The sequence below is a fragment of the Neomonachus schauinslandi genome, chromosome 9 (genome assembly GCF_002201575.2).
Source record: "Neomonachus schauinslandi chromosome 9, ASM220157v2, whole genome shotgun sequence".
NCBI lineage: Eukaryota > Metazoa > Chordata > Mammalia > Carnivora > Phocidae > Neomonachus > Neomonachus schauinslandi.
This window is the reverse complement of record NC_058411.1, coordinates 81,163,196-81,233,531: the sequence shown is the minus strand read 5'-3', so window position 1 is coordinate 81,233,531 and position 70,336 is coordinate 81,163,196. Positions and strand designations below refer to the sequence as shown.

General features: G+C 49.7%; 1 protein-coding gene across 3 annotated transcripts; it reads left to right on the top strand.

Annotated features, from left to right (window-relative positions):
• Window positions 1-26,164: 26,164 nt before the first annotated feature.
• On the top strand, window positions 26,165-46,972 carry BMF (Bcl2 modifying factor). 3 transcript variants are annotated; one of them, XM_021695365.1, is made up of 4 exons: window positions 26,165-26,202; window positions 28,738-29,034; window positions 30,482-30,642; window positions 42,979-46,972. In XM_021695365.1, exons 2-4 carry the CDS (start codon window positions 28,743-28,745, stop codon window positions 43,078-43,080), a joined length of 555 nt encoding a protein of 184 aa, XP_021551040.1. In that variant the 5' UTR covers window positions 26,165-26,202; window positions 28,738-28,742; the 3' UTR covers window positions 43,081-46,972. The 3 variants fall into 3 exon arrangements, with proteins under 3 accessions (XP_021551040.1, XP_044773819.1, XP_021551041.1); XM_044917884.1 differs by lacking the exon at window positions 26,165-26,202 and having other exon boundaries at window positions 28,679-29,034; window positions 30,482-30,579; XM_021695366.1 differs by lacking the exons at window positions 26,165-26,202; window positions 30,482-30,642 and having other exon boundaries at window positions 28,679-29,034; window positions 42,979-43,101.
• The last annotated feature ends 23,364 nt before the right edge of the window (window positions 46,973-70,336 follow it).

Genomic DNA, 70,336 nt, shown 5'->3' with positions numbered 1-70,336 from the left:
GATTGTCCCAGGTGAGAAGGGGACAGGGCACAGAATGGGTACCTCCCCCGTCCCACCTGGATGCATTCCCTTCCACACCTCAGACACACCTCTCAGATGCCAAGCTGTTTTCACTCATTTGCTTTATCCCGATGAGGCCGTCCATCAAGGCTGCCAGGACCAGGGGGAACTGCCCCAGCTGGTCTAACTGGTTGGGCGGCAGGTCACAGCTCCTGTCTCTCCCAGAGGGCTCCCTACTCCCCTTGCTGTGCCCAGCTCTGACGCATTCCCGTTGGCCCCGGGGGACCAGTGCTCATCCCTTGGCACCATGGCCCTCCCACCTTGAGGATGTGATGAAGGGCACGGGGCTGTTTTCACTTCTGCATCTTTCCTTGCCTCCTGGACGTGTCTGCAGACTGAGGCAGCTCTACTGTCAGACAAAGTGCTCTCTCTTGGGGACTGGGGAGCGAGCGCTGTGGGCATTTAATAGGGATGGGACAGGGATGTCCTGCAAAGCGAAGGACAACCCCACACAACAGTGGGATTGTCCCACCCAAAATGGCAGTAACTTCCCCCACTGAGGAACGCTGTGTCTGGGCCCACTTTATTCAGAGAAGCAGAATTTGTGCAATCTCTGCAGCAGAGCTTCTCAAACTTTGTGAATCGCCTGGGGATCTTGTTGAAATGCAGATCCCGATTCAGCAGGACCGGGGTGGGGCCTGAGATTCTGCATTTCTGATGAGCTCCCAGGTGTGCAGGTTGCTGCTTCAGGACCACACTGTGTCTCGTGAGGCGGACGGCACAAATGTACATGCATGGGTGTTCCTTTAGGTCATTTGAACTGCAGAATTGGTTCGACTGGATATTGCCAAATATTTGCTCAGATTGGTGGCTTTCGAGCAGGAGTGGTTTTTGTCTCCTCCCCAGGAGACATTTTTGACTGTCACAACTGGGGGGGGGGCGGGCAGGGACAGGGCTGCTCCTGGCATCTGGTGGGTAGAGGTACACTGTTAGACATCGTACGGCAGACAGGACAGCCACTCACAACAAGGAAGGATCCAGCCCAAAGGGTCGGTAGTGCCAGGGTTGAGAAACACTGGCTTAGATAAAATTTTAAAACAATGTGAAATATATGTGTGTGCCGTGTGACTTCACTGCAAGTGGGTGACCCTGGCCACATTGCCATGAACACATGTCATTGCCTGAAGCTCAGGCCTCTCTGAGCGTGAACGTATCCAGCCAGTTAGAAATCAGAAGGACTGGGTGTGCTCCCAGAGAATAAACTCTGGTAGTGGTTGTGATACTTTATAAGCCTTGGAGATCAAATTTTAGAAAATCAAGGGTGGGTAGTGGGATGGCAGGGAGAGGGATAGGACATAGGAGGAACTCATAGGTAGATATGAGTCTGTCCATATTTTAGTTCTAGCCCTGGGTGTTCATGGGTGCTTTTTATATTGTTTTGAAATAAATAATTAACTAAATACAAATAACCACAAAGGTGGGCCATGCCTGGATCAAAGAAGAGAGAGGGCTATAGACCAAGGACTGAGATTAATCCAGTGTACCTGGGGTTAAAAAAAAGAAAGAAAAAGTGAATCACTTAGGGTGAGTGACTAATAATAAAGTAATGCCATTGTACTTAGAGCAAAAATATCTGTGAGGGGGAGAGAACATGACAGGTGATGCAAAAAGACAAAAGTAGGTGCCCTGGGAAGAATGCCACTTGCCTCGGCTCTGACTCTGTGCACAGTCCTAGTGGAGGGGGGGATCTGGAAAGCATGGAGGACAGGGTCTTTCCTCTTCTGTTCAGCTTCAGCCTTGCAAGGACCCTGAGGACCACCCCCTGGAGTGTCACAGCAGAAGGCCAATGGCTCTGGGCAGCATCTTGACAAGCTGCTGCCCAGAAGGACCTCCCATCAGGCCGCTAGCCAGGATGTTGGCCCCATCCCTGCCCCTCTGTCCCTTTGTGATCCACAGCCTGGCTCTTTGTGCTCAACTATTCTGCTAGACACACAGGAATAACTGATGATTTCTCTGGTGGCTTTCTGTGTCCCCACAATTCCCCACTGTCTCTCTGTCCCCTCTATTCCAGTTATCCAGGCTCCTTGCCCCCTCGCTATTTCTCACAGAATCTCAACTGTCCCAGAGGACCTGGACAGTATACTTGGTTTCAGACTTTCTTTCCTATCCATGTCAAAACTTACCTCTCCTGTGTGCCCCTTCCCCAGACACTTTTTTCTGAGGGTGGCTAATCGTAAACACCAGAGAATTTTCCTCAGTAATGCCAATGGGTTTTTTATTATGATAACCTCCACCTGTGGTGTCTTTGCATTTTGATGGGCGATATCTAGACAGCTAATGTGTCGATCCAAAGAAATAAGTCCAGAGGTGTTCCTTCATCTGTGGTGCGAGTTAAGAATCACCGAATGTCAGAATGAGAAGAGGTCTTGGAGATCTTCCAGTGCAGCTCCTCAGGTGACAAGCCAGGAACCAAGGTTCAGAGACCTTCTTTGCCCAAGGTCACACGGCGTCCTGGGGGAAAGACTGAGAGCACCACCCCACTCCCACTCCTCTATTTTAGTCCATCACTTAGTCACTCAGCCAACAAAGCTTTATGGAGCGTTTGCTATTGCATGCCAGGTACTAACTGGGCAGTGGGGTCACAAATAAGATGAGATTCTCATCCCAAGTCATCCCCCGTTGAGTGGGTGAAGACAGCCAAGTGGGAAAGAAAACTGCAGTATGTATGATGGGGTCATACTTCCACAGAAGTATCGTGTGCAGCTTGGCCACATGGAGGTGGGGAGAAGCTTTGAGGCAGCTGTGGAGAACTTTCCAAAGCAGTTTTCTGACTGTGTCTAGGGTTTCTCCCCATGACACCGAAGGGGGAAATGGGGCCCCAGGCCGTATTAGGGACAGTGGGTTTTTAACTCCTTTCCATCCCCATTCTCACCTTTAACTGCAGACACTACTGTGGGCCAGCTTGTCTCAGTTACCTGTTCACAGTCACCTTGGGCCCATGGGCATCCCAGGCCAAGTTAACTTCACGGCAGCCATCGTATTCATGGCTTACCCAACACCAATGCCTCCTGCTCTCCCTTGCTAACAAGATCATTTCCTGTGATGATGATGTGCCCTGCCCCAAGCAGTGGCTCACAATTTTCTCAACCCAGTCATGACAATTCCTTTCCCCAGTCTCTCACTTCCCTTGCATCTGAGAGTGGCCATTTGATCCAGTTGTGACCCAAACAGAAGTCTAGAGAGGATAGAGGTGGTAGAGGCACAGGTGGCCTGGCCCTTCTGCCCTGCTTCCTAACTTGGAGATAGATGTGATGTCTGGATCTGGGCAGCCTCTTTTGACCATGAAGTGAAAGCAGGAAGATAAGAGCCCATATGCTAAGGGAAAGCAGAATGGAAAGGCAGGAAGAGCCTGGCTATGTGACAGCATCATGCAGTTTTTCCTGGGAGGGAAAACAGTTCTAAGGAAAAGCAGTCATCAAGGGGAAGCTGATGAATATGCCATTCCAAAAAAAAAAAAAAAAAAATCCACCATATTACCACATCTCATGATCATCAGTCAGCTCCCCAAAATTCTAACCTTACCATGGTTGCCAGGAAGCTGAAGGTGAATGAAGAGCTGATCGTTGAGTTTCACCAGTTATTTGTTCTCAAGAATGTGAATCACAAATGGATTTGCGCTAGCGATATTTTTAGAGTGGCTTCATATAATTTTCATTGAATACTTTGTATATTGACTCTTCACCCTGTTAACAGCTTGGTTTGACTTAAGAAAAATGTAAAGAACACACTGTTTTGTTTTGTTTTTGCTTTGGAGAGGTTAAATAAAGGAAAATGGATGGTTTCATTAAAAAAGAAAAAAAATATGGTCTCACCAACCTGGAACGGCTACCCCCAGACTTCTCATTATGTGAAAAAAAAATTACCCTGTCTTGTTTAAGCCACTGTTTGTCAGGCTTTCTGTTACTTGAAGCAAAATTCATTCCTAACAGAGATATCATCTGTTAATCAGTTGGGGTCCTAGCAAGAACCAGTGACACACTGTAATTGAGACTTAACAGAGGGATAATTTACAATGGCAGGGACAGGATTAAAGGGGACCAATAAAGGATGGCGAAGTACTCAGGGACTAGCAATAGTGGGAAGCTGTTACCCCTCCTTCTGATGGGGTAAGGGCTGGAGTTGTTCCTGGAACCCATCGAGAATTACAACAATGAGAGAGCCTGACAGGAGATGTGGCTGAAGAGAGAAGGACACAGCCACTGACAAGTATGACACCATTGAAGAATAAATACTCCACCATCTCTCTCTTCCCATCTCATGACCCCCTAACTCGGGCCTCCCAATAGCCAAACCAACTGGCAGGCAGAGGGCAAGAGCACTGGTGGCTACAATCCCTCTAGGACACTAGCGGGAAAAGAGTAGAGAGAGAATGAGATGGGGCAAGTGGGCCATATGGAACATGTCATCCAATGCAGGTTTGTTTGGGGTTTTTTCCAATTTTTCCATTTTATTTTATTTTTTAAAGATTTATTTATTTATTTATTTGAGAAAGAGAGTGTGTGCGAGCAAAGGGAGGGGCAGAGGGAGAGGGAGAGAGACAGGCAGACTCCCTCCTGAGTGCAGAGCCCGCTGTGGCTTGATCCCACTACCCTGAGATCATGACATGAACTGAAAGCAAGTTGGCCGCCTAACTGACTGAGCCACCCAGGTGCCCCAAGATTTTATTTTTAAGCACCCAGCATGGGGCTCAAACTCACAACCTGGAAACAAAGAGTTGAATGCTCTACCGACTGAGCCAGCCAGGTGCCCCTCCAATGCGGGTTTGTGATTTACTCCCTCGTTGTGGGATAATGCTATTGAAAACAAAGAGTTTGCTTTGTAAGCTGCCAGTGGTAGCCCTGGTAGAGCCTTCTCCTGACCACCCACACTGATAATGAGAGGTACATTAAGTCACCAGGTAGCCCTTATTTGACTTGGAGGCCGGGAAGTTAGATGTGAAATGTTGCATGCAGCTACAATAATTTCCTTCAATGCACATTTTCTGGAAAAAACTGTCACCCCATTTTTATGATATGCCTCTGATTTCTTTATCCTTGCTTGCATGGTTCTATCATTTATTTGTCATTGACCGTAAGTTGTCTCAAATTATTATTATTATTATTATTTAAGATTTTATTTATTTATTTGACACAGAGAGACACAGCTAGAGAGAACACAAGCAGGGGGAGTGGGAGAGGGAGAAGCAGGCTTCCCGAGGAGCAGGGATCCCGATGCGGGGCTCGATCCCAGGACCCTGGGATCATGACCTGAGCCAAAGGCAGACGTTTAACAGCTGAGCCACCCAGGCACCCCTCAAATTATTTTTGGAAAGAAGTGGAGTGTGAACAAGAAGTCTTAACATACTTCTATCAGCTGGGATTAGGTTTGGTTGTGGGTGACAGATAGTCAAAATAAGCACGGTTTGAACAAGATAGAGGCTCTTGCTCTCTTAAATGCCTGCCTGCGGGTAGGCATGGTGGCTCTGTGCCACAGAGTTCTCAGGGGCACAGCCATCAGGGGGCTTGGCCGCTCGGCCCTCTGGTTAATCATTTGCCAGGAGTGGGGCCCGGGCAAGTGAAGGGCCCTTGGGCCGAGCAGAGATGCCAGCCCCAGGCCTCAGCCCCTTAGCTAATCCTAACCCTGTTATCTCCGGCTCCACCACACCTGCTGTAGAGAAGTCCCTCCCTGAGGCCCAGGAACCCTCTGGACACCTGGGCTCCAGCAATATTTGGGGCTTGGATGGATTTTGCCTCCTACCTTGGGGAAGAGCATGTGATAGTGGAGAAAGGGAAGAGAGAGTTGAATCAGGGTCCCCATCAGCCGCCATGGAAGGAGAAAAATATGGCTCCTTCAGAGGCAAAGGTCCAGCCCGGGCCCCACGGGAAGGCAAGTCTGGCCTGTCATTCCTTGGAAAGTGACATCCTCAGAGGACTATAGCTGAATTGTGCTGGAGCCAGTCCCCACATATAAGAAGTCAAGCTACAATGATACAAGTAGTCAATGAGTAGTGTGGTTGTAGTTTTAATTATCATTAATGAATTACCTTGCCTTGGTGTAGTGTCCTGGCTTCCTGGTTTCTCCACTATACAGTCCCTGCTGTCTCCCTGGCCCACGCAGGAGGGGAAAGTCTAATACCATGCTGCAACTATCCAGGAAGTGTGTGGCCTGCCCCAAGCCCGGCTCCTCCCCAGCAAGCGGCTTTGAGTCTGCTTTGGGACAGGCCTGGCTGGGGCTTGGTGTTGTCTTCCACCTTGGATCAGCCCCAGAGTGCTTCCTGGCCCTCTCTCTACCCTTTTGGAGCTGCCTGGAGGCCAGGCTGAGCCTCCCAGGCTTCCCACAGAGTCCCAAGCCCAGACCCCTACTCCTTCCGGCGCTGGGTACTAGTGGTGTGTCCAGAACAATCAGGGTGGTGCAGGGGCAGAGAAGGAAGGCCCCATGGGGTCAGGGCAGGGGCTCAGGAACCCCACCCTTCAGCCTTTGCCGTCAGAGACTAGGAGCTGTACCAGGTGACCACAGAAATTGGTGTCTAAAACAGTAGTCACGATGGGTAGTGAAAGGGGTTCTTTTTTTTTTTTTTTTTAAAAAGATTTTATTTATTTATTTGAGAGAGAATGAGATAGAGAGAGAGCATGAGAAGGGGGAGGGTCAGAGGGAGAAGCAGACTCCCTGCTGAGCAGGGAGCCCGATGCGGGACTTGATCCTGGGACTCCAGGATCATGACCTGAGCCGAAGGCAGTTGCTTAACCAACTGAGCCACCCAGGTGCCCCGAAAGGGGTTCTTTTAATAATTTTGCTCACATAGCAGTCATGTATTATGTGCTAGGACTGTCCTAGGCAAATCTGGACACAGCCTTCCTAACTTTGGGCGTGGTATCAATCAGACCCCCCCACCCCCAACACTGGCCCTCCATCCTGCTGTGTTAACAGTCAAGGTTAACTGCCACTGTTGTCAGCAGCCAAGTGGTGGGCCTTCCTTGCTTGTTCTGCCTCTTGGGGCTGAATCACCAAGCATGCAGTCCTGCCAACTGGCCCCTGATGATGGTTCCAAAGCTGACAAACCAGCCCTCCTCCCCCCTGACCCTCCACCCTGTGCAGAGGATGGGCCTCTTTTCTCTTCATTCCTCACGCTTTGCTGAGGGGCCCAGGGGGGATTCTATGAGAACTGTGGAGCCATCTTCATGGGGGGATTCTCAGCTCCAGGGAAAGGGAAGAACCATGGACTATTCCAGAAAGTACTTGGCCTAGTTGTGAGTTTGGTGTTAAAGGGAAGGTATTGGGCCTGAGGAAGGAACTTCCAGCTCTAAAATCCCACGATTCTATCTATGATGGTTCCTGCCCTGCACAGATGAGCCTGAGTGATGAGCCTGACAGTGGACTTAGCCCTGCATCACCACGGCGGGTATTAAACTTAAGGTTGTACCAAAATCTGCACCTCTTGAAACAGGCCCTATGTGAAAGACGCAAGCAGGGCTCCATGCTTAGAAATGACAAGAATTCAGGACCAACCCACAATGAGTTATACTCTCTCTGGCTGCCTGTCCTCTCTGCTTGCATCTCCCTTTACAAGAAGGGTCCACTCCTGGGTCCTCATAACCTCCTTCTGATGTACTTCTCACTCCTCTCCTGGAAGCTCCCCACAGCGAATCCTGGGCCCTCTTTACCTATGGGAAAACATCCACACTGGCCATGTCATGATGGTGGTCTCTTCCCGTCCAGCAATTTCCATCAGAGTGGACAGAAGTGAGGACCCCAACAGCATATTCACCTGGGTCATACAGAAGTTGGTTTCATCCATACTCCCCCAAGTTTTTGCATACCCCCAGCTCTCTCTCTTGCCAAATGCCCTTAGACATTAAATCTGTCTGGTGGCTTGAGGTTTGCCGTCTACCATAATCTTGCACTTTTGGATTGAAACCAAGGAAATCATCGCTCTGCTGTCCTTTTTGCTGTGCTTCTCTTATAGCACTTCTCTCCCTCTCTCTCATGCTATATTGTCTGGATTTTAAGTAAAGTGAGGGCAGGAGCGTTGTCTTTTTCATCTTTGAATCTTCTGCAGCCTTGCTAATCAGAGTGTGGTTTGCATTATAATAAGAAGTCCAGGGAATTCAGTAAGGTGTGAGCCGCACTGTCCTAGGCATCCAGCACAGCACTCTGGAAATGGTGGCTTGAGCCAGGAGGTGGGCGTGTATATGTATGGATGGCTAGAGGCAATGCACTTTTGAAATGACATGTTTTGTGGGTCTGTTTTACCGTCCCAGTTAAACCATAAGCTCTTCAGGGTGGGAACTATGTGGATTCCACACATTTCTCCCAGCTCATATTCAGTTGCCATTGCCCAGGGAGGACAGGGCCTTGCATGTGGCCTTGGGAACCTCTTTGGCTCCAGTTACCTTGTCTTCTGCCTCTAATAGATGGCCGGCAGAGGAGGAGAGAGATACAGGTGACACGGGGGGCCAACAGCCCCCAGAGGTAGGGGACCTCAGTACACGGAAGAGTGTTTATGATAATAATTTATAGAGATGGTAGCTCCTTCTCCTCTCTCTCCTAGTCTCTGTCCATCATCCACCTTCTCCTCTTTTACTCTCCAGCTCCCCTGGCTGCATGGTCAAGTCCTCAGTGACACCTGAACCCTTCATTACACATTCCACACTAGTTGTGGCTTTTTAGTAAATAAAAAGGCTGTGATAAGGCATCTGGCACTTGGTTTTGTTACTGCTCTTGACAAGCTGCAGTGTTTGGGCAAAGGCCTTCCAGGCTCAAGCCAGGGAAGAGTAAGCACAGCCCAGATCTGGCATGCAAGGATAGACAATGGCCTTGAGGCCACGAAAAAGGAAAGTAGGAGTTGCTCTGGAGAGAAGCATCTATCATCTACTTTACTATCATCTACTTTACTTCTGTGCATATTAAAAAAACTCCATAATACATGGTCATTACTTAGGTTTAAATACTCAGTTTCCGGGGCGCCTGGGTGGCTCAGTCATTAAGCGTCTGCCTTTGGCTCAGGCCATGAGCCCAGGGTCCTGGGATCGAGCCCTGCATCGGGCTCTCTGCTGGGCGGGAAGCCTGCTTCTTCCTCTCCCACTCCCCCTGCTTGTGTTCCCTCTCTCGCTGTGTCTCTCTCTGTCAAAATAAATAAATAAAATCTTTAAAAGAAATAGTCAATTGTCTTCTTAAATAAAGAAAATAATCTTTTCTATTTACCCACATATTTACCATTTCCAGTGCTTGTCATTCCTTCTGGTAGTTCTAAGTTTCCATCTGAGATCATTTCTCTTCAGCCTGAAGAATTTCCTTTAGTTTTTCTTGAAGTACAGGGTAGAAAACAGCAAGGAGGCTGATTTGGCTGGAGCAGAGTGAAAGAGGAGAGGAGGAGGAGATAGAATCTATGGGTAATCAAGAGTCAATTAGGCTCACTCTTGTAGGCCACTGCAGACTTTGGCTTTTAATTTGAGTGAGATGGGAAACAATTGGATGGTTCTGAGCAGGGGAATGACACTATCTGGTATGGGCGTTAACAGGATTGCTCTGGCTGCTGGGATGAGAAGAGACTATAAGGGACAAGAGAGGCAACAGGGAGGCCGGTTTTTGCAACAATCCAGGCAAGGGATAATGGTGGCTTGGGGGGTAGCAGTGACGTAGTGAGAAGTGCCAAAATCTGGATACATTTTGAAGGCACAGCCAATGGGGTTTATGGACAGATTGGATGTGAAATGTGAGAAAAAGAGGAGTTGAGGATGACCCAAAAGTTTTGGCCTGAGAGACCAGAAGGGTGGAGTGGCTGGTTGCAATGGGGAAGATTGAGGTGGAGCAGACTTGTGGGAAGTGTACCCTTTAGTCATCCAAACAGAGATGCTGAGTAGGCCCTTTGTCTGCAGTTCAGGGAAGAGAAATGGGCTGGGCTCATATATATATATATTTTTTGGGGGGGTATAAGTGAATGAGTAAATGTGACACATCTTTGTTTCAACATAATAATAGCTAATGTTTATTGAGTGCTTACTCTGCCAGGCATTGGACATTATTCTTACATTCTTACTCATTCAATCCTCACAACAACCCTAATAGTTAGGTTCTATTATTATCATCCACAAAAGGGGGTGTATTAGTCAGTCTGCTAGGGCTGCTTTACAAAAGGGCTTAGACAACAGAAACTTCTTTTCTCATGCTTTTGGAGGTTGGAAGTCCAAGACCGAGGTGTCAGTCAGGGAACTCACTGGCTGTCAGTTTGGTTCCTCCTGAGGCCTCTTGCCTTGGCTTGCAGATGGCTTTTTCTTTGTACACATACATCCCCAGTGTCTTACGTATGTCTTAATCCCCCTCTTTTTATAGGGACACCAGTCAGGTGGGATTAGAGACTACCCATATGACCTCACCTTAATTTAATTACCTCTTTCTACATACAGTCATATTCTGGGGTGCTGGGAGTTAGGGCCTCGACATAGGAATTTTGGGGTGGAAACAAGTCAGTTCATAACAGGAGGTATGGAGAGATTAGGCAATGTTTACAAGGTCATGCAGCTAATAAATGTTGGAACTAGGATTTGAATTCAGCAGGTCTGAGTCATAGCCTACTTTCTCAACACAGTCTAAATAGTCTCCTGAGCAAAGCTATTCATACCTTGTTATAGTTTATTCTTCGCTCGTAATAGCATACTCTACGCTTTCCCAATCCTTTATCTGAACCCTCGGAGCCAGATACTACGGGTCACATGCCATGTATTTAGCTACCACCTTCAGTAGGATCTGGGCCAGCACTCCATAAGTAAATACTGATTTGGCAGAAAAATGTAGTGATAACCACCAAAAATGAGAGAAATCATGAATAGCTTCACATCATTTTAATAGGCTTTGATGCCTAATACGTTACACATGTGGCGATTTTTGTTTTTGTTTTGTTTTTTGTTCTTAGGTTTTGTTTTGTTTTTGTTTTTTAGATTTTGGAGCTTTGGGATTTCAGATAAGAGATTATGGACATGCACCTAGAATTCTCTTCGTTGTGGCTCTAACTGTCCTCCTTAGGTTTTATATTCTATTCACCAGTTGTACTTAATCACTTAGGAGCCACACTCCACTGAAGCAGTCTTTCCCACAATGGCCAACTAAACATGTGCTGTGTGAAGCCCCTTGCAGGAGAGGGGGATGGAGGGCAGTAAAGAAGGAGGTTGGGGCCCATGGCTTTGATCACAGGAGGAAAAGCCCATTGGTCCTTGGGAAGAGGTTGTGGCTGAATGTTACCCCAGAGAAGCTGGAGCACCTCCTATAGGGGAGGCCACAGCCCCTTTCTCCAATCAATAGCTGATTGTAACAGGGCCTTCTGGTTACCCCAAAAGGATTCCAATTGTGGACCTGCAGGCCTCAGGGCAAACTGTGGGAACCCAGAGGGAGAAGGACACTTTCCATAGCATTCCGTATTGGCAGCTGCCCTCTTGGCCCAAGTGTGGACAATCCTGTGAAGAGAGAAGACCCCTACAGCAATGCCATGTGGGTGGCGCTGGCCTGAGGATCACATAGGATCTAGAGACCTTGCCCACAGGGCTCTGCCCTGGGGACGCCAGATAACTCAAAGGTTTAAAGGCACTGAGCTCCTTGAAAGTGAAATTTGGGCCCAGAGTTCAGGGCAGTCTAGACTTTCCTGTAACCCGGGGGAAGCACAGGCCCAGCTGTGGATACTGCCCTATGTGGTGTCCCCTCCCACTTCCTCCAGGCACTGCCTGGCTTCTGGGGCAGAGTTTTGAGTGACAGCCTATTAGATACAGAGAGCCAGTAGAAATGTAGACTTTAGAACAATCTGTCTGGCTTTTCCAGGAGCCAGACTGCTCAGCAATGGCCAGAGAAGAAAGGGCTCTGCAGGTCTGGGAGGACAGTGTGACACTTCAAAGGGTGTGCTGTAAAGGCTGGTGTCCTAGATCAGGGCCAGATTCTCCCACACTCCCAGGTCTGCGCCTCTGCCTGCCTCCCTGGAGATTTCCTTACAAGGCTCCATGCTGCTGGCATGCTCCTGCATGTCTGCCCCACTGTAGCTGCCCTGAAGATTCTCCTGAGGGGTGGCCACTGCCTACGGGGTGCCCCCTCTTCCCACACTGGCGAGCTCTCTGCGGCCTGAGGACCTTATGGGGCTCAGGCCTGCCTTAACTCTGGCTCTCAGGAGGGAGTCACTGAGCCACGGCTTCCCCTGGATCTGAAGGGAGAAGAAGGAAGGGCAGTTGGATCTGGATCTGGAAGGGAGAAGAGGGGAGAAAGTTGGGAGAGCAGAGATCAAGGACACTAGGTCTCTGTTGCACTGGGGTTCTGGTCTTCCCCGGAGCAGAGCCAGCAGCATGGTCTACCCTGTGGTCATGTCACCTGTTTCCCACAGGCCAGTTTTTAATATTGGGGTTGATTGCAATCACCACTGGGCACCGTAATTAATTCATTGAGTATGTTTGCTTCTATGTGTATGCAAATGTATGCAAATAGATTTGTGGGAATCCCAAGAGTCCTGGTGTTATTTTTGTTCAGATTCCCAGGCTGGGAATGTGGGGTTCATGTGGGTATTCATGTGGGCTGGGGACATTTAAAAGATGGGACCATTTCCTTTTTTAAAGAAAACAGCTCATTTTCCCTCTACTTCCTTTTCTTCTTTCTTTTAGAAATTCAGCCCTAGACTCCGTGAGAGAATGGAGAAATGTGAACCCAAACCCAAAAATGAAAGCCCAGAAGAAAGGCCCAACCCCTCATGGGAATGGGTCCAGCCTGCGAGGCACTGTCTCCCCCGTGAAAAAACAGGATCACAAGACTGTCATATTATTTTTTACATTAATAATTCTAGAATTCAAATAAACTTTATGTTCTGTTACTTGAAGTTCTAAGTGATGTACTGGGAATGTAGATTATAATTGAAAGCGGGTTAAACCACAAGTTTGCTGCAGCCCCAGCTGGGGAATTATCAGAGAAATATTTAACATGTAAATCTTACTCTGTTCTTAATTAGTAATAGCTCTGGAAGACACAGACACTGAGTCACAGGGACACTGGTGGTTCTCGGGGGGTCACAGAGGAGACTCGGACAGCTGACCGATTATGCCCCTGTCACCCCTTCCCTTTTCTGGGAAAAGGAAGGGAAACAAACATTTCCTGAGCATCTATGTGGTTGGCAACATGCTAAGGACTTGCATGTTTGTCATCTTGTTTAATCCCCATTTTTTATAAACAGATGAAGAAACTGGGACTCTAACAAGTTAAGTAATTTACAAGGGGCACAGCAGGATTTCTGTGTCTAAGGATTCCAAACCTCACCCTTCTTTCACTACTAGCTACTTCCCTAAAACAGCCTATAGCAAAGGAAGCTTCTGCTTTACCAGCAAGCCCAACTAAGGAGCCTGGTGGCTATTCTCCCTAATTGCAGGCAAGGTTAGAGGTGAAAATCTACTGCTTCCAGAGGCCTCATTTTGTACAACCACTTATATAGGATGGCGCATAAGCCCTAGGTTACCCTGGCTTCCATTTTACTTCCATATTTTGTTAAACTGCTGGATCAAGGACCACACTTTGAAAACCACTCTTCTAGAGAGACTCCTAAGGCAAAAGCAACCGTTAATAATAACTACTACCAGGACACCTGGGTGGCTCAGTTGTTAAACGTCTGCCTTCGGCTCAGGTCATGATCCCAGGGTCCCGGGATCGAGCCCCTGCATCGGGCTCCTTGCTCTGCGGAAGCCTGCTTCTCCCTTTCCCACTCCCTCTGCTTGTGTTCCCTCTCTCTCGCTGTGTCTCTCTGTCAAATAAATAAATAAAATCTTAAAAAATAATAATAACTACTACTATTTATCAAGTACTTACTATGTGTCGGGCACTTTGGTGTCAAGCATTTATATACTACAGTTTCATTTATTCCTATACTAATCTTATTCTGTATGATAAGATTTTTAGGTAAATTATATGCTATTTTTATAATGCTACAGTTATTTTGTATGTGCTAGGTTTGATTCCCCAACTAGAACATGCACATTCTGAAAATTTGGCCAATGTTTTTTCATTCTTTTTTTAAACATTTTTTTTTAAGATTTTATTTATTTATTTGAGAGAGAAAGAGACAGAGAAAGAGAGAACGTGCATGAGTCGGAGGGAGGGGCAGAGGGAGAAGCTGACTCCCTGCAGAGAAGGGAACCCTACTAGGGGTTCCATCCCAGGACCCTGAGATCATGACCTGAGCCAAAGGCAGATGCTGAACCAGCTGAGCTACCCAGGCATCCCTGTTTTTTTCACTCTTTTTCTGGACCTTCTTTCTTATCCTCTGGTTGTCACACAGTGCTGAACACATAGTAATAGTTATGATTTGTTGAGCATCTACTATGTATCAAAGCACTCTGCTAGGTGATTTTTATAGTTTATCGCAATTTCTACTCCCCAAAAACCACATGAAGAGGGTACTATAATTATTTCCACCGGACAGATACTGTAAGTAAGTTCAGAGAAATTAATTTACTATTCCCAAATCACCAGTAGGTGCCAATGCTGGGATTTGAATCCCCATTTGTCTGAGTCCGAAACCCTGTTCTTATCCTGTTATTCTGGCTTCTTAACTGATTCACAGCATTATGTCTGGCCATCTAATTAAATCCCCAAGAAGTGCTGGCTCCTTTTTCAATGTCCCCTGGGTGTGAATGGAGCTGAGAAGTGTTTGCAGGGGTGTGGGGGAGGTATCTTGATGACTTGGGGATGCTGGCTAGAATGGAGGGAAGGGTGCTAACCAAGACCCTTGGCCTCCGCAGCTTTTATTTCCCCGAACCACAATACCTGGCACATAGTTGATGCACAATAAATATTAATTTAATTTAATTTATTATTTAAAAATAATTTATTTTGTTATTTAATATATAAATAACACTGATTCCCTATACCTTATAGTACTGGGTTATATACTGTTTTGCATTATTGTCCTCTATTCCTTCTTCTGTGTTAATTGTACCTCCTCAAAAGACTACAAAACAACAAAAGATCAGCAAACTGACATTAGGAACACACAAAAAGGATTATACTAGAAGTGGAATTTGTCCCAAGATTGCAAGATGGATTCAGCATATACAATCAATGAATATAATACATTTGCAATAAAATAAAGGACAAAATCATATAATCATCTCAATAGAGACACAAATAAAGCCTTTGACAAAATCCAACATGTTTTTATGATAAAAACACTCAATAAACTAGGAATAGAAAGGAACTTCCTCAACCTGATAAAGGACATCTACAAAAACCCCAGAGCTAATGTCATATTTAGTAGTAAAAGACTGAAAGCTTTTCCCCTGGGATCAGGGGTAAGACAAGGATGTTCACCTTTGTCACTTCTATGCAACATTGTACTTCATGTTCATTGTACAGGGCAGTTAGGAAAGAAAAAGAAATAAAAGGTATACAGATTAGAAAGGAAGAAATAAGACTATGTCTATTTGCAGATGACCTGATTTTGTATATAGAAAAGCCTAATGAAACCTCAAAAAAAAAAAAAAGGGAAAAGAAACCCTAAGAGATTAATAAATGAATGCAGCAAGATTGTAGAATACAAGATCAATGTACAAAAATTAATTGTATTTCAGTATACAAGCAATGAACAATTTAAAAATAAAATTAAGAAAACAATTTTATTTGCAGTAGCACCAAAAAGAATAAAATAGGAATAAATTTTGACAGATATGCAAGATGTGTACACTGAAAACTATAAGACATTATTGAAAGAAATTAAAGAAGATAATACATGGAAAGACAGCCCATGTTCATGAACTGGAAGACTTGATATTGTTAAGATGGTAATACTCCTAATTGATTTATAGATTAAATACAATACCAATTGTAGTCTCAGCTGGCTTTTTTTTTTTCTTTCAGTAATTGGCAAATAGATCCTTAAATTCACATGGAAAAGCAAGGAACCAAGAATATCCAAATGATCTTGAAAAATAAGAATAAACTCCAAAGAGTCACACTTTCCCATTTCAAAAGTTACTATACAGCTACAGTTATCAAGACGGTGTGGTACTGGCATAAAGGAAAGACCTATAGATGAAAGAAACAGAATTGAGAGTCTGGAAATAAACCCTCAAACATAAGGCCAATTGATTTTCAACAAGTCTGCCAAGACTATTCAATGGGGGAAAGAATGGAGGCGCCTGCGTGGCTCAGCAGTTAAGTGTCTACCTTCGGCTCAGGTCATGATCCCGGGGTCCTGGGTCCAGTCCTGCATTGGGCTCCCTGCTCAGTGGGAAGCCTGCTTCTCCCTCTCCCTCTCCCTCTCCCTCTGCTTGTGTTCCATCCCTCGCTGTGTCTCGCTCTGTCAAATAAATAAATAAAATCTTAAAAAAAAAAAAATGGGAGAGGGGCGCCTGGGTGGCTCAGTTGGTTAAGCGACTGCCTTCAGCTCAGGTCATGATCCCGGAGTCCCGGAATCGAGTCCCACGTCGGGCTCCCGGCTCGGCGGAGAGCCTGCTTCTCCCTCTGACCCTATCCCCTCTCATGCTGTTTCTCTCTCTCTCTCTCTCAAATAAATAAATAAATAAAATCTTTTTAAAAAATGGGGGAAAGTGGCCTTTTCAACAAATGGCGCTGGGATCACTGGATATTCACACACAAAAGAACAAATTTGAACACTTTCTTTATACCATACACAAAAATTAGCTTAAAATGGAGCCTAAATATAAGAGATAAAACTATAGAACTCTTAAAAGAAAACATACGACTGAATCTTTGTGACCTTGGGTTAGGTAATGGTTTCTTAGATATGATACTAAAAGCATAAGTGACATAAAAAGAATAGACAAATTTAACTACATAAAAATTAAAAAACTTCTGTGCTGCAAATGACATCGTCAAGACAACACGTAAAAAGACAACTAATAGAATAGAAAGTATTTGCAAATCACATATTTTGATAAAGAACTTGTATCCAAAATATATAAAGAATTCTTACAACTCAACAATAAAAAGACATACAACCTAATAGCAAAGTGGGCAAAGGATTTGAATAGACATTTCTCCAAAGAAGATATGTAAATGACCAATAAAGCCATGAATATATACTTAACAGCATTTGTCATTAGGTAAATACAAATCAAACACACAATGATTCTTTAAAAGGTTAAATATAAGGGCGCCTGGGTGGCTCAGTCGTTAAGCAGCTGCCTTCGGCTCAGGTCAGGATCCCAGGGTCCTGGGATCGAGTCCCACATCGGGCTCCCTGCTCAGCGGGAAGCCTGCTTCTCCCTCTCCCACTCCCCCTGCTTGTGTTCCTGCTCTCGCTATCTCTCTCTCTGTCAAATAAATAAAATCTTAAAAAAAATAAATAAATAAAAATAAAAGGTTAAATATAGAGTTACTATTCCACCCAGCAATTCAACTCCTAGGTGTGTTCTCAAAAGCAGGGGAAACAGGTATTTAAACAAAAACTTATACACAAATGTTCATAGCAGCACTACTCACAATAGCCCCAAAATGGAAACAACCCGAATGTCCATCAACTAATGAACAGATAAACAGAAGGTGTTATATCCATACAATGGAATATTATCCACCCACAAAAAGGAATGTAGTACTAATACATGCTACTACATGGATGAATCTGGAAAATATTAGATGAAAGGAGTCAGGGGTGCCTGGGTGGCTCAATCAGTTAAGCATCTGCCTTCAGCTCAGCTCATGGTGCTGGGTCCTGGGATCAAGCCCCGTGTCAGCCTCCTTGCTCAGCTGGGAGGGAGCCTGCTTCTCCCTCTCCTCCCCACTCGTGCTCTTTCTCACGATCTCTGTTTTTCTCTCTCAAATAAATAAAAAAATAAAATCTTAAAAATAAATAAATAAATGAAAGGAGTCAGTTACAAAAGAAAATATAATATATGATTCATAGCACGTAAATGAAATGTCCAGAATAGGAAATCTATTAGAGATAGAAAGTGGATTGGTGGTACTTGGGCTAGGGAGGGCTTGGGGGGAAATGGAGAGTGACTGCTAAAGGGTATGGGATTTCTTTCTGGGGCGATGAAAATGCTCTAAAATTGTGATGATGGTAGGACACCGGGGTGGCTCAATAGTTAAGCATCTGCCTTCAGCTCAGGTTATGATCCCAGGGTCCTGGGATGGAGCCCCGCATTGGGCTCCCTGTTCAGCGGGAGGCGTGCTTCTTCCTCTCACACTCCCCCTGCTTTTGTTCCCTCTCTCACTGTCTCTCTCTCTGTCAAAATAAATAAATAAAATCTTTTAAAAAAATTAAAAAATAAAATTGTGATGATGGTTACAAAACTCTGAAAATATTTAAAAAAACGTTTGTTTGTACACTTTAAATGGGTGAATTTTATGGTAAGGGAATTACATGGCAGGCAGTGGGAAAGGTAGCCAAGAGATGTGTCTTATACCTCATGGCTTCCTTAATACTTCTATTATGGCTTGGGGCACATAGTATGTGCTCAATAAATAATGAAGTAATCATGATTTCAGTTAAACTTATTGGGGACATGTAGAAATAGGAAGAGACCCCCATTGCCAAAGAACCAAAAGAGATCAAATAAAACAACGTCCCCCAAACATAAGACTAAATTATTTTTCAGAAATCACATTTCAAAGATAATGGCACACACTCTTTTTTCAGTACCAAAGAAATGGAATACAGAAGTTCTCTGCCTTCAAGGAATTATTTGAGCAATAAACATTTTAGCAAACCTTCCTTCTTGCAGACAAGGAAAGTGGTAAGCTGCTTTTCAGGGAACTACATTCTAAACCCAAAGCCACATCAAGATTCTTTTTTTCACCTCCCCTCTGAGAGTTTACCTAGTCCAAAGGCACAGTGAAGGTCATAGTCTATGACCCTGTCTCAGAGCTGATATAAGCTGGGGAAATAGTTTCTCCCTGAAGTTAGTAAGAATTTATGCCAGGGGCTTATACAGAGGTCAGTTTCGTAAGAAGGGTTAGGAATGAAAAACTGATTCTACTCCGAAGCATCTGGGAATTTTTGATATTTTCTCCAGCTGTGAAGTCCAGGATTGATCATGACATTTAGTTTCTCCATCAGAAGTTTACATAGCCTCAGATCATGCTTAGGAGCCTATGAAACCTGGAATAGGCTCCATAACCTGGTCTGATTTGGGGGTAGAGCTCAGAGTTGAGGTCCCCCTTCATTTCTTAGAGGTGTATTACATCTAGGACAGGTTTAGTGACCCTCGAGCCTTGGGAGAGAGCCTCACTGGCCCTATCATTACCCAGTTTCATGTTGCAGTTTGACTTTTTTTTTTTTTTAAACAAAGTAAACCAGTATTGGTGATTTCAGGCTGGGCTGGTCCCAAAAGAACAACTTGATATTTATCTAAAGCATTGTTTCAGGTGCCCTTACCCCCGCTGAGGATTAAGTCAGGTTAGTGGTGCAAAGAGCATCTGAGAGCTGGAGAGACCCATATAGTGGTCACTGGGTTAGCACAGTGCTCTCGCTCTCTCTCCCTCTGTCTGGGTGAAGAGACAGTGATAACCCCACTCCCAGAGCCATTTCAAATGTCACTCAGTCTCAAACAAACCATTCTCAAATGGGGATGATAACATAAAGGAAGCAGCCTTTCTACACAGATTGACTTCTACTGAAATGTTGAACGTTTTACGAGTCCCTTTTCTGAGCTGATGGTTGCTGCTTTGGAGGAGAGAGGCCAGACAGAGGTGCCAAAGGCAGGAAGAAACCAGGGTAGGAAGAGAGATTAAGGAAATAAAGAAATAGTGCTGCAGGGGAGGAGAGGGAGAAGGAAGTTGGCAGAGAGGGATGGGAAGTCCAGGATGCGCAGGAGCAGAACTACAGGGCTGAGGACCTATCCTCGGTTCCAGAAGATTTCATGGTGAATGTAGGAAGGAAAACAAAGCCAAGTGCAATGTGTCTGCCAATCTAGTGGGCTCCAGACACCACAACAGACATCTTGGCTGTGTTGGCAGGCTCTTCAGCACCTTGGCCCAGACACGCCAGTGCTCATCCTTGAAAGGCAGGTGCAGGGTAATGGCGGCTGCCTGGGACTTGTCTCCTGCATCCAAGAGGACTTTTTCTCTGAGCCCTTGGGATCTCTGACTGGTTGATCTCCTTGGCTGGCAAAGCTCCTTCAGCCTGACCTCCCCACCCCCATCTGGCAGCATTCAGAGAAGAGGCTCCCGTTGGTCCCGTACAAATCCCATCCAAGCAACAGACCACAGTCTCTTATCCAGGCATGCACGTTAGCCTAAACCCACAGGGCCAGGGCAGGGGTAGAAGATAAGGCCGTGTGCTACGTTAGGCAAGGATAGAAGTAGGAACTGAAAATGTGCCCCAGGGCCGATGCCGGGCTGCTGGACCGCTTCCTGCGGGGTGATGCAATCGCTTCTGCCGCAGGTGGTGGTGGTGGTGGGAGTGGTAGCCACTGAGAGAGGCTGGAATTTACCTCGCTAGGCTGCCTCAGGCTTGGCCTTCCTGTTCTGGGGGCGCAGGGGACAGCGTGTTATTGATGGGGGAAGGGGAGTGAATACCGTCGGGGCGGGGAGGGGCTGGGTGTGCCTTGAAGGCAGTATATGTAGGGGATGTGAGCACTGACTTTCACGTCACACAGATCAGCCTCAAATCATGGAGCTGTTGCTGGCTGCCTGTCTTTGGAGAAGTGACTTTAGATTCCGTGAATGTAAAATGGCACTGATGGTGATGGCTCCCTCTTGGGGTTGTTTAGGATTAAGTGAGCTGCCTTTTGTCTGGTGTCTAGCATTCCGTAGGTGCTCAACAGGTGGGAGTTGTTTGGATTATAACCCAGGGACCTCTGGCGGAATTGGGACAAGAGGCAGGTGTTGACCCCAGAGTCCTAGCCCAGCCAAGCCAGCAAGGTGTGCCACCTCTGAATCTGCAGGGGCGAGGACATAAGTGTGGTGGACGGCGCCTGTCAATGGCAGAGGCCTCGGACATTTCCAGGATATCCTTGTGCGAGGGAATGCAAGACCGCTTCCAGGGAGTTTCAGCCTCCCTGGGAAATCTGTTTACCTTTTAGCTTGTCCCGTTGCAGCTCTCCCTGACAGACCTTCCTCCTGTCCCCAGTTTCCCTTTGAGATGTGCATATGAGGGTTCGTGTTTGGGGGAAAAGGGTATGGATATGCTCAAGGATGCCCCAGGGATATCTGTACCTCCAGCCTTTGACGTGGAGCCTAGCACATGGCAGATGCTCAGTAGATATTTGATGAACTCACACCTGGGTGATGGAGCCCCTCTGTCTTTGCCAGATAGTGACCCTCTCCCACTCCAGGACAGTAAGGACTAAGGGTTTGGCTGGGAAACAGATGATCCAACTCATCTTCTTGGTCCAGATCCTCTTGAGCACCAGATTCAAAACCTGGGAGGCTCTAGACCCAGGAGGGACTGCTTCTCAGCTCTTACAGGTGGCAGGTTTCCTCGATAGCAATCGATCATTCTCTAGCCTGAGCCGAACATTTCTGAGGTTTCCCTGACAATCCCAAGGAGAAGTATGTACTGACGTCCTGGTGTATCTTTGCCCAGGAAAATGACTGTGTCCTGGGTGAAGTAGAGTAAAAGGAGAGTATTTTGATTGGATTTCTTCATCCCTTGGCAGGATAAAGCCTACTTCTTTTCCGTGGGCTGGGCATGTTGAGCCCTGGGCTGGGGAGGAGGGGGAGGGGGAGGGGAGCTGAGGACACGGCTCTGAGGGCCATGCTTGTAGTTTTCCTGTAAATGTGTCCCCACAGCCAGGAGGAGGGTGGTCTGAGGGTACCAAAGACCTGGCAGCATCACTTTTGTCTTCTAGGAGTTGGCTCTGCTGGTGAGAAGAGACTCGGTTAAGGCCAGCCATCCCAAGTGACAGACACAATGGAGATAGAACATTTATGGAAATCCTCCACTGCAGAGTTTTTTTCCCCACTCCCCAACATGAAACTATTCATATTTTTAAAATCTGGAAATGTATACTTATTCATTCACTGAAAACTGAAACTGAATGTGTGCTAAATGTCATAAGTCATGGGATCCTGGACTTCACCTTATCTTTTAGGTTCCACTGGGCTTTCGCATGGCAGCCTCACTTTGCATCTTCCTTTCCACCCAGGTCTGGGGCTCCAAATGTTTTCTCTTTAGCACCTGCTTTTTCTATTTACATCCCACTGAACCAGTGATTGGCAAGTAGTGAACTCATTGACCGGGAAATCAAGTCTCTCCACTTGCTTACCCAATTAGCAGAAACCAATCTGTCTATTCGGGTATATTCTCTCTCTCTCTCTCTCTTACTTGTAAACACACACACACTGCAACTCAGAAGAGAGCGACTGTTCCTTTGCAGACAGATGGAATGATGCTCCGAGAGATAATTTCATTCTGTTAGAGCAATACCAGCAAGGGAAGGACACTCAAATCTTCCAGGTTCCTGATCTTTCTTATGGACACGATCCCTCCTGGAGGAAGTTAAGAGGCAAGAGGATCAAGCACTATGGACTCCCCCACCAAGACCCCCACCATAAATCAGTTTCCAATCTAACCCCTCCCTGGGGGTTGAGTTACAAACCTCAGCAACCCCCGGGGCAGCCTGCCTGGTAATTCCTATTATTCAGCTGTCAGCTGGTTTTTAAAAACCTCCCTTCCCAGTGATCCAGTTACCAGAGTTTTAGAGCCTATTCCTTGTCTCAGAGAGAAATCCTATAGCCAGGTGAAACAATGGAGAGGGTTGCTGCCTGCTTTCTATAGGGAGCTGGATTTTCTCTTCTGTTGAAAGCAGCCTCCCCTTAACTCTTTGTGTCCCTCCCAGATCGTTGGCGCCTTTCAGAGCAACTATGCCTTTCTCTGGGGACCCTCCTTCTACAGCCAGCATCAGTCAGCAGAGGAGAAAACAAATTGGGGCAAGGGGTGGGAAGAGAAAGAGAGAAAGGAAATTCTCCAAAATAGACTGCTGTGGCCGCAACTAGGGTGCTGCTGTTGGTCAGGGATTCAGTGCCCAGACCTCCAGTCAAGCAGGTCCTGACGCTGCTGAGCCCTGTGCTGGAAGGGGAGGAGTGGTACAGAGGGAGGGATCCGCTTTGACAGTGATGAGAGGTGGGGAGTGAGGCTCCTGACCTCCCTGACCCCTTTATCCCTGACAGTCTTTTCTGGTCCCTGCAGCTCAGAAGGCTGGGCCCCTGCTGCCTGACCCTAGAGGCTGAGAGCGCAGGAGGCCAAGCCGCTGCGTGTCCTTCAGAACCAGCCTGAGAGAGGCTGGGAAGGCCTGGGAGAGAGGTCTTAGAAGAAATGTCACTAGGGCGCCTGGGTGGCTCAGTTGGTTAAGCGACTGCCTTCGGCTCAGGTCATGATCCTGGAGTCCCTGGATCGAGTTCCGCATCGGGCTCCCTGCTTGGCAGGGAGCCTGCTTCTGCCTCTGACCCTCCCCCCTCTCATGTGCTCTCTCTCTCTCATTCTCTCTGTCTCAAATAAATAAATAAAATCTTTAAAAAAAAAAAAAAGGAAGAAATGTCACTAGAGGGTGTGACCCTCCTCCCACCTTGCAAACTATCCAGACCCACTAAGATGATCCCTTCTGCTCCCAGCCCCATTCCCCTACATTGGTGATTTTTAAACTTTTATAGGATCACAGGCCCCTTTGGGAGACTGTTGTAAATAAGCTATGGAGCCACCCCTCAAAATATTTGTGTGAACCCACATACACAATTTAGCCAATTTCAGGGGTTCAGAGACCCTAAAGCTGAGGAGACCCTGGTGAGTCTGGCAAGTACATGGAGCCCAGGTAACAATTCTGCTCTACCATCTTCCTTACCTTGTGGACCCAATTCTGCCATGATGAAGCAGACAGAGCAGTTGCAGCTTGGAATGGGGGTGGGGGCTGAGAGGTGGGTAGGTGGGAGATGGAGATGTGGGGGTTGGGGGCGGTAAGGAAAATGAGCATGACCTCTGCCCCCTAGGGCCTGTGCTGCCTGAGAAGAGAGATTCAGAGCTGCTCTGTCCTTCGGTTCATTCTTGATCCTAAGTAATACCCATAGTCCTCACTGGTCAGCCTGAGACATGGGTCCAGGAGGAAAGCCATTCAGAAGAGAAGGATGGAAGGAAGGAGGGGAAAGAGGTCTGTGCCTGGTGAATGTGGTGAGGGCTCCCCAGTGCCCTGCATGGAAGCTGGGCTTGGTTTCCTCATTTCCCCACATGTGGCATGAATGTGAGGTCACCCTGACCAGGTGACACTCCCTCTTGCCCAAGCCTCCTGGTAAAATAATATATCTCCTTTTGGCTCCAGCACCTCTTTCTGGACATCCGTCAGCTCCTGGGGCCTGGGCTGCTGGCCAACCTCGACTCTCCCCTCTTCTCTGGACTTTGGAGATGGTGTTTTCCTGCCTTAGCAACCCCAGCCGTCAGTCAAGATGCCTGGTTGGCTCTCTTTCAGATGCACTTTGAGGGAGCTAAGGAAAGAATGGGTAGGGGAAAAGGTGCAAGGAGACTTCAGGCTCCTCTGGGCTGAGTCCCAGCTCCACTTAACTTAAATCTGTCTGAGTTTACAACCAGAGACAGCAGCTTGGTGGTCAGAGGACTGTCCATCCCTACTATCACCAGGGTCAGGCCCATCATTGACCACCTAGTCTGTTGCAGGGAGTGGCTCGCTCTCACTGATTTCTGGCTTCTTTTATCTTTCCTAAAATGCAGGCTTGGTCAATTCACTTATCTTCTGTAAAAATCTTTGCTGGCTCCCTTTTGCCTCCAGTAGGGATTCTCCAGCCTTGCACTGCAGGGACACCTATGTACTCTGACCTGAATCTACCTGTCCATGACCACCCTTCCCAAATCCTGGGGTGCACCCAAAGACCCCTCCTCCAGCCTGCCCTGCTCCCAGGACAGAATGTCCAGTTCAGCACTTTATTTTGCTGCCCTAGGCCTGGGCTGCTTTATTTGGTCTTCCTTATTGAAAAATTTCCACATCCTTCAAGGCCCAACTCAAAAGCCATCTCCCTGAAGCTTTCCGTTCTGAATTTTTCTGCACCTTCCAGCAGTCATTGTCCCTAAAAATTAAGACATTTCATGCGGCATTCGGTTATTTTCAAATCTTCCTCCCCGAGTAAACTATAGGCTCCCTGAGGACAGGCACCAGGTTTTTGGCTCCTAACCCAGTATCTGGCACAATGTAGGTATTCAATAAATGTTTGTGAAATGGCCTGGGGACTCCCTTACTGATAGTACGAGATCTGCAGTACACATCTCTGGATGATGCCATAAACAGGATGGGTGTCAACTGCTCACGCAGCCCCTGCATTTTTTATCTTTCCTCTCCTCAGCCAGATACTTATTTTCTAAGTATCCACGCCCACTCAAGGAGAGGACATGAAAGTCCCTTTGGAGGTGTTTGATCTGAATGTCACTCGGTAACAGCGCCAGACGCACGTGTTCTCATGCTTCCTAGAGATTTGCGCCGGGAGTTCATTTCTGACCCGCTAGGCAGGCGGGAGCGTGCTTTGCCACCAGGCCGGGATCCACAAGGACCCACACCTTGCACTCGGTGGACGCCGCCCGCCCCATCTAAAAGCTTCCTGCCTCCTCCTACCCTCCCTTTCTGGACGCTCCATAATTATCAGGCCATTCGGGAGAAAGAGAAGACAAAAGTCACTTTGGCGCCCCCTCTCTCCCTTCTAATAGAGAGGACTCGGAGACTCTCCGGTCCTTCCCGAGCTGGCGTTAGGAACGGAACCTGCGCGGACTATGGCGCTCCAATTGCGTTTCTGACGGGAGCCGGAATTTCGCTCGGCCCCTTGCGATGTTTCCAAGGGAAGGTTCGTACATTCGTGACCGTCCCTGGCAGCCGCCCAGCCCGGGACTTGGGGCTCCGCTCTCCATTGGCCAGCCGTGGGCGTGACGCGCCGGAGGCGGGGCCTCATCAGCTGTTTGCGGGATGCCCCGAGCGGGCGTATTTTGGAAACAATACCGCGCGGTGCACAGTGGCCTCCTCCCGCGCCAGCCAGCCAGCTGCCGCCGCCGCCCCTGCCCGCGCCTCCCGCCACCCGCCGCAGCCCGGTGAGCGCGCGGGCGGCCGGGGCCGGCCGGAGTTGGATCGCACCTCCTCGGGGAAGTGGGGAGAGGAGTCGTGCTGCGCATGGGGGCCCGGGAAGGCTTGGGCTGCGGGCGTCTAGGGTGACCATGAAGGACTAGAGCGCTTGGGTGCGGGAACGGGGTGCAGAACCCTCATCTAGGTGCGCTGCTCCACGAGGGAACTTGGGGGTAGTAGCATTTCAGACAGCAAGGAGTTGGGTCCAGGTGGACAGGGAACCTGCGGTTCACTGCTGAGCAGACCTGGGCTCCCGAGAACGGCCCGGCCTCTGGATCTGACTTTGGGGTAGGACAGGGAGTTGTGGGGCGTCCAGCCTCCCTGCGGAGTCCGAAGGCTCCTCTCCTTAACAGCTGGGCTCTTTCCCTCCTTCCCAATTGAGTCTGGGCGCCAAGCCCCCGAGTGCTCGTCACGCTGGACCCTGGCGCGGAGCCCTGGCATCACGACTCGGAGGCCGAGACTCTCTCCTGGAGTCACCCAGGTCTGCTGTGTGTCGTGTGGGTGCGTGAGTGTGTATGCATGTATGTGTGCGTTCCGAGATTTTAACTCCTATCGAGGTTCAGAGTGCCTGGCTAAGCACTTCTCCTAGGAGGAGGAGTCTTAAGTTCAGCATCCCAGTTACAGCCCTTGGGGGCTGGGATGGCTCCAGCGGGCTTTGATTCCCCTTGCTAGGAATAAAGCCTTCCCGGGCTGTGCTCTCAAGAAGTGTGATCCTCCTACCAGTTTGGACATCACCCCCTCAGCTCAGGCGAAGGGGAGAAGAGGGTCTCCTTACCGCATCCCGGTTTACACTTGACTTTGCCCAGCACCCCTCGGGAGGCTCCCGCGTACAGAGGAGCCACCTGCAGTTCCTGTGGAGAATGGGTAGGGTCCCCAGGGCTTGCAGAGACACACCCTATGGCTGCATTTCCCCACAGTCCAGTCCAGGCAAGGGTTGAACTTTGGGGCTTTGCTGGGAGGGGGAGGGGGAGGTGACCGGCTTCAAAGGAAAAACCAAGACAATGACTGCTGCTTGTGATTGGCTTTGGAGGGCCCCTTCTTAGGCTGGGATTGCCAGCTTGGGGAGAGAAGCCTGAAGGGCTGGAGGTGAGCCCCTGCCAGGTGACTTGCAAGACAGCACTTGGTCCTTTCAGCCAGAAACTTTGTTTCCTGGTGCTGATAAGCTGAAGATCTCCTACCCTCCTTTGGGAAACACTTTCCAAAGAACAGCGTGTGCCTGTTTTTCCATCCAAGCGGGGGTCTCCTCACTCACCAGGGAAGAGGGCAGAGATGGGGTCATAGATAGCTCACGGATAGTTGGGATGGAGGGAGGGTTGAAGCAAGCACCTCAGAGAGAGCTTGCATTTAGGGAAGCCAAGATTCTGAATTTAAGTGAGATGCCTTTAAGTACTTTACCAACCCACAGACCATTTGGCTTGTTCTTCAAAGGCAAGAGACTGGGAGACAGAATTCCCAGGGGATATCTAATTGAATCTGGCAGTGACAAACAGTATCTCTCTGTATCCTTAACCATTCAGGTAGTTGCTGCTTCTGGCTGCCCCAGGGACTCTTAACAGGTTCCTGGGGGGGGGGGGGTGTGTAGGGGGCTGTGTTGGGAGCTCAAGATGCTGGGTGGCTCCAAGCTTAGATTTCCAAGAGCCATCAGGTGGAGCAAGAGGAACTTCTTTATGACCAAGAAACTCGTATCGACAACCTGAGTAGTACAGAGGCGGTGAGTGAGGTCACAGAAAGAGGGCTGAATTTCACTTCCTTCTGTGAGGAAGGTTACACCAGTCTCAGGTTCAACGCTGACAGGAATGCTGGGCTGTGGGGAAAGAAGATTGAAGTCATGGACACTAGTGAGTAGGCTGAGCTGGGGGAGGCTGGCCACATGCTAGATGTTGGACCTACCCTCTCGGCCAAGCTGTGGTGGACAGACAGCTCTCCTCTGCTGGGAGGGCAACGATTAACTTGGGTCTTTCTGCCCTCTCTCCCAGGACACGCTTACCACACCGTGGAGCCTGTTTGTTGTGTTGAGCAAGCAGGGGGTGGAGACTAGAGTAGATGGGCATCTGGGCGGGGCTTAGCAGGTTTGGAGGGAACCTGGCTGCCCTCTGATTGCTGGCTTTTGTTTTTGCTGCTCAGCTGGGAGCTCAGCTCTGACTGAGAGGAGAGCTGGCTGGTTACTCCTCAGGGCAGTGAGTGAGTGAGTGAGTGAGTGAGTGAGTGAGTGAGTGTGTGTGTGTGTGTGTGTGTGTGGTGAGCACTGTGTGTACAGCCAGTCACAGCACCCTCTGCCCTCCCACAGCCACTCACAGGGTCTAGTCTTGTTGACATTTCCCCAGGTGTCCTGCATGCTTGTAGCAGTTGATCATACCCCTGCTATTGCTCAGAGTCAATAGCAGTCAGACTTCGTGACCGGAACCAGCCTGGGTCAGAAGAAAAGGCCAAGGTAGGGGGTGGCTCTGGGAAGGCCCAGGGAAGAGGTATGGCACATCCTTGAACAGCGAGGCGGTCCTCACTGTTTGGGGAGGGGTGTCATCCTTGGTAGTATTTTATCACCGGGTTATCTGTCCTCAGTACCTGGCCCCACTGCCCCAGGTAAGAAGGAGAAGCAGGACAGAAGAAAGGGGAGGGGGGATCCTTCAGGTTTGGCCTGGGTAGAAGCAGCACCCCGGAGACCTGCTTTGCGCCCTAACAGGGGAGATGGAGCCGCCTCAGTGTGTGGAGGAGCTAGAGGATGATGTGTTCCAGCCAGACGACGGGGAGCCGGGGACGCAGCCTGGGAGCTTGCTCTCTGCTGACCTGTTTGCCCAGAGCCAGCTGGACTGCCCCCTCAGCCGTCTGCATCTCTTCCCTCTCACGCACTGCTGTGGCCCTGGGCTTCGACCCACCAGCCAGGAAGACAAGGCCACCCAGACCCTCAGTCCAGCCTCCCCGAGTCAGGGTGTCATGCTGCCTTGTGGGGTGACCCAAGAACCCCAGCGACTCTTTTATGGTGAGTGCTCTTAGCCTCAGGACTCCTCCCGTAGAGACTGGGGGAAAAGAGGGGACTTCCCCTCCTCAGACCTGCACTTTGTTATTTCCTTCCCCAAATTAAACAGCGGGGGCTATGGATTCCTCGACTCTTGTCACTCTTCTTCTCTGCCTGTTATTGCTTTTCACTTGTGCTCCTTGGGCACCAAGAAAAGCAAGTTGCTATGCCATCACTTCTGCCTTTTTGTCCCTTTCTGCAGGGATCCTTGGGTCCATGGTGCCTTTTGGGGTTGGAGAGAGGGTACCTGGGCCTTGGGCTTTACATCCTGTGGCCCAATGAGTGGCCCAGGCTTTTGTGTCCTGGGAGTGATATGCCTTCCATTAATTGGCCGAAGTGGCCCCGGAGAAGGTTGGGGGATCTGTGACTCGCTGTTGACACTGAAGGGAAAAACCCAGCCCTTTCTGGAGGGAAGGTTCCTGAAGGCAGAAGGTGTCACTTGGGACTTTCTGTGCTTGGAAGGGGGAACTGGAGAAAGAGGTTGGGCCTGCCGGGGCTCAGTGCCAGCTGAGGGGCTGTTTCCAAGACTCAATCAGACAAGCCCCCTTCATTTGTGGGCTTAAATGGTTTGTTTTATGAGTAACATGCCCTCCTCTGGCAAAGGGACAGGGTTAGACACTCAGTTGGCTTTCTTCTTTTAGCACAATAGCTTATGGAGGGAGGGGGAAAAGGTTCGGAGGCTGTCTTGCTAGGTCTGAGGTTGCCTCTTGAGGAGCCGCTGCAGTTATTCCTGGAGGGAGCTGCCCGGTACTTCCTTGGGGAGTCCGAAAAGATGGATAAGGCCGGCCAGCAGGGAAGAGGGAACAGAGGGAGGAGGCAGGCGGGCACCCCTAGCGGCAGCCCGCTTGCCAGCACTTGGGTAGGGTGCAGCGCAGGTCTCGAGGTCTTGCGGTCTGGCCTGGGGCTCCTCCAGAGATGAACTTGGCTATCCAGTGGGTCTAAGGAGTTTTCTCTCCCTCGTTTTCGTACCATTGCCCAGAGCTTCAGGACCTGGGCCCAGCCAGGGGAAAAAGTGAAGGCACATTTTGGTTTTCTCTTTCTCCCGCCTTGCTTTGCTCAACCCAGGAACTCCGGAGAGCTGCCTCCGGTGCTTTTCCAGAGAAGAGCTTCAACCTGCTACTGCATGAAAAATAAATTGTGGTCAAGCATAGCTTGGTAAATAAAGACCGAAGGCTGGCAAGTTCCCCCACACATACTACGTTTGCCCCAGCACTGCCTGTGAAGGGACAAGGCTAGGACCATTTGCTCCCTCTGAACATCAGCTTTTAGATGCTTGGGCAGCCAGGCTGTCCAAATCTGGCAGCGTGCCCGATAAAGGCCTCGGGCCCCAGGTGTCAGCCAGGAGTGTTAGGCATGGAGTGGATGGTGCAGTTGTGGAGAATGCTGAGATGTGGGCCCTCTGTCTTTGCAGGCAACGCTGGCTACCGGCTCCCTCTCCCGGCCAGTTTCCCTGCAGGCTTGCCCCTTGGGGGGCAGCTCCCTGAAGGGCAGTGGCAGCATCGAGCAGAGGTACAGATTGCCCGAAAGCTTCAGTGCATTGCAGACCAGTTCCATCGGCTTCACATGCAGCAAGTAGGCACGGGGGCTTGGGGTGGGGCGGGGGGAGAGTCTGCTGGGGCTGGGGGGCTCGGACCTGCCTCAGCAACTCTGCCAGGCCCCGAGGATATGGTCCCAGGGTTAACTGGATGGGCCCAACTGGCTGAGCACTCTTGCCATCTCTGAGCTCCAAGTTGGTTCTCTGCCCTCTCTCAGCTCAGGCTTCCTAAGAGTGGTTTGTCCAGTGGTTTGTCAGGAAATGCTACCATCTCTCCTGGGGAATGGGGTGGCTTTCTGCAGCCTTGTTTGACACACTGTGTCTGCTCAAGGCCAGGGTGGGAGACTGTCCCTCCCAGACCCAAGGGGAAGGTTTTCAGGGTGCCGGAGTGAAACGGGACATTTGGGGGTGCCTGACTTGAGGTGCAGTGGGAACCGGGTAACCAAGGCCGAGGGATGGGCCTGAGTCGGGGAAAGTGGTGGAACCGGTTGTAACCTGACACTTTCCAGCTGGGGAGGCTGCTCCTCATTGTCTCTGTCTGGGAACCGGGACCTGGGACTCTGGAGAGTATACCTCAGAGAGTCTCTCCAGACTGGCGGCCGGGCGCTTGGCCGGCAGCCTGGCACCAGCCCCGCCGGGGCGGAGCATCGCGTGTCAGTCGAGCATGTGGCAGAGTCCATCAACAAAGGCGGCGGCGGCTGGCAGGCTCGTGCTGGAGGAGCCCTCTGTGCCACGGGCTGGAGGCTGCCCTGCTCTGCAGCCGCTGTCTGGGCCAGCCCCCAGGCACTTAACCCTTCCTCTCTGGGCTGGCTTTCTGGATGGCTGCCAAGGCAGGGAGAGGAGCCCAAGGCTGAATCCGTGCTCGTACAACCACCATGGAAGCAAAGGCATGCCACCTGGAAATGAACACGGTCCCTACCCCGGGGATGGTCCTAGCAGGCTGTGTGTGTGTGTGTGTGTGTGTGTGTGTGTGTGTGTGTGTGTGTGTCTGTGTCTGTGTCTGTGTCTGTGTCTGTGTCTGGAATAAAGAGAATAAATAACTCATCACGGTTGGGCAGACCCTGAGTTTAGATGGGTAACTTCAGGTGATCAGAGTAGGTTTGACTGAAGGGCCAAACCATTGCCAACACCAGGGGAGAGAGAAGTTGTCTTTTGGTCTCCTGAGAACAGACCATCAGGGGTTACATATGGTTAGTGCCTTCTGCCAAGGAGTTCTGAGGGAAATCTGGGGCCAGACCTGGTCCTGGATGGCTCTCCCAGTCCCTTAGTGATCTGGAAGAGAGGGGGGCCCTATGCTTAGGTAATAAGGCAGCCTAGCTTCCTCCGTTGGCCCCTCGCTCCAGTCCCTAGTCCCTCCTTTGATTGTTATCTGGAAACTTGGCTTCAAGTCTCCCCTTCATTCCATGTGTGGACTTGCTCTGATTCTGGATTTCCGTCTCTTGGCCTCCTTCCTGCCCATTCACTCTAGCCTGGTTTTACAGGCCTATGGCTGAGACCAGCTCACAGCTTCCAGTCCTGGTGCTGGAGTTTTTGGAGGGCACAGTGGCTGTGGGTCTCCTAGATTCATCTAGAGGACTGTCTGGAAGGCAGCTTTCTTCATTCCCAATTGACCTGATCTCTCTCAACAGTTGTTTCCCAGAATATTTCTCCATCCATTGGTGAGCCCCCGTAGGCTTGGGAGCAGGCTGGGAGGACAGGACTAGAACATAGCCCAGGGCCCTTTCTTGATGACTCAGTCAGTCCTGAATGAGAGGAGACAGCCCTCATCCCAAGGTCTGACCCTGCTCATTGCTGCTTGGCATCATTTCCCCCAGTCCAGGGCTGCCTTTTTGAGGGTATCTTTCGGCTATCAGCCAGAGCTACCCCAGCCTGGGAGGAGGGGCAAAGCAGCAGAACCAAAGGAGAACCATAGGAGAATCTCCCCTGCAGTGTTCTGCACCTCACCCCCTACTGGCTCCCAAGTCCCCTGTGTCCCTGTGTCCCTCACCCTCCTGCCTGCTGTCTACTCCTACCTCACAGTGGCGGGAGCCAGTCAGCTAAGCCTTTCTAGCCCAGAGCTGGTTTTCCCAAACTTTCCATTACAGAGAACCAGGCTTTTGGTCTGTGGAATCCTCTTGCTTTTAACCCTGTCCTCCCCACTAACCCTGCTCACAGACCTTGTCCAGGAGCTCATCCTGCAGGAAGGGCTAGGATAAGAGCCACGGGCAGAAGGAGCACCAGCATGCAGAGGAACTTTTAGCAGCTAGCTTTAAGAAGTGAGTCGTTTTCTGACTTTATTATATAAAGCACAGTCTAATATTTCATATCTAGAAAGTACTATTGTGACTCCTACATTCTTTTCTTTTCTTTCCCTATTCCCTTCCTTTGCAGACAGGGACACTGAGGTACTAGGAAGGAAGTGGTTTAGGATTAAGTCTCTAGGCTTTGAGTCCAAAGTCAGAAGGCCCAGGTTTAAATACCAGCTCTGCTACCCACTAGCCATCAGGAAGGCACTTGACCTTGTCAAGTCTAGCTCCTCCTCTGTAAATTAGAGCTAATACCACAGAATATTGTTGTGAAGGTTAAGTGAGAAAATACCATTTAAAGTTCTGGATACACAGTAGGTATTCTTTAATGCATGTTTCCTGTTGTCTGTCTAGAAGCCTGATCATCCCTCACATTTGTTCTTGTCAGTTCACCATTTCCCACCCCTCCCATCAGGCTGATCCCTTAGCAGAGTTGCCTCCCCTGAGCTCCCTCCACCTGCCCTGCACAGAGAAATCAGTGTCCAAGCTGTTCACTTGTGGGCCTCGGCCTTGTACATTTCTCCTCAAAGAATGATGATCAATCCCCCATCAATATAGGCCGAGTTTAGGGAGCCAGGAAACACGACCCAAGAGGCAATAAGTTGTTGAGAGGGCTTGGCCATTTCCTTTCTCCTCAGATCTGGGATGGTGTCCCAAGGCCAGACAATGGCCCTTGGTCCCTGAGTCCTGTAGGTAGTGTGAGCATTCACTTTTGGTCCCTAGTTAAGGACCTCAAGTAATTCTTTTTCTGTGTCAAGGGAACACTTCTTCCTAGGAGATGTGGAGCAGAGGGGTGGGGGGTACCATGACGGGGTAGTGCGTTGTAGAATGGCATTATGGCCAATTGAGTGCATCAACATGACCCCCAATTCAAAAGGTTGCAAATTGTAGTGGATGTTGGATCTGGATTTTTGCCGGCCACATACTTCCGAAGGAGCATGTGGGTGGGGTCTAGCCTGGTTACCCGAGTGATCAGTTCAGGGTGGCTCCTCTGGATGGAAAGGCAAGGATTTGAAGGCAGAATATCAGTGTCAGTGAGGTGCTTTTTGTTGGCTCTTTGGGTCTCCAAAGCAGCAAGAGAGTTGGAGGCCGGGCGTTTGGAGACAAAAGCCTTTCCCAAGCTGGTCAAACGCCCCACCTTCCTTTGACTGGGTCAGGAGTGGAATGGTCCCCCCTTTTCTTTTTTTTTAGATTTTATTTATTTATTTTAGAGAGAGAAAGAGTGGAGGGGCAGTGGAGGAGGGAGAGGGACAAACAGACTCTGCTATGGGCACTGAGCCCAATACGGGGCCCAATCTCACAAACTGAGATCATGACCTGAGCTGAAATCAAGAGTTGGTGATCTGCTGACCAGGGTCTACCTTGACTCAGGCTCTGTGAAGGTACCCTGGTATTTCTCTGTCTCTCCAGCTTCTGCAGTGAAGAGGAGGTACAGGTTTGCTTCCTCACTGTGTTCATGAGCTGCTGGAGTCAGAAGGTGTGGGTTCTAGTTTCTCTCCATTCCCCCTTCCACGGTCTCCTCCAGTATGGGCCTAAGAATGGACAGTAGCTGCTGTCCCCTCCTCTTAGGAATGTCTCCTATCCCAATGGCACCATCTTGAAATTTATGGGGGGGGGGGTATTCCTAGGCAATGTTAAGAAGCCAAGAATCCTCAAAAAAAAAAAAAAAGCCACTGTAGACCACTGAGTGAGTAAAGCTACAAGCACATTGGAATTCCTTGAGTTGGAAATGGCCTTTTCACTTGGACCAGGAGTGGCTTCATTCAGAATAGTCCGATTTGGAAATTCTCTGAATGGTAATTAGACTTTCTGGAAAATGAAATCTGAGGAAAATGTTAGCCACTCACTAGAAACTATCTTTTGTTGCAATATCACAGAAAGGATCCTAGACGTAAAGGCAGACCTGGGTTCAAATTTCTACCTCTGTCCCTTATGAGTTCTCTGTCTATAGGCATGTCATTTAACTTCCCTGAACCTCGATTTCCCATACTTACCTAGCAGAGCAGATGTGAAAGCCCAGTGGAGATTATAATATATATAACTATTAAGGTGTGGGCGGTTTAACACTTTGAGAAATGTGCCAGAAGATGATTTTAGGATTTTGCTTGGACCTGTCTTTATAGTTCTTAGGGAGCTCACTTGGAAGTTGTACCCAGAGTGGTGTTTACATCTGCCAACAGCCTGGATCCTTTGTTCAGGGGGCCCTTGACTGCTTCCTGACCCTTTGGGATGCCCTCCTTGTTGCTGAGTGGTTTGGGGGGCTCAAACTGTGGCTAATGAGGTTGTTCAGACCCTAGATGTGGCAGCCCTGGGCAGGAGCCCCAGACATTCACCTTAGAGTGAGAAGGTCCCTGTGGAGCCAGCCTCTGTTCCAGCAGTGGGAGGTCTACCTAGGAGGGTGCCTGGGGAAAAGTGAGGCTGGGGGAGGGGCCGTGGAGGGCCGCTGTGCGTGAGAGCCAGGCCGGGGCTTGGGGGCCCTGTGTTTGCTCTGTGGCTGGCTCTGTTTATATCGCTCACTATATTTAGCTTCTGAGTCATCAGCGTGGCTGACTAGAGGCCGAGTTCCCCACACAACTCTGCACCTGACTACTCTCTCTTCCAGGAGAAGGGCCTTGTAGTTCTGGGGAGTTCATTCCCTCCTCACCAAGCTATAGGCCTTGGGGATGGGAGTTGGCTTTTCTTTTTTTTTCCTTAGGGGAGAAGGGCGGTGATGGGAGGAGGGGTTGGGAGAGGCACAAGAAAAGAAGGATGAAGAAAAATGTCTGGTTTGCCTTTTGATCCTGTCTGACAACCAAGAGGGCATGTTCCATGACCAGAACGAGAACGGTCAGTGTGTGTGGTGAGGAGGAGGGTCCAGCCTTCTTCCACGCTTAGCTTGCCTTGTCCTGGCTAGGGGACTGGCTCCAGGCAGGACAAGAACAGCCAGCTGCCAAGGCCCCAGTTTGGGAGTCAGAGCTTTGGGGGCTCCTTTTCCACGATCTCGTAGCCCCACAGCAGTTCTGCCGCTCCTCAATCCTCTCTCTCCCTCACCTTCCACCAGAGTACACACACCAGGATTTCTTCCTGAGTTCTTAAGAAGTTGTCCGGTAGTTCGATGGAGCAGTTCTCTGAGGGAGCCAGAGCCGTCCCTGTGGGAAGCTGGGTAAGGGCCCCAGGAGTGGCAGCCTCCGGAGTCTGTGGAGGCGCCACACGGGGCTCTGGGGATATGGGTCGTGCACACAGCCCTGTCCCCCAGCCCCCAATGGCTGGAGCCAGTGGCCCGCAGTTGCATTAGAGGAAACCCTCCTGTCTTCGACTGAGACCCGGCCTGCCCCGCGCTACCCTTTCTTCCCGGAAGAAGTGATTGGTGTCGCCATGATGGCAGCCGGTGGCTTCAACGTCCTATTGGCACGGCTGACTGCCCTGAGGAAGCTCTTGGCAAGGGGCTATTTTTTTCCTTCTCCATTTTGCCACGTTGCTCGTTCCTCTAGCATCTGGGTCAGAAGCCTTCTTAGGGCAGTGGGCCACTGGACCCAAGGGGCTGCCTTGTGGGTTTCAGAATCCCTTGCTCAGCTTGGCCGCCTGGAATTCTGAGCCCAGCTGCCTCTAGCTGTCTTGGCCCATCTCAGAGTGAAAAGTCAGGGATTTCCCCAGGACTTCATAAGTCTGTTTAGAAGATAGCACTCCTGGGGCAGGCGCTCTGAGGGAGAGGATGTTGAGGGAAGTGCTCAGCGAGCTTAAGTGGGGCGCAGGTTTCCTTGTCCTCAGCATGGGGAGTGAGCTGCTTGCTCGGCACAGTCACCAGGCCCATTGCTTTACATGGATGTTTCTCACTGGATCACCACAGCAACCTCGTACCTCTGGACCCCGTTAGCCCCATTTTGTAGGACACCGAGGCTCAGAGAAGGGAGACAGCATGCCCAAGTTACGCTGTAAGTGACTGCGCTGGGAGCCATACGGATCTGACTGATCCTAAAACTATGGTCTTCCCACTGCGCAATCTCTGCTTCCAGGCACCCCCTGGAAGACAGGAGTGTGAGGGAGCGCCCACTCACTGCCCTGACCTCCCTCTGCCTCCCATAAAACTTACTTCTATGCTCTTGTTGTCTTCCGTTCAGATTGTAAAACAACTGAGGACAGTTGACATCTTGCTCATCTTTGTGTCCTTCATAAGTCTTAGCCGAGTTCGGGGCTTGATAGAAGCTTGCTGAATTGAACAAAAACATCTTCTCAACTTCTTTCAAGTGGAATTTTCCTGAAGTCTCTCTTATCTCGGTGTTCATGTTCTCGGTGCCGAGGCTCTCTCCCTCAGCCTCGGCCAGGGTGGGTTTAGACTATGATGGCTAAGGGGAAGAGGTGGGAAAACATCACTCTGGACAGAGTGTTTCTCCCTGCAAAACAGGGTATAGGAAATTCTGTGTTTTAAAGAAACCGAGTGTGGTTTCAGAACATGATCTGAAGTTATAATTTCAGAGCAGTTTTAGCTTTATTTCTGTTTGATCTTCAGTTAGCCCTGCCTCTGGAAGGTTTATTTTTTTCTGGTCCACAGCATCCTTACTAAATAGTTAATGATCTGGAAACAATGTCTTTAAACATACGAGGGGAGCAGCTCAGTGGTGATTCTCTTTGAAAAGTTAGTGCTACTTGCCATGATGTGAATGAACACACTGTAATATTTTAGTGGAAAAACACAGCTCTGGAGTCAGAAGTCGGGGGTCCGAATAACCCCCCACCCCCCGACTAACGTGCTTGGGGGAATGTTTCTGAGCCTTTACCTCCCCATCCGTAAAATGGGACGGATAATACGTGTCCTTCCTGTGTTCCAGATCTTTGTGAAGAGGAAATGGGAAGATCGGAAGGCACTCTAAGTATGAGATATTATAAATTGCTGTCTGTTTGGTAAATTGGCAGGGTCCTTTTCAAGCCTGGCCACAGTGTAGGCTTGCTCTTTGCTCTAGTTCTTTGGGGGTGAATTAGCTTTGCTGGAGCATCTGGAACACGGGTGACACACAAAAGCCCCCAGAGGGTGTGAATTGGATCCAAAGGGAGAGAGGCCGAGGGAGATTCTTATCCGGAGAGGGGAGGGAACACTCTTTGTCCTGAGGGCAGAGGCCACGTGGGATGAAACAGAGTTTGATTTGTGTAATCCAACCTTGTCAGATGCTACAGCCAGCTCTTTTAAAAAAAAGAAGAAGAAGAAAAAAAGTCTTTTACTAGTTGGGCCTCTCCCCGGTCAAGAGGCTGATACCATCACATGGAGTACATCTTTAGACCTGGCCAGACATCAGTTGTTCCTGCCCTCAGACAAGTGGGTTATCTTGCAAGGCTGACTTTTCTGTAGTCGGTCCACTGTGCACTTGCTGAGTACCTACTGTGTGCCCCGGCGTGCTCCCCATGACACAGGATGCGTGGCTGTGTGTTCAGTTGCTCTGCCTTATATACAGCGGGGGTGACTCGAACCCTTGTCAGCTGGCTGACCACAGCAAGAAAGTGGAATGGAGAGGGGCGCCTGGGTGGCTCAGTCGTTGAGCGTCTGCCTTCGGCTCAGGTCATGATTCCACGGTCCTGGGATCGAGCCCCGCATCGGGCTCCCTGCTCAGCAGGAAGCCTGCTTCTCCCTCTCCCACTCCCCCTGCTTGTGTTCCCTCTCTCGCTGTGTCTCTCTCTGTCAAATAAATAAATAAAATCTTTAAAAAAAAAAAAAAAGAAAAGAAAGTGGAATGGAGAAAGAAGAGCCCTAGGTCTCTAATGCCTTTCTGTGCTCTCTTAACTGAAGAGGATATTCTTATCCACCATGTCAGATCCCATTCTCTTGGGGCATTCACCTCTATTTTTTCCCCCTATGCCTTGGTCCTACCCTCTAAACTCTCAATTTGAGGCCTTCCGGTGTAAGCTTCAATTCCCAGCAGTTTCCCATCCCCTGTCCCTCAATCCCTTATCCCTAAGGGCACCCTGACTCTGCCTTCTTAGAACCCCCACTTTTTGCAGGTTCCCAGACTTAGAAGGGTGCTCAAGCTGAGTCTGGGAGAGCTGGGCCCTGCTCTGGGGATTTGCACTCACTGAGCTCAGGTTCTGTGCTCTGTGCTGTGCCAAGTGCCTGAATGTCAGAGGCCAAGCATACTCTTTCCTGCTTCCCCCTTCCTTCTCCCCTGCTTCTCCACACCTTCTGCTGGAAGGATCCATGTTCTCTGGCATTTGGGTGTCTTTGTGTACCTCATCCTGTTCAGTGAATGTTGATTTCCTTCCTCCTTACTGTTTCTCTCACCAGCCTCCCTTCATGTCCTTTTTCTTTCCTTTCTGGTCAGGCCCTTTTGTTTAATTTTTTTTTTAAATATTGTTTTTATTGTTGTTCCTCATAATCAGGGCATTCTTTGATAGTTTTGGTGTGAGGCAGCTTGGTTGAGGAAGAAGGCCTTTTGGGGGCTGACCTGTGGCAAGAGAAGGCTAAGTGGAATTTGTGTGGCATCTGCTTGTGCCCAGAGCAGGGGCTACCGAGGCTGAGGACCAGTTACCAGGCCCTGCTCTTGCTGGTCTTGCTGCTCTCATGGCTGCCACGCAGCCAGCTTAACTCTGTACAAGGCAGCCTGGCCTCCAGGCTCACCCAGACCCTCCAATAGGCTGGCTGGATTCAGCTGTTGGAGCTCGGAGTTGTAATCCTGAAGGTAATTGTGGATGACAAACTTCACATCGTAAACCTTAGGGTCGGAAAACTCCTCCGTGGTTTCCAGATGCCTGTCTGTGGCCTGGCTGCCTCAGAACCACCTGGGCAGGATTTACCTCTGGCTTGGCCAAGTCATTATTCTGATGGGAAGAGATTGAAAGAGACTGAAAAAAAAATCCAATCATGAAGTGTTTTCTTCCAGGCTATAGGATCACAAATGATTTTATTTTCTTCTCTCTCATGTCTTGTGTTTTCCAATTTTTCTACAGTTAACATGTATTACTTTGATGACTAAAATATACAATAAATGTTACCTGTGATTTAAAAAATGTCACCTGGGGCGCCTGGCTGGCTCAGTCGGTGGAGCATTTGGCTCTTGACCTCCAGGTTGTGAGTTCGAGCCCCGTGTTAGGTGTAGAGATTACTTTAAAAAAATAAAATCTTAAAAATAAATAAATAAATAAATAAAATTAAAAAATGTCACCCAGAGAGTTTGTTCAACGTACAAATTCCTGGACCGCTTCCCTGGAGATTCTGACCCAGTTGGTCTAGGTGGAGCCCTGGGACTCTGTATTTATAACAGCACGTCAGCGGATTCTGTGACACGGTCAGGTTTGGGCACCACTGATCTCATACCATGCCTGCATTTCTCTTATAAGGGAAGTGAGGACTCACAGACAGGCTGGTGGGAAGCCGCTGCCGACAGCCAGGTCCTCTGATTCCTGGCCCAGGGAGACTTCCTTGCCGATCCATGTACCCAGAAGCCTGTCACAGGCAGAGACGTGGGACTTGGGTCCTTCGCGACGGTGGGCCTGTGGGCACTGCCTCCTGCACCTAGGCCTGCCTGTGTTTCCCAACAAGACCTCAGCCTTCCACTCTGACAGCACTCTCTGGCCCGTAGCTGCTTCTGGGTCCCCCAACACGCCCAAATGATGGGAGTGAGGGTGCTGCGTTGCCTCATCCCCAGACACCTCAGGGCCCAGGAAGTAATCCAAGCAGCAGGCAGCCTCCATTAGGGGCATTTGGGGAAAAACTGAGGCATACAGAAATGGGATTGGCCCAGGCCCCAAATCATAGAATTGTGATCTCCTTTTCTTAGCCATTGAACTATTTTGATATGATTTAGAGAAGGGGAGGAGAGAGGGTCTGCTTTGGCATAAAGGTATATGGTGGCGCTCAGAGAATGATGATAATGGGTAAGGACATTGCTCTAGGGCCAGGTGGTCTGGAATTCAGTCCAGTCCCTGCCACTTAGTAGCCATGTGGCCAAGTTATCAAACTCTTTCAATGTTCTCATCTGTAAAATGGGGATGATGATATATAACAATCTCATAGGGTTGTCGAGAAGGGCCAAAAGAGTTTAATGCGTCTCCAAGTCACCTGGGGATCTTGTTAAAAATGCACATTCGGATTCAGTAGATCTGTATTTCTAGTAAGCTCCCAGAGGATGCTGACACTGCTGGTCCACGGACCCCACTTTGAGAAGCAAGGATGTAGAACACTCAGAACAGAGCCTGGCACACTCAGTGTTACTCTTCTTGTCATGACTGTGGTTGTTATTGTTACTTGGCCTTTTCAAACAGGCACCTGAGGAGACTTGGAATTCCAGCAGACTGGCCTCTCCAGGGACCAGTCTTTTCCTGGATTTTCCTCCCATTCCGCCACATGACCTTTGCACCTGTCCTGGGCAGCAGCTGGGGGGCGGGAAGCAGGAGGAGGGGTGCCCAGCCCAGCGGCTGCAGGCAGGCCCGAGCCTTCAGGTTTTGCAGCTGAGTCCGTTTTCACGCTGCTTTATTCTAACCAGATTTTGTTAAGCCGGCTGTGTTTCCTCTTTTTACCCATCTTTGTTTACAAAACACAAGGCAGCCATCAGTCTCCTGCGTGGTCTGCCAGGACTCCTCTGTGGCATACCTGATTTCCCCTCCTCGCAGTAGCCGGGACTCCAGCTTTCTGGGTGGTTTGCCAGCCTCCCTTCCGCAGGGGCAAGGGGCACGCTGTTGCCCCAGATTGGGGGGGTGGGGCGTTCTGTTCACCTGCCTCGGCAAGGCCCTGAGGTCAGCCTCAGTCCGCGGGTCACCTCTCTTCCCTTAGTGGCCCAAGGTGGCGGGGAGGGGAGGTGCCACAGAACCTGCACGGTCACCTGGGGCAAAGTCCGGGAGGCCAGGGCCAGCTGCTCCCACCAAGCTCCGAGGGTGCGGGAGACCTAGGCCCACTTTCCATTCTCCCCCTGACTTAGCCTGTCCCCTTCATCGGAGACATAGGGGCCGGGGCAGTGGGGTTAAAGACAGCCCAAGAAGGGCCCCGGCTCTGCTATCAGTTCACACGGATGCACTCACTGTAGGGCCACTGCAGTGATCCTGGTCCAGCCCATGCTGGCTTCTTCCTGCACGCTGGTTTTTTATTCCCCTATCCATCGAGGACCCCGTGGAGAGGGCCCCAATCCAGTCCTCCTGCCCTGGCAGACAAAGAGAGAACAAAGACCGCCTCTTCCAGCACCCCAGTCCCCTCGGGGGGCCTCCGCTGGCCCCTGGGAAAGGGTACCTGTGTGGGCGGGGCACCAGCCCCAGTCCTGGGAGCCAGTGACCCCTGACCTTTGCCCCCAGCGTCCCTGCCTGACAGTAGGACCTGGGATAACCTCCAGAGAGTAGTGTGCATTCTTTGTTTTTGTTTTGTTTTCAAGTATGTTCTTGCTTAACGTTTAATTGGCTCCAGTCAGTAGGAAAGCGCTCCAAGAGGGATTATTTATGGCTTACTGTCAAGAGCAGCTATAAAAAGGGCAGCACTGAGCTGGAGATGCTGGGAAGGGAGAGAGGGCGGGTGCACAAGTGTGTGTGTGTGTGTGTGTGTCTGTGTGTCTGTGTGTGTGTGTGTGCGTGTTTGCACTGGATGAAATCAGATTTTTGCTGCCTCAGCAGTGTGGTTTAAATTGAAGATTAACCCTTTGACCTTCACAGTGTCAAATCACTTGCAGATGGAGGCTCCCCCCGCTTTCCCCCTTGTTCTCTGTGTTACTTTGGAGTTGGGGGAGCGAGGGGGGCACTTCTCTTTCTTTCTGAAGAAAGTTTGTTGTTCATGCAGCTGAGGTTTGAGGGGCTCAGGAGCCAATCTGATTAAAAGCAGCACTTGGCTAAACTCTGGAAAATCCTGCAAGCAGGGGAAAAAGTTTAATCCTCTTGTGCACAGTGCATAAAGAGCCTGGACTTTTCTTTTTAATGTTAAAACTGCAATTGTTTTTTGGAGAACTCAACCATCTCCCCCTCATCGCCACTCTTCTCATCTCCCCCCCCAACTCCTCCCTCCTCTCCTCAGTTTGCTGTCCTGATGGGATTAAAGTGCTGTCCCCAGACTCGTTTATCTGAACTTTTATTGGGAATGATAAGGACCCGGGAGTTGTTGAGGCTACAGGCTATGTTTAGAAATTACATTGATTTTTTTTTTTTCCTTTCTAGCACCAGCAAAACCAAAATCGAATGTGGTGGCAGATCCTCCTCTTCCTACACAACCTCGCTTTGAATGCCGATGAGAACAGGAATGGGGCAGGTCCCAGGTGAGGCTGGGCTGCCCTCTTTGTATGGGGCACCCACCGCAGGAAGGACATCGGCGAGGACTGACACTGTGTCTTGTGAAGTTTGTTCATTGCTGTTTTGCGTTTGCATTTTCCAAGTTTCTCTCTGTGTACATAAGACATACCCCAAGCGGGGCCTCTTTCCCTGTTCAGGACCTCGACCAGGAATGAGGGCCTTTGTCAAACACTGTTGAAGTTGAGGCTGATAGGTCTGTGATGTGGGACCTCCCAAGGGCTCTGCCAAGTCTTCAGTGAGCTGTTGTTGAAGATGACCAGGTAGTGATGTTCTCCAGCGAGTGGACTGTAGTCTTCCCACAGGAGCTTGGTTAAGAACTAGGAGACTGGATTAGACTCCTGGTCCCGCCAGCGCTCTCTTGGCCTTCAACCGTGGTCGGGCCCGAGATCTGCCAGTCACACTGCTTTCATCCCCCAGGGCCTCGGCCAGGGGCTTTCCAGCTGAGCATGGCAACTTCCACTAAGGCCAGTCAGCCAGCTCCATATCTGGGTTCTCCTTTGGCCCAGCCAGTGCCTGCCCCAAGGGCTCAGGGATTCTCGCCCAGCTCCTGTCATCTCCAGCAGACCTCAGGGAGGGTTGGGTTTCTACAAGGACCCCTCAAACGTGCCGCAAAATGAACCAAACTTCTGGGTAGGCCTCGAGTCTTACTTGCTCCCACTCGGAGGCCCCAGGATTGGTCCCGAGGTGCAGGACCACTGTCACCTCTGGGTGCCTGGGACTGGCCTGGGTGTCCACCACAGATGAGCCAAATAGCCAAGGAACGGGCCATAACCAGCAGCTTGTGCCTTCGTCAGCTCTTCTTTGAAAAGACCCAGCCAACAGACTGCTTTCCTCCCCCAATATCAGCACTCTGGGGCACACATGGGGCAGGATTACCGTGGGGCTGGGAAATGTGGTGGCCATCCCACCTGTGAGAGTCAGCCCGAGAGGAACCCAGACCCCTTGGTTTCCTTGGAAACAACATACCTCCTCCCGCTTATCCCCATTCCTTTTTCACACCTAGTGGGATACAGGAAGAAGCCAGCGCCATGGCTTTGTCAGCTGAACCGTGTCTTTTGGAGTAACAGACAATGATTAGAGCGTGCAACCGTCAAAGCTGGGTACACATTTCCTGGCTTCCTTCAGCTTCCAGCTAGGCCAGAAGGGCGTGCTCTGGAGCTCAGCAGGCTCGCAGCTGCCTCTGAACTTCCCTTCTCTCCCTGCTGTGGCACTAATGGAGAGAATTTAAGGCAGCCAGGCTGGCAGCTCTGAAAGCAGATGCGGGGAATCTGAAAAGACACAGGGAATCTGTTAACCAGATACATAGAAATTAAATTATAATTTTTGCCTATGTAAGAAAAGATAACATTGGTGCTAACATGAAGCAAGGCCCAAAGAAAAGGTGGCTTCCCTGGGCAGAGAAGACCTCAGGGCTACCCAAGGAAATTGGAGGAGTCCAAGTAGACTCTCACATCTAAACAAGCCCAAGCTCCTCCAGTTCTACAGACGGGAGGTCTTCAGGAAGCATTAATCTACTGGATGTACAGTTGGGCAGGTTGTTCACTGCACAAGGGCACCTGCCGAAGAAGGTAATGGAAGTTAAATCCAGCTCATGCTATGCCCACTAGGCTATATGCCCTAGTTTGGGGCTACGTCTGCTCAGAGGAAGGGGTGCCTTTCCTAATTTGCATGAAGGTGCCATAAGGGCTCAGTGGCCCCAAGGTGAAAGACCTCAAACTGTACATTAGCCTTTGTTTTGTTCTGCTTGGATGTTCTGGAGGTATTACCTCTTCTTGGCTAGAATTGTATTCTCAGGGTGTGTACCATGGTTTGTCTGCTAAGAAGATGGGTTCCTGCTTACAAGGAGGAGCCCAGGGAACAGGTGAAGACCAGCTCCGGGACACGCTGACCATTGTGAAATGCAGCCTTCTTTGCGTGTCTCCACACCATTTTAGGACGTGCATTGGACGTGTGCCATTTTCCCCTCTCCTGGACCAAGGCAGTGACAGGCAGGCTGCTGGTGTATGCTCGAGTGGCACACAAGAAAACCAGGATTATTTCTGCCAGCCACTTTGAACCCCTCTTAGCGGACTTCTGAGTGAGCTGAGTGAGAGAACAAATAAATGGTCTAGGGCCTCAATGCTGAGGCAAAGCCATCAGCTTCAGAGATCTTGCCAGGCCCAGGCAGGATGTCCTGTGGCCTGCCCCAAGAACTGAGCCCAGAGTTTGACAAGCCCACCTGAACACTGAGCCTGGGCCCAGATGGAGGGTGGTCTGACTGCACTGTCTCCATCTTATGGGAAGCCAGGAACTAACTCACTATCCTAAGCCAGCTGGGGCACAGTTTAAAACCCCCTCCTTCTCCCTTTTCCCCAAAACACCCAGGAGGTAAATAGCTCCTGGAAGAAGAGAGGTTCCTCCTGGCTGGCTGGTTTTAATTGGCCTAGTGATCTAGACTGGCCCCTGCCCCCTCTGTCTGGTGAGTTGGTCTGAACATTCCTCAAGTCCAGCCTCAGGAGACACATCCCTCTCTCTGGGCCCCCATCCCCCATCCCCCACCCCCGGGAGCTTGGCTGTCTCTACTTAGGGGGTGGAGAATCAGATTTGGAGGGAGGGAGACTCTGACCTGGCTCCTGACCTGTAACCAGCTGAAGACTTGTGGAGTTTTTGTGGTTTGCTGAGGGTGAGGGGTGGGAGAGGGGCTGGAAACCTCCCTCTTATTATAGAAAAGCCCCAGAGGGAGGAAGCCTGGTAGTCAGGGTCAAAAGAGCCCTTCAGTTCAGAACCCTAGAGTTTCTGGAAGCTGGTAGACAGAACTAGGGAGAGAACCCCACTCAGGCCAGACAGCTGACTCCCTCAGTGAGTCGAAGGACCCGGCGTGGCCTCCCTGCCTTTGCCTGCTTCAAAGTTTGGGCTGCTGGAGGGCTGTCCCCATGGCCTTTTCTTGCTCAGTGCAAGGGAGAGAAAGATCACCTCCCAGTGACCTCCCCAAGCCCTTAGGGGTGTGGGTCCATGTCTAGAGCTTATGTGGCAGGCATGCTCCAAACACTCAGAGGGGCCCAGCTGACTTGCCTCACTGTCCCCAGTGGCCCAGCCTCATCCATGGGGTGGCTCCAGCCTGGGCATAGAAGGGGGGGGAGCAGTGTTGTTTGGGATGGTCCAGCCACGGCCTCCAGTGGGGGCTGGGGAGACACTGCGCCTGCCCCGGTCAGTAAGGAGCCCACTGAGAGCTGGCAAGCTTGTGCCATTTGGTGGACTTGATGAAGAGGGGGTATGGAGAGTGGAGAGCAGCAAAAACAAAAAGACTTCTGCCTCCAGGGCTCTGCGGGGCTTCTGGGAATCAACGTTCAGCCTGGGCTGCAGGAAGCTGCAGGGCCCTCCGGGTGCAGGCAAATCCTTGGTGGGACGCTGGACCTTGGCTGGACTTGGTCCAGGAAAGGGTTAACTTACCCGCCCTTGAAGCCTCCTGGGCACACTGTGGGAGCTTTGAGGGAATAACACAGAAAGCCGAGCTCTTCCAAAGATGCACCAGCCTTGCAGGCCACGGGAGCTGGGAGCCGGCACCCGGGTCTGCCCTGCCCCCTTCTCTGCATGGGTGGCCAGCACCTCTCCCTGTTCTGTGAGCATCGCCCAGTGGGCCACCCCATCCCTGGGCCCACAGGGGCTGTCAGGGGGAGACCCAGTGAGAATGTAGCATTTTGTTTAGCCCAGGTTAGCTGTCCTGGGTTCTAGGCACTCTGCCTCTGGGAGAGAGACAGGGAAAGAGAGGGAGGGAAATGGGGACCCATTGTTTTTTAACCTGTACAGAATACTTGGCTTTCTGTTCTTCACATGCATATGTGTGTGTGTATATTCTCCCCCATCAATTGGTACAATTTTTAATAAAACCATTTAAAGCAAAGCCGGTCTTTCTTTTTCAAGGTGTGATAAAACTCCAAGGGGATCCCTTAGGGAATTAGAGACTCCTGACTTGTTTCTGGCTGCCGTCCTGAGTTAGCCCCAGGCTCCCTGCTTTTATCAGGATTTCCTTTCCCCTCTGGGAGTGGAGAGGAGCCCTGCTGACCTCACAACAGCACAGGAGAGGCCCCATGAGGTGGAAAGATCCGGGCTTTGGATCCAGACCTGGATTTGGATCCGGTTCCAGCTTCCACCAGCTGAACGATCTTAGGCAAATTGTGTCCCCTCTCTGAGACTTCCGCTCTTCCGTGAGTAGGTCAGCGACACCTGTCTGCAGAATAGAGGGGAAGGGCGGAGGCCCTCCGCAGGGGCAGCCTCGGGGACCGAAAATGCCTGGCAGCCCCTCCACCGCCCACCCCCCACTCCCGAGTCTGGCTGGGCTTTGGCTTCCTTTTATCAAGGTAGCATCTCAGGAGGGAGGTATGCTAGTTGGAGGGGGACTTCTGGTTTGCCTTTCTTTGTGGATTAACAAGGTGTCTGACTCAAATGGGTAATTTAAAGCCCTTGACGGAATTCTGAAAATCCTCAGAAAAAAACCACTTCTGGTCCTATGAGCAGTGAGCTGCGGGCCAAAGGGCCAGCTCGCCTTATCCACCTTATCTGTGCGGGGTCTCCGTGATTTAGGAGGCCTTCAGCTCTCCGAGGGCCAGCTTTGGGCTCCAGTTCCTACCCTCACAGACAACGGAAGCTTTCATGTCAATTGTCGTGCCTTGCCTCTTCATTTTTAAAAAATATTTTATTGATTTCATTTATTTGAGAGAGAGAGCATGAGTTGGGGGGTGGCAGAGGGGGAGGGAGAAGCAGGCTCCCCACGGAGCAGGGAACGATCCCAGGACCCTGCGGTCATGACCTGAGTAGAGGGCAGAGGCTTAACCTACTGAGCCACGCAGGTGCCCCTTACCTCTTCATCTTATGGATGAGTAAACTGAGGCCCAGAAAGGGGATGTAATTTTCTATATGGGCTTTTTAAATAGCTGAGTCAGTCTGAGGTGGCTGACCCCATCCACCCAGGTTTCCATTTGGAAATTGCAGTGCTCTTGCCCAGATCTGCAGGGAAGCCAAAACTTGTCTTTTTTTTTTTTTTTTAAAGATTTTATTTATTTGACAGAGAGAGAGATAGCGAGAGCAGGAACACAAGCAGGGGGAGCGGGAGAGGGAGAAGCAGGCTTCCCGCCGAGCAGGGAGCCCGATGCGGGGCTCGATCCCAGGACCCTGGGATCATGACCCGAGCTGAAGGCAGACGCTTAACGACTGAGCCACCCAGGCGCCCCAAAACTTGTCTATTTTTAATGCCAAATAACTGCCTCTTGTCCTGTAAAACATGGCACTTCTGACCAGTCTATATTTGGACAGAGAGATATATTTTTACTGGAGTGTGGTAGAAGCGGGGCCTGGTGCCACATCCGGATGTTCTTGTACATTGCACGCGCTGGGTTGTAGTCGAGCCCATTAAGCAGCTCCTGTGAGGTACACAGGGAATTAGTAGGTGATTGGTGAGAGGAATGTCTCTCAAGTCATCCGCGGCTACTTAGGGTAAGGCTGCACTCAGTTGCCCAGGCTAGAAACCTCAGAGCTCACCCTGTCCCACCTTCTCCCTCCCTCTCTCTCTGATCCCTCCAGAGGAAGTCCCTTGAGATGGTAAAGGCACAGCTGCCTAAGTTTGAACCCAGGCTCTGCGGCTTACCAGCTAAGTGGCATTGGGTAGGTCATAGAGTCTCCCTTTGCCTCAGTTTCCTCATCTGTAAAAGGAAAATAGTACCTACCTCATCAGGTTGCTGTGAGCATTAAATGTGTGAATACATATAGGGGGCTTACAGTAGTGCTTGGTACATGTTAGGTTTTCCATAAATGTTAGCTGTGAGTATTATTAATAATATTATTGCTTTTATTATTATCATCTGTAGGCAGCTGATCCATAAGCTCTGGGCATTCTTACTCAGAAGGGTCTCTCTCTCTTTTTTTAAAGATTTTATTTGAGAGAGAGAGAGCATGAGAGAACACAAGCAGTGGAGAGGGAGAAGCAGGATGCCCACCGAGCAGGGAGCCCGATGTGAGGCTCGATCCCAGGACCCCGAGATAATGAGCTGAGCCAAAGGCAGACGCTCAACCGACTGAGCCACCCAGGTGCCCCTCAGAACGGTCTCCTGCACCAATCCTCTTACTATCTCTGCCACATTGTCTTCATATACCTCTTTTTGCCTGGATAACTGCAGAGTCCCCTAACTGGTCTCTTTGCCAACCCTGGCCCTCCCACAGCACTTCCTCCGTCGCCAGGCGACCCTTCTCAAAGACAGACCCAATCCAATCACTCCCCCCCTGGAAGAGTTGCCCTAGTGGATCACGTCCACATTCCTTATCCTGTCTCTCCAGCTACACTCCCTTGTATTAGTATTCTGTCTTTGTCTTCTTATATTCGCGTTCTGCACAACAAATTATCCCAACATTTAGCAGCTTAACACCACTAACGTTTATTATTTCACAGCTTCTGTGGGTCAGGGCTTCAACGCCCAAGGTGGCAGCTTTTGTTGAGAGGCTAATAGTATGGTGGGGATTCCTGGATCCTGGAGCAGCCCTTTGATTTACATGAAGTCAACTATACAAGCTCAGCAACGGGCGTGGGGAGGGAATGGGAAATGCGTGTAGGGATACAGTGCAGCAGATGAGTCTCCTGCCCTCCACTCAGCGAACTGAGTGTGACGCGGGAACATGCATGACAGCCCTTCCCGGGCCTCATATCACACCAGCATCTTATCACGCTCAAAGATAAATTTTTCTGGTCCAGGATAGCCCTAAATGTCAGGGGTTTCCTCCACTGCTCAACGGAAGCAACAGAACTCTCTTCCAACCTGAAGGAGAAGCTGGCTGTCTGGAATTTCCTGAGAAGTGATGGGTCTGCTTGTTACACTTCAGGGGCGTCGGAATGGATTTCCAAGGACATTTTCTACTTCGCGTGATTTTTGCCTTACAGGAGGTCTTAGAGCCAGTTCCTGCGAAAAATGAGACTCTAAAAATAAGATATAAAAAATAAAAAATAATAAAAATTAAAATAAAAAAAGAGGGGGCCCTGGGTGGCTCAGTTGGTTAAGCGTCTGCCTTTGGCTCAGGTTATGATCTCAGGGTCCTGGGATCAAGTCCCACGTCCGGCTCCTTTCTCAGCGGGGAGCCTGCTTCTTCCTCTTCCTCTACCCCTCCCCCTGCTTGTGCTGTCTCTCTCTCTCTCTCTCAAATAAATAAATAAAATCTTTAAAATAAATAAAAATAAAAATAGAAAATGAGACTCAATCTGACCACTCAACCCAGCTACACTGCCCTTAATCCCCTACTTCCCGGAGGGGAAGTTTTTGCCCTCCTGAATGGGCAGACTCAATGTGGAATTGGAATTGGGATTGCCCTGAAGAGGGGGAGGAGGGTAAGGGATGGAAGTGGTGTCCTATCCTGCTTTTGCTGCCGTTCAGAGGTCTCTGGCTCCATGCTGCTCTGCAGGTGGGTCTGTCACTAGCATTTGAACTCATGTCAAGCCCTGCTCACGAGAGAAGACAAGATCCACTGAGTGGGTGCATGGTACTGCCTGAGCCCCTCACCATGAGTGACACATCACGTCAAGCCCATGCACAGCTTCAAAAGAAACAGGCCGTGTGATCCCTGCCCTCAAAATTAGCTCGCAAAAGAAATCCAGTTGCTATGAAGCAGGGGAAACCCTACCTGACTAGGATTAAGGAGGCTAGGTTTTTAAGCTGACTCTGTCCCTAACTGCCTCAGTGACTTTGGGCAGGGACCTGACTTCCCCTCTCTGGTCCTTGGTGTTCTTCCTCAACTATAAATTGGGGTAGGAGCAGACTGCATACCTATGACCCACCCAGCATTTTACTCAGCAGTCTTTGCTGGGTCTTGAACTCTTGAGATTCTCCTGGAAACTATCTAGGAATCTTCTCTTTGGGAGGTGGCACAGACTATAGAGACTCAAGAATCTAAGGTTTCAGGAAATTTACTGAGTCTCTTCATCTGTCACTTGGTCCCCGGGTTTAAGGACTCTAGTTTTGTTGCAAAGGAAAATAAAAAGAATGAGAACGACAAAAACTTAGAAAGCAAGGCAGGCCCTTTCCTCATTCTGTCACCGACTTTGCTTATACCACAAGAAGTCACCTTTCCCTCCTGCACCGTTCATCCTCGCCTCCGCCTTGAAGGAGGCTGGCGCAGTTCCTGGAGGCGCTTGTGTTTCTTGTGCTGCATTCTTGATTCCAGGGATGCACCCTTCTCCATTGTCAGCACACCCGGAGACTAAAGCTGTGATCACGGTCTGGCCTTCTGGAGGCCACCATCCCAGCCCAGAGGGGGTATCTGTGGTCGTCTTTGCAACCCTTCTAGCTTATCCAGGTTGAAGCAGGGGTGCTGAGCCTGGTGCCTTTCTATAAACTCAGGGAGGAAAGGGGCTTCTGGCTTGGATGTTCGTGCTGAATGAGCCGGTAGGAAGCAATCAGACGTTGAAGGTGAAGGGGAACATGGCCTGAGGCTGTCGGAGACCCAGAAGCTGTCAAGGGCAAAGGCCTGGGAGCTCTGTGCACCCCAGATAAAAGGTTCTTGTTTTTCACCTGAGTGAGTCCAGGGTTCTGCTCAGTGATCCTGTCTTTGAAGTGGAGAGGGTTCAGTGCCTGGTGGCAACCCCATTTCTAACACATCGTTACATTTGCCAAGTGCCCTGGAGCACGGGGTACAACTTCATAGATACACAGGCTCAAGTGGGCTGGGTGCTGCTTTAAACAGTGACCACAGAAAAACCCATGAGCCCCCAAGTCCGGAAGATCAAGCCTTGGGTCCCTGAGCCCCTTGCCTGAGCCCTAGGGCTTGGTACCGCTGCAGTATGCTGCTGTTTATTGCCGGTCCGTGCGCATAACTTCAGTGATCCCTCCTTGAAACGTAGAGAAGAGCTGGTGACATCTTATTGGCTGGAGAAACTGAAATCCACCTAGAAGACTGGATTTCATACCCTTAGCACCACCTCTCACCACTGGCAATCATCACTTATCCGTTTTCTTTTTTCTTTTTTTTTTTTTAAGATTTTATTTATTTATTTATTTGACAGAGAGAGACACAGTGAGAGAGGGAACACAAGCAGGGGGAGTGGGAGAGGGAGAAGCAGGCTTCCTGCTGAGCAGGGAGCCCGACGCGGGGCTCGATCCCAGGACCTGAGCCGAAGGCAGACGCTTGATGACTGAGCCACCCAGGCGCCCCTATCCATTTTCTTGACCACCAATGGGCAATGGTATGTGAATGACTGTGTGCATGTCTAGATAGACCACAGGCTTCTTCCTGGTGGCAGGAACTGGTCTGTCTCATTGCCCACTAGATCCTCACTACCCAGTAAATAACTTGACATTTGCGAGATGCCCAGAAATCTTTGTAGAAGGAAGGAGTGCAGAATAACAGAGGAATGAGGTGAGTATCGAGGGATGTTCCTCAAGATAGGCTATCCACCCCCATATTCATTTCTGAACTCTTTCTGAGGAGTCCCATTGGGCCCAGGCTTTTGAGTGGCTAAATCAGCCTTGTTTCCTTTTTCTCCCCCAGCCAAAGTCTGGAAGTCAGATTCTGCAGACTTTCAAAAGACTTGCCTTGCTCACTGCAGGAAGATTCAAAGCAGCAATATGGGGGCAGGGGCAGGATTGGGGAAAGGGCACCCCCCACCCCGGCGCTGCAACAGGTGGGCCGTGAGCAGTTTAGCACGGGGGACCAGGCAGAGGGCCACCCGCCTCACTCAGGGCTGGCCACGGGCGGACCCCAAGCTCCCCAAACGTCTGTGGGTCCTCAGCACCGTGGTGAAGGGTGTTGCCAATGGCTGTGGGTGCCTGAGGGTGCAGCCAGGGTGGGCTGAGTCAGCAGCCTGCTAGCTTCCCTCTGGCACTGCTCTGCCAGCCACAATCCTCCCCTTCCTGAACAAGGGGCCGCGAGGGGGAGATGTGCTGTGGGCTGCTCTGGTCTCTTCTCCCGCTCACCCCAGCCATCCGGGATGAGAAGGGGGGGAGCTTCGAGGAGCAATGGCACAGGAACAGCCTGCAGTGTTCAGAGATTAGGACTCCAAGGAAGTTCTGTCGGGGAAACTCCCCCTCGGACACTGCTCTTGCTTCCAGTAGCTTCGGCCTGTCTCCTCCCACCCTCCCCCCCCCACCACCCCCACCCCCCGGCCACAGGAGTACGTGTGTCCCTCTGCAAGCCACGGCAGCTCTCTTTTATTTTGAAGCGCTTGGCTCCCCCAGGAGCCACAGGCCAGAAGCTCCCCCACGGAAGCCTCGGAGCCTGACACAAAGAGGTAGCCTCTCCCCAGTGGTCTCCTCTCAGACCCTTGAAACCTGGGTCAGCGCTCTTTCTCGCTCCCCCTGCGCGTAGCCTCAGGACTGCCAATCGCTGGCTCCCGGCACACAAAGGCTTCTCTGTTTCTGGCCAGGCTGGAGTCACATGCTTTCACTCTTAACCCCAGAGCTTGAAAACTAAACACCCACCCTCTTTGGCCCCAGATGACCCTGTTTACGTCTGCAGAGCCAATGGCAAACAGCAACAGTAGTGAAAACTTCTGTCGGGAGGGACTTCTCGGCTATTGGTGTGAGAGAGCAAATCTTCACTTTGTATAATGTGAGGACTTTAAGAAGTTTTGGGAAACGACTTGGGGCGGGGGGGGGGGGGGAAGAAAAAAAAGGAAGCCAGCAGCCTGCCCCAACTCCTCTGTTTTCTAGAGTATCTCTTACCAGAGACCCCGGGGGCTCAGGATAAAGCTCGAAATAAACAGAAAATGGTGAGCAGAGTGTTCATGGCTGAGGGGGAAAAACAATCTGGATTTTCTTACTGAGATCCTCCTTTGTTTAACCCTTAAGGAGGATATTTTTATGAAGGATATTCTGTTCGCTCCATGTCACTGAAGATAGGAAAGAAAGATTTCCTTCCTTGATTTCGGGGAGGAACCTATGGAAATATGGAGGCTTCTGGAGAGGAGGTCTGGATTGACCCATTTCAAAGTTTTGAGTCAGAAGGACTTGCATTTCTGTTTTTCCCTGAAGATGTCTTTTCTTTCAGTCTATGTGGTAGCCCGTGTTAGTTGTAAAGGAAGTCAAGTTTCCTTTGATTGTTCTTACCCCGATCAAAGTGGTAGAAGTTGAAGGGAAAACACCAGAGCCCAAAAATGCTGGTAACATTGGAGATTCCTGATTAGGTAGCAGAGCTGGAGCCACGCGAGCCAGTTCCACGGCCTCGTCCTCATCCTCGGGGTCAGTGAAATTCTCTAGGCAGGGAAGGGCAAATGAGTTTCATCTGTAGTGAGAAACCAGCAGCCAGCTGTGTTAAGAAGGATTCTGATGCTCCATCTAGGCTTAGCAGAAAACAGTGCCATGACTAATGAGCAATGTCTGCTGGACACGGAGGAAATAACAGTACACATTTGCTACCCCTGTCCTTCCTAGTGTCCTCTCAGAAAGTTAGATTATTGTACGTATATGAAGAGAAGTAGCAAAATGGGCAGGAGGGAGTGGTGCACAGGATGAGAGATGATGTAGCTTGTGAAACATTGTATTTAGTCCTGCATAGTAGGTGGGCCATGTGACAACAAAATACGGATGACCAATGAAATATAAGCAGAAATGATGTGTGGTGTGTCACCCCCAGGCTGGGGCAGAAAATGCCCTTGTGCCATTCTTTACTCTCTCTTCCCATGTTCAGTGATTGAGGGGGCACCTTGTTCCGGATAGTACAGCTACAGCGTGGTGTCAACTGTCACCTCGGGTCTCGGAGGACTATGTGGAGTAGAGCCCCCAGCCAACCTGGAATGAACAGCCCACATAAGAGAGAAATAAACCTTTTTTGTGTTCACTGGAATTTCGGAGTTACTTTATTATTGCAGTATACCCTGCCCCATCCCCGCTAACATAGTTACCAAGGAGGACAGTTTTTTCTTTTCTTTTTCTCTTTTTGTTTTCTTCCCATATTGGAGATCACTATTTAAAAAAAACAAAACAAAACACCTTGAAAATCAATTCTGGTGTATGTGAGAGTCGCCAGTCCGAAAGACACCAATTTTGAAATAGGGATTCCAATTCTGCAAAATAGTGAAAGTAATTTGAAAGTATAAGCAAAATACAAATATAGTATATTTTAAACATAACTTCTAGTACTAGCACTTACTCTACCAGTATTACCATCACTGCCTGGGGCCAGACAGGATGGCAAGAAGGATCACTTATGGAAAAGAGAAGAAAAGGCTTCAGTTGTTAGCCCCAGGATTTTGATTTTCAGAGCTTGTTCCTACTGGCTCTGGGCCTACTGTTCACTTTGTCTCCTGTCCGGTCTTACCTATTTAGTCCTATCCCCAGATCCAGAGATCTCCAGGCTGGAGAAATCTAGATAGAAAAGGTAAAAGAGACTGTAGCAGTTTAATCATATGTCGAAGGATTTCTTAGGGAAAAGTGCCAATTACCCCCAATCACAATTAACAAAGTATTTCCATGCCAGGATCTATTCACCAACCTCTGCCGGAATGTTTGTACAGATGGTTCGGTTTACACATTTTTTAAACACAGGGTTTATTGATCAGTTTTCTCCTTTTCTTCTCAACTGCTGTTCTTCCTTCTTCCCACCACAACAGTGAATATTTGCACTACTGTGCAATTGCCCAATCTATTTTCCCTCTGCCGTGGGCCACTGCCCATCCCCATACTTCCAAGGCCTGTGCGGCGTTCACCATGATTATAGCCATTGAAGATTTTGTTCCTTATTCTTAGGTTCTATAAATCTTTGCATCTCTGATGTTTTTTTTTTTTTTTTAGGAAACCTTCCTGTAAGTGCAATTTCTGGGTTGGAGATGGAAGGAACGATAACTGCTATATTAGACCCCCCCCCCCCCCCCGCCAAATCTCAAAGGTTTAACACAAAAAAAGTTTCTTTCTCACTCACACATCTGTCTAATGTGGATGTTTGGTGTTGAAGGCCTTCAACATGGTGATTCAGGGATCCAGGTTCCTTCCAGTTTGTCACTTGGCCAACTTCAGCACGGACCTTCAGAGCCATTACAGATGGGGGAACAAGAGGGAGGAGAAGGCACGTCTGCTCCTTAGCCACGTCTGCTTGGAAATGATACACACCACCCCATTCATTTTCCATTAGTGAGTCTTAGTCACATGGGACCATGCTTACTGTAAGGGGACCTGGGAAATAGAGTCCTTGGCCGGGTGGGCGCTTCCCACCATCATCCACATGCTATGGAAGGGCTCAGAATTGGTGTTCAGCCAACCATCTCTGGCCACAAAGGGCATTCCAAGTCTGTGTGTTTTAATTCCGCAAGGAAAGTCCCATGCTCTTTTGGGTCACACGATTGACTAAGGTGGTTACAATTTCACCACTGACTCGATCCCCTTCCTTCTCTCATCACCAAGCTCAAAGTGAATCACTTTGATTCTGATGGTGTGACTTCCTGCCCTGTGTCCATCTTTCCCCTTCCACTTTTACCCAGTGTCTTGACAGTCTTGCTTAGTGGAAATTTCCATCCTCTCTCCTCTTCCCTTTTGCGGGGCAAGAAGTAATTTTTGCTGACTGCCCTCATTTACAACTCTGCCCTTCTCCTGCTCCAGGGTGCCCTCCCCCTTTCTCCAGAAGCTGAACAGCTATCCCTCTGCCATTTGAGCCTTCTCCACAGGGCTTACGCTTTGGGGTCTCCCTGGAAACCATCCCCCTCCCTATCTTTTGGGATTTTGATTTTCAGAGCCTGTTCCTACTGGCTCTGGGCCTACTGTTCACTTCGTCTCCTGTCCGGTCTTACCTATTTAGTCCTATCCCTAGATCCAGGGAGTGTGCACAGTTGGTCTCTGGCTGGTTTCAGTGCCGATCTTGAAAGGAAGACTTGGAGCTCTGAGCTGATCTTTGGGTCTGGCAGGCTCTCCTGCAGTAGGTGGTTATGTCTGGCCTGGTACTTCTAGCCACCACCCCCCTCCCCAGATCCTGTTGACTCATTTTAATAGGGAGGAAAGAGGGAGAGCAGGGACAGAGGGACCATGTTAACTGTGTCTGTACACTTTCCTGAGCACTACACTAGGTTTTCTGGGGCAGTTAGAATTGACCGAGTACAATGCTGAGCAACGCTAATGCCTTGGGAAAACTGGGAAACTCCTGATTTGGGCCAGGAGTGACTGCCCCACATTGTCAGCTCGAAGAACCCTTCCAAGACCCCTGGGATCCAAGGTTCTTCCCAAGGAATAACCTCAGCCACTAAGCTTCACTCACAGGAAGGCAGCAGGTGGGCAAGTTCCCCTTTGTCACCGGCCACTAGGAAGTGTGCCCAGGGGCAAGTTCTGAACAATCCATCACCTTCTTTCAGAATTGGTGACTTGCAGGTGGTCTAATAAGAGATGCTAATGTTCTTCTAGCCCCTCTCTTTCTGAGCTTCTCCCTCAGAAAAGTCTCTGAGAGTCTAACTCCACACAGGGTATTGGCAAAGAGATGACACAGCTAGGAGTTGGCTGATTTCTGACCTGCCTCATACTTCAGCTGCTCTCCTCACCTGCTTTCAGGATAACCCTCAGGAACTTTTTTTGGGGGGGGAGGGAAGAGGAAAGACACCAATTTCCTTGAGAGAGGTGGGGCAGGGGAGCAGCCGAGAGAAAGCTGTTCTGTCTGGAAAGGAAGCCAGAAAGGAAGACAGAGTCTCTTTGAACTTCTCTCACCAAGCTGACAGGAAAATTGCAAAAACACCATCAGACTGCATCAGGATGCAAGGGAGCAACCAGGAAGGCATGGCTCCTTTGAAGGCTTCCCGCTCTGTGTGAGGTACAGCGTCTGGAGGGGAACACCAGATGCCGTGAGGCGCAAACCTGGCTGCTGGGACCGACCCCACACTGGAAACAGGCTCAGTGGTGTTGTTATAGAATCCCCCACCGTCCCCGAAGCCAGAGCAAAGGTGCATGTGAGAAGCAGAGGCTGATGAGCTTCTCCCAGGGAACCAGGGAGGACCAGGCAAGGACCAGGTGAGGAACACAGGGGTCTGCCGAGAGGAAGGGGAGTCAAGCAAGGACAAGGGCCATCCTGGGTTCCTGGGGAGACTGTGCCAGTGAGTCCCAGTAATGATCCAGAGGGACCGGTACCCTAGGCAGGGGGACTGGAGAGGTGGGGAGTATGAGCAGAACTCTCTAAGTCATTTGTGGGACACAGTGCAAAATGAAAATGCAGGACCCTGGTCAAAAAATCATGAAGAATTTTTTTAAAGATTTTATTTATTTATTTGATAGAGAAAGAGCATAAGCAGGGGGAGCGGGAGAGGGAGAAGCAGACTCCCCGCTGAACAGGGAGCCTGACGCGGGGCTGGATCCCAGGACCCTGGGACCATGACCTGAGTCGAAGGCAGATGCTCAACCGACTGAGCCACCCAGGCGCCCCAAAATTATGAAGAATTTAAATATGGCAACAGCAGATATGAAACCAAGTGCAGGGGCCTTGTGAGTGCAGGGCCGTGTGCCGCTGGCTCAGGTGACATGCCCACGAAGCCAGCCCCGGGTGTGAGGTATCTTGTGTGCAAGCCTGCAAGCTCCTATGTAAATGGATGCCAAAAAGATGAGTCCAGGCTGTAGAAGTGAAGGCCAGGAGTGGGGGGGGGGGGTGCGGGGCTAGGAATCCACACTCCCTCAGGAGTCCTTTGGTTTTAAAAAATATGGGAAAAATAAAGACTCTCCATTAACAACACGTTTTTAACTTTTTAACAGGCCTTCACATCTCTAAATCCATATAACAAAGGTGACAATTTTATGAGCCAAGTTATGCATAGCACATTTTATGTTCCTAAATGATCTAAGTGATTTTTGTAGGTCCTTAAAGGACACTAAAAAAGTAAGTGTAGTGGAGGAGAAGAGAATTGTGCGTATTTTTATTTCTCCATCAAATGACCGTATTTCTTTTACAGAAAAGTCATCCTTCTCCCCCTGTTCCTCCTTTTGTCCAAAATGTCTGGACATTTCTCATTCCTGGTCCAGACCAGTTTTGTCTGTGACTTGTCACTGTGTCTTCTCTGGTGGTTTGGAGACCCCGACTCCCCAGTGTGGTTAGAGCTGGTGTCACTTGGTGGGCCCCACAGTCTCCCCACCCTCAGGTGGGCAGTTATCCCCTATAGCAAACTCCTTCTGAGAACAGAGCTCATGGAAAAGTGAAAGATCTGGTCCTAGAGCTTGAGGAGGGAGCCAGGGACGCAGCACTGGAGGGGGCGTGACAAAGAGCTGCTTGTATTCTGCTGTCCGTGGTCCGTTTCGACTTCCGTCTCTGGGTAGGGAGGTGAGAGGCAGGATTGTATCTGCTTCCTTGGGCGGGATGCACCTCTCCACCTCAGGGAACAGGGACTGTCACTCTGAGCACGTGGCCACGTGTTTTCTCTCCTCAATGGGACTTCTCAGAGGAGAGATGCACCCACCATCCCCTAAAATTTGGAGACCCTGCCCAGTGGAAGGATCTGTCTCCCCTAATGTCAGGCCAAACCAGTGAAACCCTTGCTCAGCAAGATTGTGAGACCATGGATCTTGTCAGAATAGGATGAGGGGTCAACTTGAGGACACCCGTGCGCTGCCCAGGGGAGACTGTCCGAGGAGAGTCTGGGAGCTAGAAGTAAACTTAAAAAAAGCAAAGTATTTCCTTTCCACCCGGCCAAGCCCTGCTTCTAACAGCAACGCCAACAGCTTCATAGCAGAGAGACTTAGGAGAGCCCTCAGGTTGGCTCCCCTGACACTCCTTTCCGCTCCCCTCTTCAGGGCTGCGATGCTGAGGTGGACCAGAACCAGGGGCCCTGGAGAGTTTTTGAGGGACAGGAAAAGGAAGGCCCGCTGGGGCCTCAATCTGAAGGCCAGAAATGAAGCCTGCTTCACCTGCTCTTCCTGCTGACAGACGCCAGCCAAGCTTAGCAGCCTCCCTCATTCCTTGCCACTGCCCCTCCCCCACCCCCACAGCGCCCCCACCCCCAGTCTGGGGCCACATAGCAGCCTGGAACAGGAAGAGGCCCTATCAGGGACAATCCCCCCCTGGGCAGGACCAAAGGTCAGGGCCGAGGGTCTGGGGGCCCAACGGGAGGCCCTTCCCCACTGGCGGTGACGGCAGGCAGCCCGCGGTGGGAGTGCGGCCCGCGGATGGCAGCGGGGCAGGTCTCATGCCCTCACGGCCAGGGTGACTGAATCTGCCAGCTGTGGGGCCCGCCCGTGCCAAGTCTGCCTTGGCTCCGTCTAGTCGTAATCGATGCTGGCGCCAGGCCAGGCCCCCTGCCAGCTCGGTCACACTCGGCTAAAGCGGGAGGCCCAGCCCATTAACTCCTCGCCAAGGTCCATTGTCTGGGTCCCTGCCCGGTGGTTTATTTACGCGGTTTATTTACTCCGGGGCTGGCCGGACGGCCCGCGCTGGGAGGAGGTGGCGGCGGGCAGGGCGCGCAGGCGGGGAGTGGGGCTCCAGGCTGCTCGCGGGGAGGGGCCAGCCGCGGCATCCAGAGCCCCAGGGCAGGGCACGTTGGGAGGGTGGCTTTCTTTTCTTTTTTTTTTTTTTTTTGAAGCCACATCAAAGATTCCCAGTAAAGTCAGAGCGGGACAGATGCAGTAGACACGGGATCCTTAACTCCCAGATAGTGGCCTTCAAATCCTCTACAAGAATTTTTAACATTACATACCCTCTTGTATTTTTTTAAGTTGGCATTTAAACTTTTCATCACCAGTTGAAATAGTTCTAAAGGATATGCTTTCTAGCACTTTATACGTTGTTTTTTTCCCACTATGTGCCTTGTTTTGACTCTATATCCTATATGACAGCCATTATGAAAATTCAGAGAAAAATGAATATTGATATTTTAAAATAAAGATCTTTAATATCTCTTTGAAGTGTCCAATGGAATCTAAATATCATAGCCATTTGGTAGCCTCCATTATCCATTTAAAAAAATAGAGAAACGTCCTAATTCTTTAATAGCTGGAAATTTACATTGTTCCTTCCACAAGCTTGTATTTCCATTCCACTCTGTTACGGATTTTCTCCACAGGTAATATATTTTTCATGACTGAAAATCTTTCATTGAGTAATACATCAATAAAAATGTTTAAGTTAAAACGTCCTTTGTTCATAAAGCTGTATTAACAGGGATGCCTGGGTGGCTCAGATGGTTAAGTATCTGCCTTCAGCTCAGGTCGTGATCCCGGGGTCCAGGATCGAGCCCCACATCGGGCTCCTGGCTCAGAGGTGAGCCTGCTTCTCCCTCTCCCTCATGCTCTCTCTCTCTCTGTATCTCTGTGTCTCAAATGAATAAAAAATCTTTAAAAAAAAAGCTGTATTAACAATTTTTGTTTTGATTTTAGTTGTTACAATGATTAATACTCTATTGATGAGAGCTATGCAACTAATTGTCAAATTTGACAATATTAAACATAAAAAGTAAATTTTTATCAGAAATGCATCTCTAAATGAGATGGGAAGGGCAGATTCTCTTCTGCGTAAGTGTGCATATATGTAGATGACCATTGCTTATTGCTAGACTGAAGGTTCAGTGTCTATTTCATTCCCATGATAGATTTAAACACCGAGAAACCTTGTTCATATGAGCAAACAAACAAATACATAATAGATGGAAACCAATGAGTTTTGTTATAGAATGCCATTCGATTCTTTGAACTTCCAAAATATATGCCTCATATTATTATCACATCTTTTTTAATGATCCGCTGACAGTGTGATGAGCCCTTCCATTTGGTTGAAAGCAAATAACTAGAAACCACCTGACTTGCAAAAAGACCTGTTACCCCATCCTTAGAGCCCCTCAAGGTCTCATACCTGCTCCACAGTGCAGTGCCCCCAGCGGGGTTACAGTGAGTGAGAGGTGCAGCTTTCTCTTGGAAAGCTCTGTTTCCTCCAGGGGGTGTGAAAGGGCACGCCTTGTCTTAGGTGCCTTTGTAGGAAGACCACTTTTAGGAAAAAGCATAGGAAATGGAGGATCAGAAAATGGATTCTCTTCAAAATATCTTGATTCACAACTCCTGGGGTATAATAACCCAATTTTATGACTAAGACTGAAAGTTTACTTGAGGACCAGAACTTACATTTTGATTCCTCTGCTAGGAGTGAGCTCCCCAGGTCCCCAGAGGTAATAAAAGACTCAGGAACTCCCAGTTATGGTCTAATCTCCTCTCCAGCCAATGTACCAGGCAGCCTTGCTCATGCTGTTTTCTCAGGCTCTCCCCATCTCTGCAACTAAATTCCCTTCATGGCCCAGATAAAACACCACCTCCATGTTCCCCACAGCCTTTCTTGAGCCCTTTATGGGGCTGATTTGCATTATTGAGCACATACTGTATTTGTGTTATGGGTGGGCCTGGGCAGCAGAGTATGGTGATGCAGCCACAAGATGAAGATGGAGAGACGCCTGGGTGGCTCAGTCGGTTAAGCATCGGCCTTCGGCTCGGGTCATGATCCCAGGGTCCTGGGATCGAGTCCCGTATCGGGCTCCCTGCTCCGCGGGGAGCCTGCTTCTCCCTCTGCCTCTGTCTCTCTCTCTGTCTCTCATGAATAAATAAATAAAATCTTTAAAAAAAAAAAAAAGAAAAGAAAATGGAGCCTCTAGACTTTCAGTGTAAGTGGTTTTAAGTCCCAGAACCACGTGGCTGGCCACAGTAGCTTCACCATCATCAGTACACTCTCATCAGGCTCTGCACCCGGCACACCTCCTCTCCTGACCTGCGACTTCTCCTAACTGTGCCTGACCCGTCTTTGTCCCCACCTCCTGCCTCGAGTCACACATCAAAGACCAGAAAAAGACTCACTGAAGGAGTGAGTTATTGTCTCAGTTATCCAACTTGAGAAATGGTGAGGCTAAGCCTCCCTAGAAGTATCCAGAGATTTTCTAAAGAAGCTGGAACGTAAACAGCCACCTACCCAGCCTAGCTCTTCCAGAAGACAGAGACTTGGGCCGGTCTCACTCTTCTATGCATCAGAAAATCCACCTCTTCTGGGTGAGTTTCAGGAAGGGTAGGTACTGCTGCCTGAGTTCTGGAGTGATGGAGATGTATCTCAGCAAAATACTTCCTGCAAGCGTCTGGCCAGCTGCCTCCTCCAACCTTCCGGACCTGCCCAGGGTTAGTCGGTAATTTCTTCTCCTGTTTTCACAGCTGGGGCCTCGTGCGGGCAGCCTGAAGGCTCGTCCCGGCTCGGATGCTGGGGGTGAGTTGGCCCAGTGAGAAGAGAATCAGTGTTGGAGTTGGGCCTGGGTTCGGATCCTGATTCTGCCACCAGTCAGCCCAGTGAGCCATGGGCAAATAACTCAACCCCCTTGAGCCCTTTCTTCTTCTTCTTCTTCTTTTTTTTTTTTAAAGATTTTATTTATCCATTTGAGACAGAGAGAATGAGAGACAGAGAGCATGAGAAGGAGGAAGGTCAGAGGGAGAAGCAGACTCCCTGCTGAGCAGGGAGCCCGATGCGGGACTCGATCCCGGGACTCCAGGATCATGACCTGAGCCGAAGGCAGTCGCTTAACCAACTGAGCAACCCAGGCGCCCCGAGCCCTTTCTTCTTTATTTGTAGAATGGACAATAGTACCTACTTCACAAGTTGTTGAGGGACCTAAATGACAAGAAGTCTCCAATGTATGGTTTAGAGCTTAAGATCCTGGCTCTGTCACTTACTGGCTGTGGGACTTTAGGCAAATTACCTAGATGTTCTGTGCCTCTGTTGTCTTTTTACATAGTAGGGGGACCCTAGCAGAGCCGAATTTAGAGGGTTGTTGTGAGGAGTACTTAATGTCTGACACGTGTTGAGAGCTCAGTGAGTGCGGGCATTTATGATCTCACGTTTCCAACAAATGAGGTAAGCAAGGTAGCTACTGCTACCCCTTCCCAGTGGATCAGGTAGGATCACATACTTGATGTTGGTGAGACCTGAATGAGAATCCAACTCCCCCACATCCTAGTCGAGGCTTCAGATCAAGCCCCTTGTCAAGACCTTGTGCTGGCCGGTTCCCTGGGCCCAGCCCCAGGCTCTCAGAGCTGCTGGATCGTGAACAACTCATCCCTGAGCCATGGCTGCTGGCTTTGTTCCCTTTTGGAGGGCCTGGGGAGGCTCTCCATGTCAGTCTGTGGCTTTGTCACTTGTCCCTGCTAGAGTCTTCCCCACTGCCTGCGGGAAGTGTCCTCTCCTTACTCATGCCTGAGGTTCACTTCAATGCCTAACCTCCTTGGTTCCCTCGGGATTAGAGCAGCATGGGACAGTGCGAGGAGCATTTGGAGCCAGGGAGGGAGAGGAGGGTGGGCCTTGGCTCTGGGTCCCAGCTATCCTCACAGCAGGAGTGTGATGAATATAAAGTGAGGGCCTAAGAAGCAGTAAGCCTTGGCCAAGTGATAAGGAGGCTGAGACAGAAGGTCAGGAAGAGAAGGAGAGAAAGACCAAGATTTTCACAGGTAGTAGGGACCTCCTCTCCTTTCCATTTCATAGATAAGGAAAATTATGTCCATTTTGCCTAAGTTACATAACTGCCTGTAAGAAAGGTTGGGACAGGGCGCCTGGGTAGCTCAGTCGGTTAAGCGTCTGCCTTCAGTTCAGGTCATGATCCCAGGGTCCTGGGATCTAGTCCTGCATCGGGCTCCCTGCTCAGCGGGAAGCCTGCTTCTCCCCTTCCCACTCCCCCTGCTTGTGTTCTCTCTCTCGCTGTGTCTCTCTCTGTCAAATAAATAAATAAAATCTTAAAAAAAAAAAGGTTGGGACAATTACTGCCTCTTGAGCGCCCACTTAGCTTTCCTTACAATACTCATTGCCCCCTCACCTCTCATTCTGAACAGTTGGTACCTGGCAAGGCTTCCCCCGTCCCCCACCCAACATGGCTGCCTCACTACCACCCAAGGGCCCACCCTGGAGGAGGAGGTAAGATGAGAACAGTTTCCCTACCTTCCCTTGAAGGACCATCCCTTGTGTCCCCCATCATCACCAGAAACCTGAAAATCTTGGTGATCCTCATCCTCCAGACTCTCATTCCCATATAACTCTGTAATTCCCTAAGCTGACCCTATGCCCCAAATCCTTCACTTCGCTTCCTGGAACTCATAGTTTATTATCAGCAAAATCTCCCCACATATTCAACTTTTGCTCTGAAAATTCTTTCACCTTCTTGCTCTAAGGGAAACCTCCCTGGTCCCCAAAACACAATTCCCTTGCACCCTCCTCCTGTGGTGTCTACGTCTTCCCTTACATTCCTCACACCAGCGTGCCTAGAGGTGGGGAGTTACCCTCTTTGCTCCTGATGGCTATTTCTAGGATTTTTCTCCTTCCTCTTCCCACTTTTAAAACTCCAACTTCTTTGAAGGCCATGCCATTAGACCAAACCAGCCACCATCCCTTCTAGTTATAGACATTTACATAATCTAGACCATTCCCACTCGTTCACAGAATACTCTAGTGCCGGGCTCACAATCTTCCTCTCCACAACCACTCCTTCATTCTTTTTCAAGATGTTAACATTCATTCTTTCATTCAAAAAATATTGTTGAGTACTTGTTCATTGCAGCAGTACTGTTCTTAGAATTGAGGGTATAGGAGTAAACCAGAGAGAAAATGTCCCGGCCCTCGACGTTCCTACATTCCCACAGGAGCAAAGACAATTGCAGATAACTAAGTGGTGCATAATATCATGTGAGGCAGAGATGCTATGAAAAGCAAAGAGGCAGGTGGAGGTGTGGTGGCAGGGGATGAAGGAGCTGTCTTAGAGATGGCAGACAGGAAGGTCATCGACATGGAAGACCCACCCAACACCTCTACCACTGATGCATGGTCTGTGACCACTTCTCTTCACCAGACTTCTTCCCTCCTCGGCCACTCACTCCTATGGCTGTAGCCTAGAACTGGGCACTGCTGAATCCCCACTCTCTGACCACCATCTCTTGTGTTTTAGTTCATTTACTCAATTGCCTCCACTCTGTTTTTCGGTCCCCTTCGGGACCTCCATTCCACCAAACTCACCCTCTTTCTTGGTCCGTCCTTTATCTCCTCATGAACCTCCCTCTCCAGCTTGGATTCTGTGGCCTGTGACAGTATCGTCCCTTTGCACCAGCCTTCCCCTCTCTCAGCCCTTTCCCTTCAGTTGGACTCTCCCGACACGCCTCGACCTTGCTTAACCCCAAAGCCCTACCTACTCTGCACCTGCATCGAGTAACCAAACATCACTGGGGAAAATTCTCAGCCGTGCTGACTAGCCACACTTTACATTTCTGACCACAAACCTCAAGTGGGCACTCAGCTTGCCCAGAGATCCTATTGTGTTTCTCTACTAAATTCACTGCCCCACTTTCCAGATGAGTGTTTCACATCGTCTTCTCTCTTCTCCAACCCCCAACACCTCCTCCTTGTTCCCTACTGTTGGCTAACCACCTCCCTTCTTATTTTGCTGAGGAAATAGAGGCTTGTAGGAAAAGTGTTTGTTATCTGGACCCTCATCCCTGCCTTCCTTTCTCACAATGGATGGCTTCCCCTCTGGGTCTGGGCCAGCCACTCCACTCACGCACCAGATTCCAATCCCTTCATTACTCGACGACTTTGCCCCAAATCATCCTTCTCCCGCCTGTGCTACACGGCTGCCCCTCTCTATCACATCTTTCTCATCAGCGTCAAAACGTGCTATCATCTCTCACACTTGAAAAAACAAACTCTATTTTGACTCTCTTTAGCTCCTGCCCCATTTCCTTCCTCCCCATGTCCTCACCCTCATTCCCGCTTAGCCCACCGCAGCTAAGCTTTTGTCTCTGCCACTCCATTGAAACTGCACTTGTCCAAGTCCTCAATGGCCTCCGTGTCAGCACATCCAAAGGTCAGTGTCCTCTCATCTTATTCAGCCACGGAGAAATCGCTCCTCCTTGAAAACTTGGCGTCCAGCACGCCACATGAGCTGCTTTCCTCTGGCCTCGAGGGCAGCTCTTTCTCGGGCTCCTCCTCTCCTTGATATCTCAATGTTAGCATGGTGCAGGGACTTCTTCCCTATTACGGTCCCTCCCTTGTTAGATGCCATTGAGAGGCTGGAGCCTTCCAGAGACAATGGGGAGCAGAGTAGAGGAGAAAGAGCAGCTCCAGCTCTGGAGCCCCTGCCTGGGTGGGAATTGCCCTGATGTGCCAGGCGATGTAGTTGGTAAATAATCCTCTGTGCCTCAGTAAGATGGTACCTTACATGGGCTCTCCCCAAAGCAGAGTGAGACAAAGGCTTACGTGTGAGTAGGTTTTTGGGGGAGAACAGACCCAGGGAGCAGGAGTGAGGCAGAGGAAGAGTGAAACAGGGATGGAAGGCTGCTGATCAAAGGTGTGGGAACAAGGTAGCCGCCTCTGGGTGACTGCTGCTCAATCCAGGAACTTCGAGAAGCTTTATGAAATGTTTCAGAACCTGTGGGAAGAAGGAGGGGTACTTATCCATTGGCTCCGGCCAAGTTATCCTGTGGACAGGAACGCCCCTGCACTTCTGGGTGGCTTATGTGTCAATGCCAAGTGGGTTTCATGGACGTCCCCCATGCCGTGGTGTCAGGAGGCAAGAGGCATGTGGAGGGACACTGTAAGGCTGCATTTGCATGGCACTGGTCAAGCCCTGGGCAAAACTGGTAACCGCAGCAGTGACTGGACCCAGGAGTGAGATGGGGGGCATCTGATGTGCCCAGTACAGACAGGAATAACGATGGAGCTCTCCTCATAGGCCTGCTGGCCCTTAGCGTCTGGCCGTCTCCATGCTGGTGACTCTGACCCTGACATTGCCCCTGCCTAGTAGACATCTCAGAGGCCTATCTTGTCCAAAAGAGAGCTCTGATCCCCTGTCTGTCCCCCACCCCAACTTGTCTTCTAGTCTTCTCCACTGCAGTTCAATGGCCTGGATTCATCTCTCTCCCCCACTTCTCACATCCAATTTATCATCAAACCTTAGCTCCAAAATATACCCCAGTCTGACCTGCTCATTAACTTCTGTCACAAAGTGACCACCAGCCCAGGCCAAGTGGCCATCCCCTCTGGCTAGCCCACTGCAGTGGCCTTCCAACTCTCGCCCGCCTCTGCTCTTGCTCCTTTATAGTTTATTGTCCCACAGGAAACTGAATGATAATGTTACTCCCCTGATTAAAGCAGCCCTCCACTAGCTTCCCATTATCATTTTTATTTTTATTTATTTGTGTTTGTTTTTAAGTAGGCTCCGCCCCCAGCATGGAGCCCAGTGTGGGGCTTGAACTCATGACCCTGAGCTCAAGACCTGAGCTGAGATCAAGAGTTTGACGCTCAACTGACTGAGCCACTCAGGCGCCCCTTCCCATTATCATTTTTAAATAATGGCTTTAGGGGCGCCTGGGTGGCTCAGTTGGTTAAGCGACTGCCTTCGGCTCAGGTCATGATCCTGGAGTCCCGGGATCGAGTCCCGCATCGGGCTCCCTGCTCGGTGGGGAGTCTGCTTCTCCCTCTGACCCTCCCCCCTCTCATGTGCTCTCTCTCTCTCTCTGTCATTCTCTCTCTCAAATAAATAAATAAACAAAATCTTTAAAAAAAAAATAAATAATGGCTTTATTAAGATATAATTCACATACCATACAATTCGCCCATTTGAGATGTACGATTCAATGTGGTTTTTTTTGGCTATTCACAGGATTATGTGACCCTTAACCATAATCAATTTTAGAACATTTTCATCACCCGCACCAAAAACCCTGTATCCACTAGTATTCCCCGTCCATTTCCTCTCAACCCTCCCAGCCCTGGCCTAATCTACTTTAGAGACTAATCTACTTTCTATCTTTATAAATATGCCGATTTTGGACATTTCACATAAATAGAATCATGCAGTATGTGCCTTTGTGACCAGTTTCTTTTTCTTGTTATTCTTAGGTTAAGACCCAAAGTCCTTGCTGTGGTCTGGTGCCCACCTGAGGCCCCCCAGCTTGCTGTCTGCCTCTCCTGGTCCACTTCCCCCAACCTCACTAATTGTGTTGTGGGCAGGCCCCACTCCATCCCCCTCGGGGCCTCGACCCTTGCCTTGCCTTTGCCCTGAAGTATCTTTCTCAGATCTGTGGATGGGCTGCGCACGATTCAGATGTTTGCCCAAATGTCACTTCCCTTTTTTCAACCCCACCCGTTCCTACCCCTTCCCCTTATTATCTGAAATGTTTATTTCTTTGTTTACTTACTTGTTTACTGGCTTTATCCTCCTGTAGACCCCCTCCATAGTGCAGGCATTTTGTCCTGTTCACGCCTCCTTCCTCAGCACCTAGAACAGCGCTGGGCACGCAGTTGGTGTTGGGCCTTTGCTGCACAAATGATTGCATCGTGCTCCTCCACAATTCCTCCCAGTCACTAAAACTCGCGACACACCTTCAAAGCTACGAGTTGTTCCTTCGGTCTCATGAAAACCCTCTATTCTGTGGCTTACATTTATTCTTTTTCTGCTGGATATTGTGGTCCTCGCTCATGTATACTCTCCCTCCCCATGCACACACACCAACTAAACTCACTTCCCTCAGGTTCTCCTCAGAGACTCTCCTCTTGGAGTCCCCTAGGGAAGGGTACCCTTCTTATCGACTGTGGGGGTTACTGCTCCCACACAAATAAAACACCATGGTCTGGGACCCCCAGTCCTTAGCTATCTGTGCACCATCATCGGCCAAGCAGAGTGTTCAGGGCTCCTGCTCTGGACTTGGCCTTTTCCTTACCTCACTGCTTTGGAGCCCCGATATTGACTCCTTCCTTTCTCTTTAAAAATCTCAGCCTGGTGGGAAAATAGGCCTTTCCATGCATTGCTGGTGGGAATGAAAATGGCACAACCTCTATGGAAAACCTCTAAGTTTGCACAAACCCTTGGAGCCCGGTGCCTATGCACATGTGAAAGGACACATCCGGTACTGAGTGACAGCAAAAGCCTGGGGACTGACCACCTAGTGCCTTTAACAGAGGAGTGCCTTAGAACAAGGAACACTCTGCAGCTATAAGAAAAAATGGAGGACCTTCTGTGCGTGGATAGAGAACAATCCCCAGAACATATTATCAAGAAAAACCATGATTCTGTAGTACCTATGGAATAGTAAAGAGAAAGACTAAGAAAATATATTTACATAAAGAAATACTGGAACGATATGCAATTCTTTTTATATGGGGAATGGGAACTGTTAGGGAAAAATTAGAAGGAAGACTTCTCTCTGAGATTTTTATGTCATATTGGAACCATGTGACTGTATTACATACTTTAAAATAAAGTAAATATATAAAAATATATCGAAAGAATCACAGTCTTATTTGAGGGGTTCTCATTTTCGAAGGACTTTAAGAT

Coding starts and splice junctions, on each gene's coding strand:
- BMF (XM_021695365.1), top strand. CDS start 28,743: ATGGAGCCGCCTCAGTGTGTGGAGGAGCTAGAGGATGATGTGTTCCAG. Junction 29,035..30,481: donor ACCCCAGCGACTCTTTTATG/GTGAGTGCTCTT, acceptor CTGTCTTTGCAG/GCAACGCTGGCTACCGGCTC. Junction 30,643..42,978: donor ATCGGCTTCACATGCAGCAA/GTAGGCACGGGG, acceptor TTTCCTTTCTAG/CACCAGCAAAACCAAAATCG.